We start from the raw sequence: 72,089 nt of genomic DNA, 5'->3' as shown, positions 1-72,089 counted from the left end.
ATCTCCAAGTCACACCCTCGATAAACTGAAGAAGCAGAAACCCCGTGTTCGTTGGCGATAGAAACTCGCAACGGACACTCTAACTCGCCCACTGGCGCACTGAACTCCCTACTAAATGTCTGAGATACGAAGGACCGACTCGCCCCCGAGTCAAATAAGACCAAAGCAGACAAGGAGTTCACTAAAACGTACCTAACCACAGGTGCAACAGATAAGCATACAACAGATATAGGAAAACGAGATAAGGATAAAAACATACCAGCAACCACATCTGGTGCTGCTCTGGCCTCCTCCGCTGTAAGCTGGAAGGCACGACCCTGAGCCTTTGGAGGCTCTGCCCTGAATGGTCTCCCATCCGTGATCCTCAAAGTAGCCAGCGCTGGAGCCTGCGCCGGTTTGGCGGCGAGTAACGGGCAGTTGGCCTTCAAATGGCCAACCTGATCACAATGGTAACATAACCTCATACTCTGAACTGGAGCGGCCTGGCGACAGTCTTTCGCGTAATGCCCCTCCTTGCCACACTTGTGGCATCCACTACCAGCTCGACACACACCAGAATGACCCTTGCCACACTTCCCACATGTGCGGCTCTGCTGACCCCCGGTCCTAGTATCAGCGGTCTTAGACCGCTTCGGTGCCGGCTGAGAATGTGCCGGGGCCTGCCGCTGTTCTCTCAACTGCTGCTTAATCTCCAACTCACGCCTTCCGGCGGCCTCCTGCAACTCTAGAAGAGTATCACATCGCTGGGTAGACACAAACTGACAGATATCCGTCTTGAGCATGCTCAGATAACGGGTCATCTGGGCCTGCTCTGAAGCAAACTCCGGGCAAAACATCGCCCTCTCAGTGAACATCCGGGTGATCTCCGTCACCGACTCCCCATCCTGTCTCAAACTCAAAAACTCCTGTGCCAATCGCTCCCGCTCAACCCGTGGAATGTAACGGGCGCGGAACATATCCCTGAACTGCTCCCAAGTAACAGCAGCTATCTGATCATCAGAGTACGACCCAGTCGCAAGTCTCCACCAGTCCTTGGCCCCAGACCTAAGCAGGTTCAGAGCACACCTGACCTTCTGGTCAGCAGGACACAAGCAGGTGAAGAAACACCCCTCCACATCTGAAATCCACCTCATAGCCTTGATGGGATCCTGCGTCCCATCAAAAGTAGGGGGCTTCGTGTTATCGAAGTCCTTGTACTGAAAACCTCTACCAACTCCTCCTCCCGTCGCTGATACAGCTGATGCAGCTGCTGCGGCGGCTGTCTCTGCAAGGGCTGCATAACGCTCATCAAAATACTCCACCATGGCGGTCTTGATCGACCCGAACATCTCCGGTAACTGAGCCCGGAATGCAGCAGCAACCTCATCATGCAGGATCTCTCGAATCCTGGCATCCAACTCCTCTATACCCATCTGCACCACTGGCTCAGGTGCTGTCGGCCCCTCCTGGCCTCTGTCCCCTGATCCTGATCCCGAACCGGATCCAGCCACGAAGCGCCTCGTCATCACCATTCTGAAACATATCACCAGTTATCAGATAATTCATATAAATCACTGGGAGCCAACTCCCTACTAACCCTAGGGATTGCGACTTACTTGACACGCGTATAGGTCCTGTGCTTTCAGTAGCATGGGCCCCTACTACCTTCCACACCTACCCATATTTGCCCCAAGTATCACCACAACACCCTAACAATATGCACAACATGGCGAGCGCTCAATCCTCACTCCTAAAGGAATGCTAAATATCTTATAACTGACCTTCCGGTCTCACTCAATCCCTCCTATCCATGAAACTTCCACCAACCCTGCAGCACTAATGTATGCTAGCCATGCATAACGCTGGACCCTATAGACTTTAGAATATCCAATCCTACCCCAAGCCCCCAATCAAACAAGAACAGAACATAAGGCCAAATCAAATGTTCTTAGGCTATAAGATCTTAATTATGTACAACTGGGATGCATACATTAGACAACTACAGTAATGATGTCAATCTCACATAAAGGAAACCCTAGGCTAGCAGGCATCATGTATTCAGGCAATTCTATCATTAAATTCCTGAAGATCCCTAGCCTAGCACTAACATGCTGTTCTATCATATCGTATAATCAAATAACTTGTATGGTATTTTGGGGTCTACTTACTGGCTCCGGCTGATCGTACGCCCTGCATCCTCCTTTATTTATTTTGAAAACCTTTTTGAAAAATCATTTTGAAAATCCTTTCCTTGATTTGAGACTGGAGTCACACGAGTGTTCCTCCAATTCACTCAAACCAAGGCTCTGATACCAACTTGTAACACCCAAAAATTCAAGCCAAATTTAAACTTTCAAAACATGTCGAATTTATCAAAACATTACAACTTTGTTTTCAAAATACATTTATATCAGAGTTTTCCCAGAAACATAACATAATAGGAGGTGCTGTACGATCATGCCTTCGCCTTGCCGCGATCCCCTGATGTACCTGAAACAATAAACTGAAACTGTAAGCCCGAAAGCTTAGTGAGTTACCCCCAAAATACCGATACACATACAGTCCACATAACTATGTCACACCATGACATATCATAACAAACTGAGCAGAACAGCACATAACGGGTCCACAGCTTTGCAAACTGGAATACCCCTGGGCCCACAGTGTGAGTCTGGAATGCCTACCGGGCCCTCAGCTCACATCTGGATTGCTACCGAGCCCTCAGTACGAGTCTGGAATGCCTATCGGGCCCTCAGCTCAAATCTGGAATGCCACCGAGCCCTCAGTACGAGTCTGGAATGCCTACCGGGCCCTCAGCTCGTATCTGGAATGCCACCGAGCCCTCAGTACGAGTCTGGAATACCTACCGGGCCCTCAGCTCGTATCTGGAATGCTCCCAAGTCCTCAATATGAGTCTGGAATGCCTATCGGGCACTCAGCTCATATCTGAAATACTCTAGGGTTTGTTGGCTACCGCACGGAGCAGTACAACCTCAACCCATCCCACATAACATATCAACATGTAACAGATAATGCACATGCAGACAATCAATCAGTATCACAGGTAGTCCTACAGACCTACCCTCTAGCGTATCAAACTAGCATGCATAACTAACTCATACTCAACATAATACAACTACTAGGATATCATATCCAATGGGCCGGCCTTGGTGCCTTAGACCCCTTAGTATAGTGAGGATAACTCACCTCGCAACTGTCGTCGGAAATAAGAAGGCTCAACTCCTGGGTCCAACACGAACTCCACCACCTATAGGTACCATACAAACCTTTTTCATAAATCTCCCAATTACTAGAAACCATCAGAAGTCAACTGGTCAACCCTTGGTCCAAGTCAAAGTCCGCAGTCAAAGTCAACAGTCTATGTTGACTCGACTCGTCGAGTGCAGATCACCGACTCGTCGAGTCCTTCCTGAACTCCAGAAGTCATGAAATCCTTGATTGGCTCGTCGAGTTCCCTTTTTAACTCGTCGAGTTCATACGTGGCCAAGATTTGGAAGAAACCCTAGCCAACTCGCTGAGTCTTCTAACAACTCGCCGAGTTCAAGGCAATCTTCAACGAACTCGCCGAGTTGCTCAACCAACTCGCCGAGTTCACGGTTATGTTCATAGGACTCGCTGAGTCCAACGTTCTACTCGCCGAGTTCATTCAGTCCTTTTTCCATACAGACCTGGTTTGAGCCATGCAGCGGCTCCAAACCACAGATCTAGGCTTCTAGGGCATGCTTATCACGTAAAGTTGCAAACTTTACATGCATGCATAGCTTTAAGGGCTCCAAATGTCAAAACTAAGCTCTTAATGGGGTTCTAAGCTCAAGAGGGACCTCAATCACGAACATAACTGAGACTTTACAACTCTAGAAGGTAATGAGGGTCCAGATCTGAAGTATAGCCCAACCATAAGGTTTCTCTACCAAGGATTTGGGGTTTTAGGGCTTAAAAGCAACAATTTAGGGACAAACAAGATCTAATAGATCAATAATCAAGATGGAAACTTTATTACCAGAATGGGTGACCACAAATGAATGTGTTCTGGATCTAAGTCCCCTTCCTTGAGCTCTTCAACCCCTTCCTTCTTCCACTTGCTCCAATGTGCACCAAAAGTCCCTTCACAAGGCAACAATCACTCAAACTCACCAATGGAGACTAGGGTTTCGATAAGGAATGCTCTGAGGGCGATGGAGGCTGAGATGGGGCTATAAGGACGTTTAAATAGGGTGCAAACCCTAAGGATTAGGGTTTTCTCCTGACTGGCCTACTCGCCGAGTCCAGGCGTGGACTCGCTGAGTAGATCACTTAAGGCCCGCGTCCAATTCGACATCCACTCGGCGAGTTAGGGCTACAACTCGCCGAGTAGCTCTTACAAAAAGAAACATTTAATCAAATTAAATACGTACCAGGAACGGGGCGTTACAATTCTCCCCCACTTGTCTCAGACTTCGTCCTCGAAGTCTGCTGCTGCTGCATCTGAAAACAACTCCGGGTAATGCCCCCGCATCTCCTCTTCGAACTCCCACGTCCACTCTGAACCCTTCCGGTGCTGCCACTGCACCTTCACTAACTGAACCACCTTGTTCCTCAAGGTCTTCGCCTTTCGATCTAAGATCGCAACTGGTCTCTCGATATAATTCAGGCTGCTATCAACCTGAATATCCTCCATGGGTACTACTGCTGACTCGTCCACCAAACACTTCCTCAACTGAGAAACATGGAAAGTGTTGTGGATCTGGCTAAGCTCTGCCGGGAGATCCAATCGATGGGCGACCCGACCCACCCGGGCCAAAACCCTAAAAGGACCAATGAACCTGGGGCCCAGCTTGCCCCTCTTTCGGAATCTGACGACACCCTTCCAGGGTGATACCTTCAGGAGGACCATGTCACCCACCTGAAACTCCAACTCGGATCGGCATTTGTCGACATAACTCTTCTCCTGACTCTGAGCGGTCTGCAAACGCTGTCTAACCTGCTGGATCTTTTCGGTAGTCTGCAAGACTACCTCCATACTACCCATCACCCTGTGCCCAACTTCGCCCCAACAAACCGGGGTGCGACATCTCCGCCCGTACAACATCTCGAATGGCGGGGCGCCAAGGCTAGAATGATAGCTGTTGTTGTAGGCGAACTCCGCAAGCGGTAGGTGAGAATCCCAGCTCCCACCGAAATCAATGACACATGCCCGCAACATGTCCTCGAGGGTCTGAATAGTCCGCTCGCTCTGGCCGTCTGTCTGCGGGTGGAATGCTGTGCTGAAGTGCAATCGCGTGCTCAGCTCCTCGTGAAACTGTTGCCAGAAGCGGGAGGTAAACCTGACATCCCGATCAGAGACAATGGAGACAGGAACCCCATGGCGAGACACGATCTCCCGAACGTACAATTCGGCCAATTTCGCGGCCGATGAGCCCTCTCGTATAGCCAAGAAATGGGCGCTCTTGGTCAATCGATCCACGATGACCCATATAGCATCAAACCCCTTTGCCGTCTTCGGCAATTTGGTAATAAAATCCATCGTGATCTGTTCCCATTTCCACATGGGAATCTCTAGGGGCTGCAGCTTTCCATGCGGCCACTGATGCTCGGCCTTGACCATCCTACAGGTCAAGCACCTCTCAACGTACCAGGCGATTTCCCGCTTCATGCACGGCCACCAATAGCTCAAACTCAAATCCCGATACATCTTGGTAGCCCCCGGGTGAATAGAGAAATGAAACTTATGAGCCTCCTCCATAACCGTCTGCCTAACCCCACCCGTCATTGGAACCCAAACCCGACCGCATCGGGTTAATAGTCCCCGACTATCCTGCACAAACCGGGTGTTCTCGCCCTTGATCCTCTCCAGCTTCCAATTTTTCGGGCGGATGCCCTCAACCTGGGCATCTCTGATCAAACTCACCAGCGGAGAATCCACCGCTATCCTCATACATACCGCTGGGGTGGAAAACCCCGCTGACTTGCGGCTCAAAGCGTCCGCCACTACATTCGCTTTACCATGATGGTAAAGGATCTCGCAATCGTAGTCCTTGACTACGTCCAACCACCTGCGTTGCCTCATGTTCAGGTTCGGCTGATCCATGATATGTCTCAAGCTCTTGTGATCCGTGTAAATGGTACAACGGACCCCATAGAGGTAGTGTCTCCATATCTTGAGGGCGAACACCACCGCCCCCAGTTCCAAGTCATGCGTAGGGTATCTCGTCTCATGCGGCTTCAGCTGCCACGATGCGTAGGCTATCACTCGTCTCCATACTCAACATACTACCAACTGCTAGGATATCATATCCAAGGGGCCGGCCTTGGTGCCTTAGACCCCTTAGTATAGTGAGGATAACTCACCTCGCAAGTAGTGCCAAAATACTGCAAATCTCTGACTGTTGTCTCACCGGGAATCCCAAACTATCACATAATAAATACTAAGTTAATACCTAAAATAACCTTCTTGACTACGTGTCCACACCACTTATTAAGTCCATCCTCTTTATTGGGAAAAAAACCCAATACCAAGTCCTTAACTTGAAAGTCCATTTATAAAGCCCATTAATGGCCCAACTTACCAAATTGGGCCCAACTCCCTAATTGGGCCTAATCCCAAGATCCATTATCAAAACTTGGCCCAAACACTATATTCATGAAGTCCAGCAAAGGCCCAAACCCAAATAGCCCATAAACAGTCCAAAACTCAAAGCCCAAATGTCAAGGCCCAACAGAAGGCGTACGCGGCTTGTACTCCTCTGGTACGCGGGGCGTACCCTCTCAGATGTTGACCACCATCAGGGTGGTTGACCCAGTACGCTAAGCGTACCGGATTTACGTTGGGCGTACGCAGTGTTTTGCCAAAATCTTCTTAAGTGCTTATTGGCTTAAGCACTTAAGCCCAAACTTCAGATCCAGAGGCCTAACGTGCCTAGGACCCATAAAGTCACGAACTTTATCACTTTGGACGTCCAGAAAACTCTTAATACTTGGTCTTAATCCATTAAGACCTTCTTATTCCATGCATGGGACACATTCAACTAATGGGACCTCATTTTTATCACTTAGGACCCTTTTTAGGGTCTGGAAGGACAGCTTATTATGGCTAAGAAGCATCATGCACCATATTGGGGTTTTTGGGACAAGAAAAGTGCCAAGAACCTAAATAACACAAGATCTACTCAAAATAGTTGCCAAGTTAGAAGCTTTTTACCTTCTGGAGTTCCTAAAGCACAAGAGAACTTCAGATCTACAAGTTGGCCTTCCTTCTGCAACTACTTGATGCAATGACTTCACCTTCAAGAGCTTCGAAACACACACTAACTCACACTCACACAGAAGGTTAGGGTTTGGGACGTTTCTGAAAGATGGATACTGAGAATGATGAGAGAAAATGAGCCATAAGGATGTTTATATAGCCTCCACACCCTAAATATTAGGGTTTCATCCTGACATTCGTACGCCCAGCGTACACAAGTTTACGCCCAGCGTACTAAGGCGGACCTTAATACGCTTAGCGTACACTTATGTACGTGCAACGTACTCCTTCTTGGCCTAAATGTTGCAACTTTGGCCCTTAAACTTATCTTGACTCTACACTTCCAACCCCAAGGACTATAAATGACAAGGTAATGATAGAGGAGGGTTCGAAAACACCTCCAAAATCTCGGGATGTTACAATTCTCCCGCACTTGACCTATACTTCGTCCTCGAAGTCTGCTGCAGTAAATAGATCCGGGTAATGTTCCTGCATCTCGGACTCGGGCTCCCATGTCCACTCGGATCCCCTCCGATGCTCCCACTGTACCTTTACTAGAGGTATCTCCTTGTTCCGTAGAACCTTCATCTTCCTCTCCAATATGGCCCCGGGCCTCTCCACATAATTCAGGCGCTCATCGACCTGAATGTCATCCAACGATACTACTGCCTCTTGATCCACAACGCACTTTCGCAATTGTGAAACGTGGAAAGTGTTGTAGATCCGACTGAGCTCCTCCGGTAGCTCTAACATTTATGCCACCTTGCCAACCCTGGTAACAATCCTAAACGACCCGATGTATCGAGGGCCCAATTTCCCCCTCTTCCTGAAGTGGATCACATCCTTCCAGGGCGAGACCTTCAGGAGTACCATGTCACCAACCTAGAACTCTAAATTAGATTGGCGTCTGTCGGCGTAACTCTTCTGCCGACTCTGAGAAGTCTACAGTCGCTGCGTAATCTGCTGAATCTTCTCCATAGTCTGCAAGACCACCTCCGTCTATCCCATCACCCTGTGTCTAACCTCACCCCAACAAACCGGGGTGCGACATATCCGCCCATACAACAGCTCGAAAGGCGGGGCGCCAATGCTGGAATGATAACTGTTGTTGTAGGCGAACTCTTCCAGGGGTAGGTGGGAATCCCAGCTCCCACCGAAGTCAATGACACACGCCCTCAACATATCCTCGAGGGTCTGAATGGTCCGCTCACTCTGACCGTCGGTCTGCGGATGAAATGTTGTGCTAAAGTGCAGCCACGTGCTGTGACATCCCCATTTTCACGGCCAAAAAAGACCGATTTTGTTTATGCTTTACAAAAATCAGAGTACTTTTTTGATAGAAAATGTTGCGGAATTTGTTCCCAGTAAAACATGATAATTACGTTATCAAAGCATTTCCGAAGAAATGTAATTTTTATTCATTTTAAAACATTTGGGATGTCATTGTCAATACATAAAAATAAGCATAAACAGAACTTTCATTCATTTACACTAGTGATCTACATCTCTTTAATCTCTCAGTGTAATGTAACTTCATATCGACACCTGCGATACAAATAAGCTTGAGTGGTCAGGTTGGGAAACCTGGTGAGTACATAGGGTTTTCAACCCACAATAATATAATTATTATGTTTAATCGTCAAACAATTAACCTAATTACCCATCCCCATTATATTCGTTATTCTTAAGGGTCTACCCTAAGAATCATCTATCCTGCATTCGTTCATTCTGAATTCCATCGCTTCCAGGGTTCATATGACAGGCACTAAGTCCATAGCTGCCAATGCTCGTTCGTAAAGCATTAATTCCATAGCTGCTAAAGTTCATTCATCGGGTACTAAATCCATAGCTACCAGTGTTTATCTAATAGGTATTAAATCCATAGCTACCAACGTTTATCTAACAGGTACTAAGTCCATAGCTACCAGCGTTTATCTAACAGGTACTAAGTCCATAGCTACCAACGTTTATCTAATAGACACTAAGTCCATAGTTGTCGATGTTATTTATTAGGCACTAAGTCTATAGCTGCCATTGTTCACTCATATCATCTTTCATCTCTCATCATTCATCTACCCATGTTTTACCCAACATATTCGTATATATAAAATACATATACAGTTTAAATTATTTAAAACATGTATAAAATCGTTCATCCAACATAGATAGCAAGTATACAAGTTATATGCACACATAGCACGTAATTTATATAAAATACTTCATATCTATGTGTAAGATGAAAGTAACTATGCACTCACTTGATAAGGTGGTGACTCGGTACTCGGATAACGCTTCATTTAATTTAAAATAATTTCTTCAACGAAACCTAGTATTATTACCACTAGATTTTAGTATAATATTTACCGTGACTAATTATTAGTCCTATTATTATTATTATTATTATTATTATTATTATTATTATTATTATATAAGCGTTTAAACAATATTTTCCAACCACTATGTACAGACAGGGGCCATACATAAAACACCGGAGGGCAAGACCATTTTGGCATATATCACTTCTGAAATCCAACAACCATATGCGGCCCTTTAAACCAGATTCCCCGTACCGCGAGTAGTTAAAAAGATATTATAACGACACTTATATAAGTCATAATAATAGCCCAAATATCTATTATAAGTTCATAATAACAATACTAATTTTAAATATAAGCTATATTAAAATAGGGTAAGCATAATTTATTTACAAGAGGGTTTTAGCTAGGAGTCGGGCTCTGCAGGGGCAGAACTTCGTCGCCGAATCTTTCTAAGAAAGATTCGTGCAACGCTTCAGCGCTCACCTTACTATACTAAAACTACAGAAAGAGAAGTCGAATCACGAGGGACCGAAATGCTCGGGGGATAAGAATATAAAGACTCTTGAATCAAGAGAATGGTGCAAGAAATATGGGATCCCAAGGCTCTTATTTATAGTAATTAAATTTTCAAAACTACCCTCATAGTTACTTAATGACCTTATAGTTATATAAACAACTAAACACCCATTTATAATACTATTTTAAATAGATTTAACGATATTTGTACTAAACTAATGTCGAAAGTATTCAACACTAGTCTTATAATGACCGCATCGTCGATACCTTTCTAATGATATATACATATGTATATACATGTGTACGTATATATGATTTATACTTTATTTTAATACGTAAATATGCTATTATAATTTGTAACTTGTTCATACGAACTCCGTTTTTGAAGCTCTTTATATCCACGCGTAGGTGGAGACGTACTCTACAACTTTCATTTAGACTCCGTCGGCTAATTTTGACTTTATTTTTAAAGTTATATTTTTAACAGGCCGGGACAGGAAAAGTCCGTTAAAAATTCATAACTTCTTCATCCGACGTCCGTTTTCGTCTGTCTTTTTACCGTTGCGCTACTATTAAAGAGATCTTCAATTCTCATTTAGGTTGCATTGGCCAAAAATCGATCGATCTAAAATTCGAATTTCGGGCCGTGCACTACTATGCCAAATCTTAGAAAATTCATAACTTCCTCATACGAAGTCAGATTTGGGCGTTCTTTTTTTGTATGTTCTCGGTTTAACGTATACTACAACTTCTGTTTAGATCACTAAGGCTAAAAAGTACTCTATCGTAATTTCACTATTTACGTCTCCCGGTGCCGTGCCGGTTTTGCCGTAAAACTTCGACGGGCCATAACTTCTTCGTTATAACTCGGATTTCGGCGTTCTTTATATGTATGGAACCCTTGTAACATATACTACCACTTGATTAAGATTATTCCTTCTAAATAATCTTCCATCAAAAACTCATTTTTGATGCTCATTGTCTCTAAATTGACTAGCCCGGATCTACGGGCGTTACACGTGCCCAGTTCCTTGTGGAACTTCTGCCAGAAACGGGAGGTAAATCTAACATCTCAGTCAGAAACAATGGATACCGAAACCCCGTGTCGAGCGACGATCTCGCGGACATACACGTCGGTCAACTTCTCGGCCGATGAACTCTCCCGTATAGCCAAGAAATGGGCACTCTTGGTCAATCGATCCACGATGACCCATATAGCATCAAACCCCTTCCTCATCCTTGGTAGCTTGGTAATGAAATCCATCATGATCTGTTCCCACTTCCACATGGGAATCTCCAGAGGCTGCAGCTTGTCATGCGGCCTCTGATGTTCGGCCTTGACCATCCTACATGTCAAGCACCTCTCGACGTACCAAGCGATTTCTCACTTCATGCACGGCCACCAGTAACTCAAACTCAAGTCCCGGTACATCTTGGTGGCCCCCGGGTGAATAGAGAAGTGAGACTTATGGGCCTCCTCCATCACTGTCTGTCTGACCCCACCATACATCGGAACCCATACCCGACCACATCGGGTCAATAATCCTCGGCTATCCTTGTCACACCCCCAAATCGGAACGGCATAAACGTTCGGGGGCGGAGGACGTCATGCACAGTATCACAACAATTGTACAATAGTAATCAAAGCAACAACAACCATTTCATTGATAACATATAGTTTACATTGTAATTGATTTACATAAGTTTGACTCCAAAAGTAAACAACAAAACTAAGACTTGGCACTATGATGCTTCGTCTTCTCGAAACCTGTATGCATACTTGACTTACTAATTTTCTGAGAATACAAGTAGTTTGAAAGAGTATCAACATTAAAGCTGGTGAGTTCATAAGCATTTTTGTTGTAAAAGAGATACGTCCTTTTGTTCTTTGGAAAAGTGGAATGTTTCCTTTGAGTCTTAAGACCAAAATATATCTGTGTTTCTCGTGTTTTTAAAGAACGTTTCAAAATTCGAAAGATTAGTAAGCAAAATATGTTCCTGGTGCGATTTCTTGGTATGTACATGTTAGTAAAATTTTAGATCGAACGGATCTACTACGTATTTACTAAGACACTGTTTTCGTAAGTAAATTTCCGTACTTAAAATAGTATATATAGTTTTGTATGTGCATAAAACCCCTTTTTGTGTGGTTCTTAAGTCTCTAATGTTTCTAGAAAATCCTATATTTTCTGTAAAGTGTGTTATAGCCTTTATTAATCCAAGGCCGAAATATGTAAGTGTAAATACCATACTTATTTTACAAGTGTGTAGTTTTGCTATTAAGAAAACTAGTTTGAAGATGTCCTCACTTTTCCAGTGATGACGCTTAACCTGGTAGATTCTGTATTTTCAAAAAGATAGCTTGTAGCCTTTAATGTATTAAGACTCCATTTTTGTAAGTAAATTCCCATACTTAAAATAGTATACGTAATTTTAATACTATAAAAGCCATTTGTGTAGATCTGGTACTTTGTAATGTACCCCTTTTGTATAAACCCAGTACTTTGTATTCGTACCCCGTTTATATGAAAAACCCGGTACTTTGTAATGTACCCTTTTTGTATAAACCCGGTACTTTGTATTCGTACCCCGTTTATATGAAAAAAAACCCGGTACTTTGTAATGTACCCTTTTTGTATAAACCCGGTACTTTGTATTCGTACCCCGTTTATATGAAAAAAACCTGGTACTTTGTAATGTACCATTTTTGTATAAACCCGGTACTTTGTATTCGTACCCCGTTTATATGAAAAACCTGGTACTTTGTAATGTACCATTTTTGTATAAACCCGGTACTTTGTATTTGTACCCCGTTTATATGAAAAACCTTTTGTAATGAATTTGAAAAGTAAAAGAAACATAAACTATACCTATTATAGTTTATCATAATGTTTGTATTGTATATGAAACCTAACTATACCTATTATAGTTTAACATGTTTGTTTGTGGTGTATAATAGACTTAACTTTACTTATTATAATCTATTATAATTATTTGTAGTGGTAGTACTTCTTTGTATATGATTCATACCTTTAAACAAAGGTATATAACATGTACTATCAGCTATATGTATTCAAATAATTACTACACACCTTGCTCAACAAGTTACAAGGTGTAAATAGAATTGTTAACTATTTATAGTTTTTAACTTTTCTGTTCTTGCTATTGGAAAAATTTATAGAAAAATCATCAGAGATCGAAATTTATATCCGTAAACTCTGAGTGTCTAGAAAATGTGTCTATTTCATTCATAATTTTTATCGTGATTTTTAGTGACCTTTAACTTGTGTAAAAAGGTTCAACTTCACAGACTGGTCCGAAGTGGTTTCTGAAATGATAGGCTGTTTTGTAAAAATCGCCATAAATTGTAGAAAAATGGTATGGAGATGTGCAAGTAGTCATTTTAAAGGTATAAACCTGAATTATTTTCATATGAAACTGTTTTGAAAGATATTAAGTTTAAGATGGTCAAAACAGTCCGTGAATAGAACCCAACTTTTCTGTTGAAAGATGATGTTTGAGTTTAGTTAAGTTTTTGGTGTTTTAACTTGTATTCCCCCCCCCCCCCCCTGAAAACTAAAGAAAACCGGAAAATGTAGGGGTATGAACTCACCTTATGTGATTTCTTGAAGGATGGAAGGTTGAAGATGATGAGTTTCAAGTCAAGAACACTTGATGAACACACGAAGGTTTTGGATGATCCTATGAACGATTTCGTGTTAATATGTGTGTAGACGATTCAAGAGTGTTATGAAAACATGTAATAGAACTTGAGTTAGAAGGAAATACTTACCAATAGTGGAATAAATAACTCAAGAACACTTCAAAAGTGTGGCTGGAAGTTGAGAGAAAAAGAGGCTCTCTTGATGGTTAAGAAGTGTTTAAATGTTTGATGGAGAAGAAAATGATCAATGAAATCCCCAGACATTTCTTTATATGAAGGATTGTTGGAGCAAGTGGATAGGGTGAAGGGATGTTTACCTTGATGTGTGTGATGTGGATAAGGTTGGACCAATGAGAAAGTGACACATAAGTGCAAGTGGACACACTTGGCCCACTTGTAACATAAAATATCCTAAGCCCTTTTCTTTAATGTAAAATAATGATTTATAATTAATAAATCATTGAGGTATGAATAAAATATGAGTTTAGGGAGTTTAAAATGATAAAAATATGAACTTGGTGAAAAATCCCCGTCAAAAACGGGCTTAAGAGGCGAAAGTAGTCGAAAACCGGGAAATAGGGGCGAACCTGCGAGGTTCGGTTCTTTGGAGATGAGGACCGAGAGTAGGGAGAAGAAGGAACCGAAGGTAAGGCTCGGGTCCGAAGGGTGGGTCTCAGGTCCGAAGGTGAAAGGGAACCGAAATGGACCGAGGGCTCGGTTCATTTCGGGTGTACTTGAGCTTCGGGCCTGCTGACTTCGGTCCAAATGAGATTTGGTCTCGGATGCTATGTTCGGTTCAGAAGGGGCTAAGTTCGGTCCTGAAAGGGGACCTTCGGTCCTGAGAGGGTTTGGTCATAGAAGCTTCGGTCCCAAAAGAGGTGTCCTATAGGGTTGTTTTTCACGTAAACTTCCTGTTTCAAGCGGTTTTTGGCCAAGTTAAGGGTTGGGATGACCCGGATGACTATAAAAAGTTGAGGGAGATTTTGAGAGAGATTTGGGAGAGATTTGGGAGAGATTTGATTTTAGTCAATATCAGTGTATAGTCTCGCAATGCAAGGTCCATGAACCCCTTTATGCTTTGTTTATGATTATTTTAAGTCCCCAAAAAGGGTCCATAGTCGTGTTTTGATGCATTTAACTCCCTTCTTAGGGTTTTACATTGCTAAACACTTAAAATCTCCGAGACACTTGGATTCTTGACATACAAATGCACATTTTCATAGAATAATTTTTAGCATAGAAGTACTAGTTAAGTTTGACCGGTTTGACCTGTTGACTTTGACTTTGACTTGTTGACTTTGACTTTGACTTGTTGACTTTGACTTGACCAAAGTTTGACGGTTGTCACAATCCTGCACAAATCGAGTGTTCTCATCCCTAATCCTCTCCAGCTTCCCGTTCTCGGGTTGCATGCCCTCAACATGAGCATCCCTGATCAAAATCACAAGCGGAGAATCCACCTCTATCCTCATACAAACCGCTGGGGTGGAAGACCCAGCTGACTTACGGCTCAGAGCGTCCGCCACCACATTCGCTTTACCGGGGTGGTAAAGGATCTCGCAGTCGTAGTCCTTGACTACATACAGCCACCTGTGTTGTCTCATGTTCAGGTTCGGCTGATCCATGATGTGTCTCAGGCACTTGTGATCCATGTATATGGTACAGCGGACCCCATAGAGGTAATGTCTCCAAATCTTGAGACCGAAAACCACTGCTCCCAACTCCAGATAATGCATAGGGTATCTCGTCTCATGCGGCTTCAGCTTCCGCGATGCGTAGGCTATGACCCGTCCTCTCTGCATGAGGACCGCCCCCAACCCTGTGATGGACGCATCACAGAACACCACAAAATCCTCAACTCCCTCTGGGAGAGTCAAAACCGGAGCCTCAGACAAACGCTGTCGGAGGGTCTCAAACGCCCTCTGCTGCTCAAGGCCCCACCGGAAATCCACCCCCTTTCTCGTCAGACGAGTGAGGGGTACTGCAATCTTGGAGAAATCATGTATGAATCTCCGGTAGTACCCTGCTAACCCCAGAAAACTCCTGATTTCTGAAAGAGATTTCGGCACCTCCCACTGCATGACTGCCTCGATTTTGGTTGGGTCGACCAAAATCCCCTCCTGGTTAACGAGATGTCCGAGGAACTGGACCTCTCATAACCAAAATTCACACTTCGAGAGCTTGTCATACAGCCGTTCCCGGCTCAGAACTCCCAACAACTCCCTGAGGTGCTCCTCGTGCTGCTCTCGGGTCTTGGAATACACCAAGATATCGTCTATAGACACGATGACCGAGCGATCAAGCATCGGTCTGCAGACCCAATTCATCAGGTCCATAAATACTGCTGACGCGTTGGTGAGCCCAAACGACATCACCACGAACTCATAATGTCCATAACGAGTCCGGAACGAGGTCTTCTCCACGTCCTCCTCTCTGACCCAGACCTGATGATATCCCGACCTCAAGTCTATCTTGGAAAACCAAGATGCACCCTGTAACTGATCAAAGAGATCATCTATCCTCAGGAGTGGATAACGGTTCTTCACCGTCAACTTGTTCAACTCCCTATAATCTATGCACATCCGGTGCGAACCGTCCTTCTTCCTGACGAAGAGGATCTGTGCTCCCCATGGAGAACTGCTCGGTCGAATGAACTGCTTGCCCAACAGTTCCTGCAACTGTGATGACAGTTCCTGCATCTCGGGTGGCGCCAATCGGTACGACGCCTTAGCGATAGGGGACGCACCCGGCACCAGGTCGATCCGGAACTCGACCTGCCTCTCCGGAGGTATCCCCGGTAACTCCTCCGGGAACACGTCAGCAAACTCTCTAACCACTGGGACCTCTGAAACTGGAGTCTGATCCCTGACCCGCGTATCCACCACATACGCTAGATAACCCGCACACCCATGCTAAATATATTGTCGAGCCCTGACAGCTGAACAAAACCCCGATCCCACTCTGGTGCCCTCGCCATATACAATCAGTTCTCCCCCACTTGGGGTTCGAACTACCATCCGCTGACCCTCACAATCAATCATGGCACCGAATCGACTAAGCCAGTCCATCCCCACAATCACGCACACCTCCCCCATGGGAATCAGAATCAAGTCTATCGTGAAGGATACCTCGAAGATCTCCAACTCACATCCTCGGTAGACCGAAGAAGCAGAAAACCTCATGTTCGTTGGCGATAGAGACTCGCAACGGACACTCTATCTCGCCTACTGGCACACTGAACTCCCTACTAAATGTTTGAGATACAAACGACCGACTCGCCCCCGAGTCAAATAAAACCAATGCAGGCAAGGAGTTTACTAAAAACATACCTAATCACAGGTACAACAGATACGCAATAAACAGATACAATAAAAGAAATAGAGGATAGAAACATACCATCAACCACGTCCGGTGCTGCCTTGGCCTCCTCGACTGTAAGCTGAAAGCCACGCCACTGAGCCTTCGGAGGCTCTACCTTAACTGGCCTCCCATCCGCAATCCTCAATGTAGCCGGCGTGGGAGCCTGCGCCAGCTTAGCGGCAAGCAACGGACAGTTGGCCTTCAAGTGGCCAACCTGATCAGAGTGATAACATAACCTCATACTCGGAACCGGGGCGGCCTGGCGACAATCCTTCGCATAATGCCCCTCCTTGCCACACCTGTGGCACCCACTACCAGCTCGACAAACCCCATAATGACCTTTGCTACACTTTCCACAAGTGTGGCTCTGTTGACCCCCGGTCCTAGAATCAGCAGTCTTAGACCGCTTCGGCACCGGCTGCGACTGTGTCGGGGCCTGCCGCTGCTCCCTCAACTGCAGCTCAGTCTCCAATTCACGCCGCCTAGCGGCCTCCTGCAACTCCAGAAGAGTATCACATCGCTGGGTAGACACAAACTGACAGATGTCAGTCTTGAGCATGCTCAGATAACATGTCATCTGAGGCTGCTCGGAAGCAAACTCTGGGCAGAACATCGCCCTCTCTGTGAACATGTGGGTGATCTCCGTCACCGACTCCCCATCCTGTCTCAAACGCAAAAACTCCCGAGCAATCGTTCCCGCTCAACCCGTGGGATGTAACGGGTGCGGAACATATCCCTGAACTTCTCCCAAGTAACATCAGCTCTCTGATCATCAGTTTACGACCCAGTCGTCAATCTCCACCAGTCCTTGGCCCCGGACCTCAGCAGGTTCAGGGCACACCTGACCTTCTGGTCAGTAGGACACGAGCAAGTAAAGAAACTGTTGGATATAGTGTTTAAGTCCATAACTATATTTGGTATGTACTTGACCCGACCCGGCATGGTCCATTTGGGTTGCACTTCACCCGAACAATTTATGGATAATCGTTTGAGAATAGTATAAGTTATGATTTATTAATATATTATAAGTCCTAATATATTAATATAAAATCATATTATTTAATTAGTATTGATCTATAATTAATCTAGAATTAATTTAGAGATCAAAAGTATGACTAATTAAATATGGGCTTTTGTATTTATATAGTGTGGGCTAATGCTTATTTGGAATGGGCTAGGCTTGCATGGAAAGTCCATGGATACTCCATGAAGCTTTAACCCATGGATCTCATGGAAATGAAAAGACATGGGTATTAGGGTTTACATGAATGTAACCCTAATCCACCACACTATATAAAGGAGGCTTTGGTTCTTGAAATCACACGAGTTGTGGTGAGTAAAGTAAGAGGGCCGATTTCAAGAAGGTGATTACTATTCTATCAAAGTTCCAAGTTTGTGGTGATTTGTGATTTCCATTTGAGGCATCCACACTATTGGTGCTAGGCTCTAAAACTCCAAGCAATCAACTACAACTACAAGGTAAGTAATTCTACTAGCTTTATTTGATTCAAGTTCCCCATGCCATGCTAGATAGGATAAGAACCTTGGAAAAGTAATTATTTGCATGTATCATAGTCAAACATAGATCCAAGGTTTCTAGGGTTGCATGTACACCATAGGAGTGTTAGAATGCTCAAAAACCCATCAGAAACACCCCTCCATATCATAAACCCACCTCATGGCTTTGATGGGGTCCTGAGTCCCATCAAAAGTAGGGGGCTTCGTGTTATCGAAGTCCCTGTACTGGAAGCCCGGACTGGCTCCCACTCCTCCTACTGCCGCTGTTATAGCCTCTACAGCTGCAGCGGCAGCCGTATCTGTAAGGGCTGCGTATCGCTCGTCGAAGTACTCAGCTATGGCGGTCTTAATAGACCCAAACATCTCTAGCAGCTGTGCACGGAACAAAGTTGCAACCTCATCATGCAAGATTTCTCGAATCTTGGCGTCTAGCTCGTCTGTCCCCATCTGCACCACAGCCTCAGGTGTTGCTGGCCCCTCCTGGCCTCCGTCTCCTGATCCTGATCTTGACCCTGATCCAGTCACAAAGCGTCTCGTCATCACCATACTGAAAACATACGAAAAGATATCAGATAATCCACATAATAACGGGGGACCAACTTCCAACTAAACCCTAGGGGTTGTGACTTCCTTGCTGCGCATATGGGTCCTATGCTTTCAGTAGTACGGGCCCATACTACCTTCCACACCTACCCATATTTGTCTCAAGTATCATCACAACGCCCTAACAATATACATACACTTGGTGGTCGCTCGACCTCACTCCTAGAGGAAGGCTAACTGTCTCACAACTGACCTACCGGCCTCACACAACCCACCCATCCCTGAAACTTCCACTAACCCTGCAGCACTAGTGTATGCTAGCCATACATAACGCTGGACCCTATAGAATTTCGAATATCTGATCCTACCCTAAGTCCCTAATCAACAAGAATAGAACATAAGGCCAAATCAAACATTCTCAGGCTATAAGATCTTAATTATGTACAACCGTGATACATACACAAGTAACTACAGTAATGATTTCAATCTCATATAAGGAAGACCCTAGGCTAGCAGGTATCATGTAATCAGGCAATTCTATCATGCAATTCCTGAAGATCCCTAGCCTAGTACTAGCATGTTGTTCTAACATATCATCACATCATATAACCGTATGGTATTTTGGGGTCTACTTACTGGCTCCGACTGATCGTACATCCTGCATCATCCTTTTATCATTTTGAAAACCATTTTAAAATTATTTTGAAAATCCTTCCTTGGTTTGAGACTGGATTCACACGAATGTTCCTCCAATTCACTCAAACCAAGGCTCTGATACCAACTTGTAACACCCATAAAAAATCATGCCAAATTTGAACTTTTAAAAACATTTCAAAATCATTAAATCATTACAAACTTGTTTTCAAAATGTATAATATCAGAGTTTTCCCAGAAACATAAACAAAACATGAGGAGTTGTACGATCACGCTTTTGTCTTGCCGCGATCCCCTGATGTACCTGAAACAATAAACTGAAACTGTAATCCCGAAAGCTTAGTGAGTTCCCCCAAAATACCGATACACTGCACATAACACATATACAAATAACAGCATGTACTGGGTCCACATATTTATAGACTGGATTACCCCTGGGCCCACAATGTTCGTCTGGATTGCCTTCCAGACCCACAACTAACATCTGGATTGCCATCGAACCCACAGTACGAGTCTCCCTCAACTCGTATCTGGAATGCTCCCAAGCCCACAGTACGAGTCTCCCTTAGCTCGTATCTGGAATGCTCCCGGGTTTGTTGGTTACCGCACGGAGCAGTTTCACCTCAACCCATCCCACATAATATGTCGACATATAACACAACTAATACACATACAGATAATCACATAATATTACAGGTAGTCCTACAGTTCTACCTAACTGGCATAGCAACTAACATGCAACACTAGCTCATACTCAACATACTACCAACTGCTAGGATATCATATCCAATGGGCCGGCCTTGGTGCCTTAGACCCCTTAGTATAGTGAGGATAACTCACCTCGCAAGTAGTGCCGAAATACTGCAAATCTCTGACTGCTGTCTCACCGGGAATCCCGAACTATCACATAATAAATACTAAGTTAATACCCAAAATAACCTTCTTGACTAAGTGTCCACACCACTTATTAAGTCCATCCTCTTTATTGGGCCAAAACCCAATACCAAGTCCGTAACTTGAAAGTCCATTTATAAAGCCCATTATTGGCCCAATTTACCAAATTGGGCCCAACTCCCTAATTGGGCCTAATCCCAAGATCCTTTATCAAAACTTGGCCCAAACATTATATTCATGAATTCCAGTAAAGGCCCAAACCCAAATAGCCCATAAACAGTCCAAAACTCGAAGCCCAAATGTCAAGGCCCAACAGAGGACGTACGCGGGGCGTACTCCTCTGGTACGCGGGGCGTACTCGCTCAGATGTTAACCACCATCGGAGTGGTTGACCCAGTATGCTGAGCGTACCGGATTTACGCCGGGCGTACGCAGTGTCTTTCCAAAATCTTATTAAGTGCTTATTAGCTTAAGCACTTAATCCCAAACTTCAGATCCAGAGGCCTAACGTGCCTAGGACCCATAAATTTACGAACTTTATCTCTTTGGACGTCCAAAAAACTCTTAATACTTGGTCTTAATCCATTAAGACCTTCTTATTCCATGCATGGGACACATTCAGCTAATGGGACCTCATTTTTATCACTTAGGACCCTTTTTAGGGTCTGGAAGGACAGCTTATTATGGCCAAGAAGCATCATGCACCATATTGGGGGTTTTTGGGACAAGAAATGTGCCAAGAACCTAAATAACACAAGATCTACTCAAAATAGTTGCCAAGCTAGAAGCTTTTTACCTTCTGGAATTCCTAAAGCACAAGAGAACTTCAGATCTACAAGCTGGCCTTCCTTCTCCAACTACTTGGTGCAATGACTTCACCTTTAAGAGCTTCAAAACACACACTAACTCACACTCACACACAAGGCTAGGGGTTGGTACGTTTCTGAAAGATGGATACTGAGAATGATGAGAGAAAATTAGCCATAAGGATGTTTATATAGCCTCCAAACCCTAAATATTAGGGTTTCATCCTGACATCCGTACGCCCAGCGTACACAAGTTTACGCCCAGCGTACTAAGGCGGACCTTAATACGCTTAGCGTACACTTATGTACGCGCAACGTACTCCTTCTTGGCCCAAATGTTGCAACTTTGGCCCTTAAACTTATCTTGACTCTACACTTCCAACCCCAAGGACTATAAATGACAAGGTAATGATAGAGGAGGGTTCGGAAACACCTCCAAAATCTCGGGATGTTACACATGTTATCTGACATAATATTTAATTTTTATAAAGTTTTATGTAATTTGAGTTTGCATAGTTATAAATTTCTTCTTTTCAAATCTATAATATATAAGTATGTAATATCTAAAATATCATGGTATAGATGTTATATATTTTTTGACAAACGGCAATTAAGCTTAGAATCAATACTTTTAAAATGTTCAGAGACTAATCAAAATGCACACACATTCCTACAGCTCGTTATCTTGAGCAAACCCAAATGTGTTGTTCAAATTTAATTTGATGTATAGATTGGAGTTAAAACAAATTTAGAGGTGATATGTTTTAAAAAACTAACAATATACAACCTATTTTGATCATTTCTATGTAAAAAATTATAGGGATAAAAATATTATTCAAAAATATAATTATTTAAGGGCAACAAAAAAATATTTAAATAATTAAATAACAAGTTATATTGTTGATCATCTGCAAGGGATTTAGAAAAAATTGCAAAAATGGACTTTATGGTTGTCAAAATTATGTGGTTTTGGTCCAAAAAAATTTGGTAGTGCATCATTGGTTCAATTTTGAATACCTTATGTGGTTTTAGTCCCCATGGTTAGCATTTTTTGTGGTTTGGTCCATTCCTAACTTAAAATGATGAATTTGCCCTTAGATAATTCATTTTTAAATTATTTTAATTAATTTCTATTTATTTTAATTAAAATCCAAAAATAATCATACCCAACCCACCCCTCCTCCACCAGCACCCCTTACGGCTTACTCTTAGAGAAATTTATCCCAACTCTCTCCCTCTCTCTCTCTCTCTCTCTCTCTCTCGGGCCAATGCCATCACAGGACTACCACCGCTGTTGTCGGACACCACCACTTGTCGGACACAACCACTTGCCACACATGTCGGACACCACCACCCGTCATGGAAGAAAAGCGTAGGGCGGCCTTCGGAAAAACGAGATCTACCATGGAAAGCTGAAAAATGGGATTTGCCACGGAAGAAACCTCACCGACATCATCACCTACCCAAGCCTCCTTCATCGGCGTTGCCCATTGTCTTTCAACGACGAGGATTTCCGACCGCCACCACCACCTTCTTCATCGTTTTTAGATCTCCTAGTGTTTCCACCCTTTTGATTTTCTAAAACCGTAGAGCCACCACGTTTCTCATATGGATGAGGGTTTTTGTAACACTCTGTTTCGATTCGTTTCATAATTCGGGTTGTGACCCTAAGAGCAAGTATCAACAGGCTTCGGGCTTTTGGAAGAGAGGTTTAGACCCATTCCGATGTGGGTAATGTATATTGTGTGATCCAAGAGTTCGGTTTGTGCTTTTGTGTCAAAGAGGAAAATGGCAAAAGTAGTTATTCATACTTCTTTTATGAATTATAGATTTTAATTCGATGTGTTTTAAGTCAAAAGTAATTAGATAAGGTTGTAGAGCTCCTCAATACCTTTTCGTCGATATAAAGATCGTCGAAGTCGGAGTTGAAACGAAGAAGTTATGACCGTTTGAAATTTGGACGATTTTGGGTTACACCGCGTAAGCTGGGCGTACTAGGGCATCCCTAAGTACGTTGGGCGTACCAACAGTAAGCTGGACGTACGTGATCAGTGCTCAAACCCTATTTTCGTGGTTTGAGCCCTATTTAAGCACCTTAACTTCCCCAAACCCATTCTATTCTCAGCCTCCACCTCTCCAACACTCTTTCATGAAACTCTAACCCTAGTTTGAGCCCTGTGAGCTAAAAGAATGTGTTTTTTAGTGCTTTGGAGTGTGCATGGTGCACCTTGGAGAAGAAGGAACTCCTTGGAGATGTGTTGGTTGCATTGGAGCTTGTAGATCTGGACCTTGTTCACCTTGATCTCTCTTCTATAGGTATAAACTTTGAATCTTAATGATGCATTTGTTAGATCTAGCTAGTTTTGTATGTTATGAGATTTTGGTCATTTTAGTGCGTAAATTTTAGATCTTGAATTTTTGTGACCTTTTTATGGATAAATTTGGAAACTTTATCCATCTAAACATCATTGTGATTCAGATCTGAAGGTTGGAGACTTGGACTTAATGGATTAAGTTGAAAAAGATGCACTTTTTGTCCCTTTGATATTTAAAGGCTAGATCTTGGTGGTTTGGGCCATTCTAATGGATAAAGTTGGAAACTTTATCCATTATGGAGCTATTAGGATCCATAAAAATGTGATCTTGATCCTTTTATTCCTTCCATGAAAGTGTCATGATGTCTTAATGGATTAATAAGTTAAGGTTTTGGCTTTTGGACCTTTTCTAGACATGGAAAGTCATAAAAGTGGAAAATTTATGACTTAGAATGATGTTGTGGGACTACATCTAAGTGTTGGATGAAAGGGATTAAGAGATTAAGCACTTAATGGAAAAGTGGCATCTAAGCGAGTACGCTGGGTGTACCTTTGAGTATGCTGCGCGTACTCTTATGGGGTCTCGATTCTGGATGGTGAGTATGCCATGTGTATGAGCTGAGTACGCTAGGCGTACTCATCCTGAAGTTGACTTGTTAACTTTGACTTCCGTTGACCGTTGACTTTTGACTAAGTTTGACCTTGGGTCAAACTTGAGGGTTTTGGGCTATTAATTAAGATTTCATCTGGTTCTGGTGTTAGTGGATTTGTGTGACAACCGTCAATTTTTGGCCAAGTCAAAGTTAACTAAAGTCAACGAGTCAAACCGGTCAACTCATCTAACCCTTGTACATTAGGGTTTCCATTATGTTTCTTATTGTACAACTCGTAATCCTAATACAAATTATCACTTAGAGTTTTCATGTGTTCGGAAATTCTAAACCCTAATCAGGGTAAGTGATGACTCTACTCGATAAAACATTATTCCTTAACCCTCGGGGGCATATAACAATCATAACAAGACTTAACGAGGTTTACAAACCTTGCGTTACAGAGCCAAACACTCAAAAAGGTCACAAAAGAAGTCTCTCCCAATCTCTTTCACTCTAACTCTCCCAAAACTCTCTAAGTAGGAGAAATCTCTCCAAGAATGTGAAATCTCTCCCAAATCTCTCTCTGTATGAGAAATCTCTCCAAGAATGTCAAATCTCTCCCAAATCTCTCTCAAAAGTTCCTTTAACTTTTTATAATCTTTCGGGTCATCCCGACCCTTAACCGGGTCAAAAACTGCTTGAAACGGGGTAATATTTGGTAAAACAGCCTTAATAGACCGAAGCCTCCCTTTAGGAAGCGAAGCCTCTCGGACCGAAACCATGAAGAACCGAACCGAGCCTGATGAACCGAAGTGGCTTGAACCGAACCCGAAGCCTGCTGAGAACCGAACCCGAAGCTGCTGACCCGAACCCAAACTTCGCCTTCGCTTCCTCCCTGCCTTCGCCTTCGGTCCTTGCTGCTGGGGGACCGAACTTCGGCCCTATCCGAGCAACTTCGCAGGAAGCCTTTTTCTTCCCGGTTTTCGACTAGTTTTGCGTTCTAAGCCCGATTTTAATTATTTTAACGTGGAGTTTTCACCCAAAATCATATTTTAACATACAAAACCCCTTACTTCATGAATAATCACGTTTTTTAGTGTAAATCTTATCCAAGAAGAGTGGGTGAAGTACTTGAGGTGGAGTGTTGAATTTACTTTAGTTTATGACACAAGCAACCACCCACACCCACTCCATGACCAGCCCACACCCCCCACCATACCTGGTCATTCATTGTCCTTTTCCCATCATTTCCCAACCCCATTCCTTGTTTAAGGCTGAAATCTATCCTCTTTCCTAACACTCTCTCTCATTTTCTCATTCTTCCACCAAAGATCAAACACATTTTCTCTCTCAATTCTCTCACTAAAATTCGAGATTTAAGGGCCTTCTACCAAACTTTTCTTCCACTTTTGGTAAGTATATTCATCCTCCATATAATTATTTCACTTCCTTCTACTCAAATCATAGATATTTTACACAAACATCATCACATTCATGTTAGATCTTCGAACCTTCAAGGCATCTTCTTAGTGTTCTTGAGTTGAACACTACCTTTCTCCATCATCCATCTACTGAAATCACTCAAGGTGAGTTCATACCCCTATCTTTTCATGTTTTTCTTAAGTTTTAAGGGGGGGGGGGGGGGAATACAAGTTAAAACACCAAAAACTTAACTAAACTCAAACAACAGCTTTCATCAGAAAAGTTGAGTCTTATTCATGGACTGTTTTCACTACCTTAAACTTAATATCTTTTAAAACTGTTTAATATGCAAATAGTTCAGGTTCATACCTTTAAAATGACTACTTGCACATCTCCATACGATTTTTCTACGATTTATGGTGATTTTTACAAAACTGCCTATCATTTCAGAAATGAATTCGGACCAGTTTGTGAATATGAACATTTTAACACAAGTTAAAGATTTCTAAAAATCATAATAAAAATCATGAATAAACTAGACACATTTTTTGGACTCTCAGAATTTACGGAATCAGTTTTTCACTTCGTATGATTTTTCTAAAACAGTGTACAAAGGTAAAAATCTAGATAACAACTTATAACTTTCATCACACTTTGTAACTTGTTAAGCAAAGTGTTAATCTTTGAAGATTTCATATTTTACATGTGTTTCTTGTTGTGTTATAATTATATAACATAAAATACTCATTGAATTGTAAGAATCCTCCATTATTACCATTAGTACAAAAATAAGGCATGATAACACATAGTTATATTTTTGCTATACATTCGACTTACATAGGAAAGGGTCCTTATACATCACAAACAAACATGCTAGAACTATAATAGGTATAGTTTATGTTCACTACCACTACCACTATTTGATAAACTATAATATGCATAATTCATGTTCACTATCACTACCACTATTTGGTGAATTATGATATGTATAGTTTATGTTCACTACCACTACCACTATTTGATAAACTATAATATGCATAATTCATGATCACTATCACTACCACTATTTGGTGAATTATGATATGTATAGTTTATAACCACTACCACTATTTGATAAACTATAATATGCATAATTCATGATCACTATCACTACCACTATTTGGTGAATTATGATATGTATAGTTTATGTCCACTACCACTACTTGATGAATTATGATAAGCATAGTCTCAGTCTTTGGTTTTTAAGACTACATTCTATCTAGAATTGTTAGTTTTCAGCCATAATTACTAAGTGTATATGCTAGAGTTATATAGAATTTAGTCATGATCGACTTAGAATTGGTGGGTCCGCTTTATTTCCTATTCCTTGTTTGGTTGTGGGCCTAGGGCAGACCCATTACATTCGACGGTCTATTTAACTTAAATTTTATATAACTTATATACACTTAGAAATTATAGAAGGAGACTATAGGAAATTCTAGGATGCACTATTTATTAATATAGAAACTTACGATTCACTCTTTAAGGAAAATATCGGATTTTCTTTGGAAACATATTTCTATTAAAACTACATTACGTCTAGAACTGTTAGGCTTCAGTTATAATTGCTAAGTGTATATGCTAGAGTTATATAAGAATCCAGTCCCATTCGACTTAGAATTGGTGGGCCCGCCTTATCTCCTGTTCCTTGTTTGGTTGTGGACCTAGGGCAGACCCATTATATTCAACGGTTTATTTAATTTAAATTTATGTAACTTATATACGCTGGGTGATTATAGAAGGAACCTACATGTATTTCTAGGGTTCATTATCGCATAACATAGGAGCTTTCATTTCACACTTAATTAAGAAAGTATTGGATTTTCTGGAAACATACTCTGTCTTTTTCAAGGAAAACGGTTTCTTTCTCAAACAAAACTCTTATGAACTCACCAACTTAATTGTTGACACTTTTCAAAACTACTTGTATTCTCAGGAAATCAGTGAAACAGGAAAACATCAGCACTTTGAGGATGGGACGTTAAATCGTCAAACAGTTTATTTTGTCATCATAATGTAATTGATTTTGAAACATGTAAACATATACTATGGTGTAACCTTTTCAACTATATTTATGATGGTTGTATTTACTTTGAGCACTATTATACTCGTTGTTGTGATACTTTACATGAAGTCCTCCACCCCCGGACGTTTCCGCCATCCTTGGTTTGGGGGTGTGACAATTTGCGGGTGTAGGGAGTGCAAAAAGGGATCGTATCGCAGTGTTTTAGAGTTCTTCAATTCAGGTGAGTTTTCTCACTGTGCTAGTGGGTCAAAGGCACCAATGTCGGCCTACTAAATTATATATGTAGGATGCTAGCTGTCTTTGTGACTCTTGCATGTTTGTATGAGCCTATATATATATATATATATATATATATATATATATATATATATATATATATATATATATATATGTTTGTTGACCAACTGGGTCTTATTTGTTGTTACTATTATATGTGATATTGTGTATGCTGAGACTTTGAGTAGTCTCCAGGGTTGCTGATAACCCACAGGGCGTGCTATTTGTCCATTGAGACTTCAGGTAGTCTTCAGGGTTGCTGACAACCCACAGGGCGTGTTGTTTGCCCACTGAGATTTCGGGTAGTCTCAAGTAGGGATGGCAAAAAATCCCGAAACCCGATCATTTCGGGTCGGGTAACGGGTCGTTATCGGGTTTTTTATCGGGTTCGGGGCAGGGAGTGGGTTATCCTCGCCCAGCCCCGCCCCGATTATATATATATATATATACACACACACACATAGATATAATATGTTCGAAACCTTTTGATGTTAATTGCACGCATTCAAAAATAAAATACTTATTGTGGACAATCTTTTTAGTTATAAACAATCTGGTGTGAATCATCATTTTTTTTTGACGTATTATACATTTACACTAAACTTAAATAAATTAATTTTTAATATAACGTCCGGTTTATTTTATTAAAGTGATGCATCATATTTTTAATTTAAAAGAGATGCTAGAACATGTATTTTTTTATAAGATATCGGGGTACCATAAAACGGAATAAAGATTTCGTTATGAATTGTTGTAAACCCGATAAGATACCCGAATCCCGACGGGAAAATCCGAAACCCAATGGGGCGCCCCGATAAGATATCCGAAAGATATCGGGGCGGGTTTGGGAAACCATGCCCCGCCCCGAACCCGCCCCATTGCCATTCCTAGTCTCAAGGGTTGCTGATAACCCACCAGACGTGCTGTTTGTCCACTGAGACTTGAGGTAGTCTCAAGGGTTGTTGATAACCTATAGTTGTTTATTTTGTGCTGTGTTGTATGTGGTATTTTGGGGAACTCACTAAGCTTTGTGCTTACGATTTGTGGTTTACATGCTTCAAGTTTTCTTATATTAAAGGAGGGGCACGGCTCGATTGCATCGCATCAATGGGGGGACTTGTGCACTTGATAACTTTTAATGATACTCTGATAATTTTTTAAGATCCTGTAGTTGTTATTTGAATGAACACTTAAAGTTTTGATTGAAAATTTTGGGTTGAAATTTGGGGCGTGATAGTTTTGGTTCAAGCTCTGGCTAGGGTTTTCCACAGGGATGGTGATGGTACCTGATGATGATCATCAGAGATTGCTGAAACCCTAGCGACGTTATTCTTTCGGTATAGATTGTTGAAGCCGTAGTGATGGCGTAGACAGAGGTAAAGACGACGACAGAGAATGGCTAGGGTTTATGTTCATCTAATTTAGATCTATGACGACGGTGGTCCGGTGACGTTTGGGAAAGAGGTCGACAACTCCAGCGATGTAGGGCATTGGACCGACGGACAGTTTCAAATGAGGGTTGGGGGCTTTGATTCCATTAACCTTGAAGAAGAAAGGTTGAGATAGGTGTTGTAGAGGAGAGAGAGGACGATGGGATGTTGTTAAATTTTAAAATGTCTTTAGAATATTTAAGTATTGTAAGAATTAAAAAAAATGGCAAAAAGTAATTATAAGGTTATAAAAGTAATCTCAAGTGTATAGGAACCAAAATCATTAAAAAATTTAAAATTGAACCACTAATACGCAATAAAACCTTTTTGGACCAAAACTACATGATACCATTTTTTTTTTTTTTCAATTTTGTCAAGGATTTAAATACATGAGTCAATAAATTGACGAAAATACATTTATTATCCCGTGTATGTTATTAACTTTAGTTATAAAATTTTGATAGAAGTAATGATCTGATATTTTTTTATTAAAAAAAAATAAGTAAATAATTAAGAAGGTTTGGGGACAAAATAGCAAAGGGCAAACGCATAGTAACAGGGAATTAATGGGTAAAGAATAGATGAAATGAGAAGACAACGAACGAACAGGGGAAATAAAGAAGGCCCCTACGACCTTCAACTGCCATGGCACAGGGATTCCTTGGAGTAGCATTTAAGACTATTTCTCATCTTCTTCTTCTTTCTTCTTCACCCCCACCCCCACCAGCAAGTTTCACTGTTATAATTGCATCAGAAAGGTGAAATCATATCTTGAATCATTGTAAAGTTTTTTCAAGATTCATCGAAAAATGGAGCATTCTGGGTGTAAGATCATCCCCATCATCATTTTCTTCTTCCTCACCACGTTCATTGTTTCTGCATTGTTTAATGCCCCAAATCTTGGGGTTTCGCCATTGACACAGCAAAAGCTCAGAACTATAATGGGGATAAAGATATACAAAAAACCATATTTCGGTCTCCACCCATCACCATCGCCATCGCCTTCTCCATCACCATCTCCGTCACCATCGCCGTCACCTTCTCAAGCTCGAGCTCGCGCTCGACCTCCAGTTCACCATGTCCATCCACTCCCCCACCGGTGGCCTATTCCACCGTCTAACGGCGGTGACGGTGGAAGAAGACGGAAAGTCCTGGTGGCTGTTCTGGCGTCGGCTGGTGGCGCTACAGGTATAATCTGTCTCATTGGTCTGTTCTTGGGGTGCAGAAAGTTGAGGAAACAGAGGAGAAAGAAATCATCACCAAAACATGTGAGAAAGGTAATTTCTGATCCAGTTCCCGATAACTTTTACCTTCAATCGTTAGGAAGTGTGTTAGACCCACCAGCGGCTTCGAGCTTAAAACAAGATTCCGACAATAATGATCGGAATTTCAAATCACAAATTGATTCCCGATCCAATGAAGTGGAAGAAGAAGAGGGAAAGGAGAGAGATGTTTTCCAGATGAAAAGATTATCAAATTCAGAAAATTTGGATTCTTGTGGTGGTGCTGTCGCCTCAATCGAATCACTGAAATTTGATGAAGAGGATGAACAAGTTTTTTTTGGTTCTCCGATTGGTGAAGAGATAATCCAAGTGGAATCTCATTCGTCAGATGATGAATCTTTCCATTCTTTTTGCAATTCACATCGAATTTCCGATGCTTCAGTCGGTTCCGACACATTGGAACCACCAATTTCATCCCCACCACCACCAACTCCTCCACCGCCACCTCCACCGCCGCCACCACCACCACCACCACGCAGTTCTTCATCCTCTTCCACCAAAAACACATTAACAACCTTTACTCCTCCAAAGAAAACAGTTTCTTTCTCAGAATCAAGCCAAACTCCTCCTCCTCCGCCACCATTGCCACCACCGGCACCACTGCCACCACCATTTCTTAAAGGAAACCCACCACCATTGCCACCACCACCACTACCATCTCAGTCGACACCCATGGGTAAAGATGGAACCCCACTTCCTAAATTGAAACCGCTACATTGGGATAAAGTACGAGCTGCACCCGATCGTTCCATGGTGTGGGACAAGCTCAGATCAAGCTCATTTGAGTAAGCAATTCAAGTTTTGTTTTTCAACTAATTTTTAAATCTTTCTACTCGAATTAATAAAATAAGAAACAGGTTTGATGAGGAAATGATCGAGTCGCTCTTCAGTTACAATCTACACAATCCTAACGAAGAATCCAAAAGCAAAAGCCCATCTCCTAGCAAACACGTTCTCGAGCCCAAAAGACTTCAAAATCTAACCATTCTCTTGAAAGCTCTCAACGCCACTTCCGAACAAATATGTCGTACCCTCATACAAGGTAAACATCCATCACAATATATTACAATTAGTGGGTGTTTGAAAATGATTATTCACTTTATAAATAATCATAATCAAAATGGTCCCACACAAGGGTGGTATAATTGCAAAAAGCAGGCATTGTGGGTTCAAGTCTCAACAGCTGCAATATGAACGTACAAAGTACATGCGTCGTGAGTTCAAGTCTCAACAGCTGCAATATGAATGTACAAAATACAAGCATCGTGAGTTGAAGTCTCGGAGCAGCTGTAATATAAGTGTACAATACAGTTGATTTACATCTCATATAATATCTCATATAATGCTCTCAGGGATGGAGCAATATGGATCAACATGGATAGTTGCTAAAAAATATAATTTCTTTGCTAAAAATATTCATAATCAAAATTGGATGATAAGATATCAATTTTCTTGAAATTACTTTTTACATGGTTATTTATATCTACTTGGTTGTTTTTTGATATTAGGAAATGGATTGAATTTACAACAACTAGAAGTACTAACAAAGATGGAACCTACAAAGGAAGAAGAGGCTAAACTCATAGGCTACAAAGGCGACTTAGGTTCGGCTGAGACATTTGTTGCATCGATCCTTACTATACCATACGCCTTCCCAAGAATCGAGGCATTGCTTTATCGAGAAATGTTCGAAGATGAAGTGACTCATCTCCGAAAGACCTTCTCTATGCTAGAGGTACAATAGTATTTTCTTGTTTTCAAACTAGGAGTACGTGTCCTTCATAGGTGTCCTTGTGATAAAAGGAGGTGAGAATGCATAAGAAAAGTGATGAAGTCAATGTCATAGGCGCATGCATCACCTTCTTTGCACTTGGACATTAAGATTTTTACCTTTTGTTTTAAATTGAAATCAAAAATTGAATCGAAACTTATTTTGATACAACATTTTGACATATAAATATAACCATTTAAGTAACCGACATTTGACAAAATAGCCACAAAATTGAAAATTACTTTCAACACGTCTCACTAATTTTTTGGGGACCCTGCAAAACTGTCCCATTATCTAAGACATTTGTTTAAACATTTTCTCATCTTACACCAGATTTTTTCTTGAAAATCTCTCTCAACCTAACACTATATTTACAATATAAAACTTATTTTTCCGTGAAAATGCTTTTAAAAGAGCCCCAAAACAAAACAAAAAAAAATTATAAAGAATTAAATTTCCGCATTAAAAATAACATTTTTGTATATTTTTTCTTTGTGGGAACAATACAAGAAACAAATTCCATAGCAAATATAGATTTCGCTCTTGACCTATTGTGAAAAGCATGGGTATGTGTGAAAAACGTATAAAGAATTGCTATTTTATTGAAAACATTCCCCCACTATTGATATCTTTTGTCATTATACATGGCATCAGTTAGTTTCATTTTTATAGAATAAATATCATTTTTTGTTAACAATTCAATCAGACATTAAACTCTAAATCCGTCAGTTGACAATTCAATCATACTCATCACGTGTTGTAACAGGAAGCATGCAAAGAACTTCGATCAAGTCGGCTATTCTCAAAACTTCTAGAAGCAGTGTTAAAAACCGGGAACCGAATGAATGTAGGCACAATAAGGGGAGGGGCAAAAGCGTTTAAGTTGGACGCGTTGCTTAAGCTTGCTGATGTTAAAGGGACAGATGGCAAAACAACGTTACTTCACTTTGTAGTCCAAGAAATTATCCGTTCAGAAGGCATCCGAGTTTCCGAAAGCATTATCGGGAAAATCAATCAAAAAACCAACAAACGAAAAAATATCCAATTCCAAGATCGAGAAGAAGACTACCGAAACATGGGTCTAGAACTTGTCTCCGGCCTTAGTACCGAACTATGCAACGTCAAGAAAACAGCCACCATAGATTTCGATGTCATTGCAAGCTCGGTTTCAAATCTATCACAAGGAATGGGTCGTTTGCGTAGATTGGTGAATGAAGATTTGTCGGTTGATGGAAAAACTTCTTGTAGTAGTGGTAGTTTTGTGGAATGTATGAGATCTTTCTTGAATTATGCTGAAAAACGTCTTGAGGAATTGGAGGGAGATGAACGGAGAAGTTTACAACTTGTGAAGGAGATTACGGAGTATTTCCATGGCCATGGGAATATGAGTAAAGATGAGGTGAATCCACTTCGGATCTTTGTGATTGTGAGAGATTTCTTGGCGATGTTAGATCTTGTGTGTAGAGAGTTGAGGAGATCCAAAGTTTTCGTTGCGCCATTCCAATAAATAGATTGGGAGTGTGTGATTGATTTGTTGATATATTAGTTGTTGGAATTGTAAAAAGAGAACCTGGATTTTCATATTTTGGCTCATACGGTAGGCTTTGTGTGTCTGCATATATAATTCCACGTTTTTACCCGATTACCCTTGCTATTGGCTTAATGGGGTTGTTCTCAATCCCATTTTTTTGTTTCTTTTTGTAGAAAACCAATTTATCATGTTTGTATCATAACGTTTCAATAATAATTTTTTAACTTATCTAATGTATTATAATTATATCATTTACAACTTTTAAATTTTATTTGGTGTCTTTATAATTTACTTTATAATTTACATACGATCTTAATACTTTAAATATAGAGAAAAGATCAAACGAGAACCCCTAAAGGTTAAGAACCATCTAAGAACCTTTTTCATTAAGACTATTTTGGTCAACCGTAACACTCAAGTTTGGTAAGTTTCGCATTTAACCCTCTTTATCAAAACCTTTGCATTTTGATCCTTAAGCTAATACGCAGGGAGTACTAGGTGGTACACTTAGCGCACTAGCCCGAGGTCTTGATTTAGCGTACTAGCCTGAGGTCTTGATCGCGTATTGCATCCACGTACGCATGGCGTATGTAAGCCTGAGTGAAACCCTAATTTTTAGGGTTTGCACCCTATTTAACCTTATGATAGCCTCATTTGGTTATGTCTAGCAAGCCTCCACCTTCCTTTGTCCTGAAACCGAAACCATAGTGTGATTTTGTGAGTTTTGAGCCTTAAAGAGTGTTTGTTGGTGGTTTGTGAAGGAGGAGAAGAAGAGGATCACTTGGAGAGGTGTCTTGAGCTTGAAGATCTGGGGTTAGCTCATCATTTGCAAGCTTTTTGAGGTAAAAAGCTTACACATTTGTACTCTTCTATGCTAGATCTAGTTCTTGGATCATTTATGCATCTTTTGAGTCATTTGTATTAAAGGAGAGCTTTTGATCTACTCCATAGGCTATGGATGCTAGATCTTAGCTCCTTTTAGTCCCCAAGTTCATAAAAATGCAAGCTTTATGGTGTATCTTGAACCATGCACTTGTTAAGACCTTTGTTAAGCTCTTTTTGAGCTCTTGATCCCCATTAAGTTGTACATGTTTGTAAAGTTGCCAACTTTACGTGATAAGTGGTCTTATAGAATCAGATATGAGAGTTTGGCTTGAAGTCTCAATGGATTAAGTGCTTACTGGAGTGGGGTGGCAAGACTGGGAGTACGCTGAGCGTACCAAGCTGGTATGTTGTGTATACTAGCCCCAGAAGGTATATGCTAAGCGTACAAGCTGAGTACGCCCTGCGTACTCAGCATATGGGCTTTTTGGGTTTGCATTCTCGGTTTGGGCCATAGGTTGGGTTTTCCTCATTTGGGCCTTGTTGGGCCATTAGAAATCTGACTTGGGCTTTTGGATATTGTCTTGGACTCTTTGGATTTTAGGCCCATGATGGGTTTGGGCCCAATTTGGAAGATTGGGCCATATTTGCGCCTTGGGTCGCCATTTAGGTTTTGGCCCTTTTGAATTGTTGAGTTGGGCCTTGGCTTTGGACCAAGTTAGATGTGACAACCCGAAACTTTGTCCGTTTCTGTTACTCGATTTCCTAATAAAATTTCGAATTCATTAACTTTTCCGTCAAACTTCTTGGTTTAGACAATAACCTAGTTATATGTAATTAAATTATTTACGAGTCGGAGCCAAAAATCGCGCGGAAACCCGAATATTTCGAAGAAAATCAATCAATTCCGGCCTAAGTGAGTTTACAGCCGTAAACTCGTTTACGACCGTAAACTCGTTTACGGCCGTATATCCGTTTACGGCCAGTAAAGAGTGGACCCCCCACCATCGACCACAAAACGCCTATAAATACGAGACCTCCACCTTCATTTGAATATTTCTGGCCGAAAACTCTCTCCTTCTCACTCTAAGAACCTTGACCGTAAACACCTAAAAACACCTTCAAGCTTCGGGAAACATCGAGAAACACCGTTTGGAGTCACTTCGGGGCGTTTGGAGCACTTATCTCTTCGAAATCATCACCATTGTTCTTGAGTTTACGGTCCGCCTTCGAAGACCGTAAACTCTGTTCTTGAGTTTACGACCGTAAACTCACCAAGCCTTCAGAGACCGTAAACTCTGTTCTTGAGTTTACGATCGTAAACTCACCAAGCCTTCAAAGACCGTAAACTCTGTTCTTGAGTTTACGACCGTAAACTCACCAAGCCTTCAGAAACCGTAAACTGTCTGTCGACCGTAAACCCTTGTTCACGGCCGTAAACACCTTTTAAGTGGTGCTTTTGGCTGAAAACCCACTTTCATCGATTCGATCAGTCCCGGTAACATTCCTCAACCGAACACAAGTGTTCTTCTGACACTTTATCTAACGAAATCGCTAATTTAGGTACATATATGTATTTATTTGATAATAGGATTCCGTTAAGTGTCACGTGCAACAACTCGAGGATCTTCATTTCAGTCAACGATTTCACGCAACAACTGTGAGTTCATACCCCTACATTTTTTGTATTTTTAATGTTTTCAGGGGGAGAATACAAGCCAAACATAAATGTTTTCAAGAATATACATAAAACTTATGCAAATCTCATACTTTAACCCTTTTGTACTGTGTTGAGCATAAGGGACGTTTTCACTAAAATTGCATAGTTTTCCGGACACGCTATTCACTATACATGCAAACTATAATCGGTATAGTTTGGGATTTTTTTAAGCATAACAAGTACATAAACTTTCACTACTAAACATATGCGCTAAGACAGAAACCGTTTATAGTTTACATCACTACTTTATCATGGTATTCATAACTGTAATTATCACTATATACGGTATACCTACGGATTTTCACTACGGTAGAACGCTACTACACTACATGTAAACTAGATTGTACGATACTGTGAGGCGCTACTTCACTACTGTACCCCTAGGTGTACATGGATAAATCCTACCATAGTATAACCAGAGTCTCCTGGAGGGAGAGCGTGAGATTTGTGAATAGATCTATTCGGGACTGATAATCCCACACCCGAACTGCTAGCTACAGTTGGGCAGGCATGCTTAGGGTGACAAATTTCATTTAACTCGACGCCTGAAGAACGTTGGAAAGGTCTCTAGTCATATCAAGCATGGTTATACGACTCACAATATGTATAAATCATCTTTAGTTTACAACTTGACACTCTTCAACAGTTTTATTTACACTAAATAGAACTAATACACACTACAACTGGAGAACCTTCAGGGTTTTCAAATAGAAACGAACATACAATGGTTGCACGCACGAAATACTATTACATCATGATTAGCATTAGCTAGTCACATGAAGTAGTAATTTCGCATATCACTACAGTTTTCAGTGACAAACATTCATGGTTTTATACAGAATTGAGAACACTACATTTTCACTAAAGAAAATATCGGATTTTCTTGGAACTATACAAACATTTTACGAACTCATCAACGATTTTCACTACAAACCACCGCTTATGAACTCACCAGCTTTATGCTGATACTCTTTCAAACTGCTTGTATTCTTAGGAAATCAGTAGACAGGTACTTGCTGGATTTTCGAGGAACTGGAGCAATAAGAGTTTTATGTTTATACTATACAAAGCTATTGGATGTAATTCAAACAAAGTTTCAGACAAAGTTTCAACTGATGTAAACATTTTTATTTAAGTATTCACTGTAATGGTTGTGTTGCTATGATTGCTGTTATTCATTGGTTTTGATGCTACACATGACGTCCTCCGCCCCGGAACGTTTCCGCCATCGGTTTCGGGGTGTGACAGATTGGTATCAGAGCCCTTGTTTATAGCGAACTAGTATACCGAACCTTACGTGGTGTACAACTATAAACACTAAGGGGCCTAAGTGCTCTACGCTAAAAGTATACTTTCAAAAAATATAAGTAATTTTATAAAAAGTATACGAGCATGCATACATAACAAAATTCGTGTCACTAGTAGAACAAAAAAAAAGTATTTGGATGTTGGAACGCTGCGGTTAAACCTGGGCGGTATGTAGTCATGTTTAGGGTGAATATAGCCTGATCAACTCTATTCAGTCGAGACATGACCAAAATGTGCTTGGGAGTAACCGTGGTGTTACAGCATGCCTAAAACTTACCAAAATCATCTCACATAAATACTATAGGAGTATTTTAGCTAGAGCCAAACTCAGTATACAGATTCACACTAAGCGTCGCTACCTCTTCTTCCTTAAGCGATAACTTACTTGCGTTAGTAATCTTTATGTGCTTAGCGCTCGGTAGTATACTTTTATTATCCGGATGAGATATATCTTGTTTTATATATATCTCGAGGACTTACCATCCTCTTCTTCCTGATTGTTTCTAGAACAAGATGCCTCCTCGACCAAGACCCATCAGAAGGAACGACGACACTCCGCCACCACCACCACCTCCCCAGTTCGATCCTGTCATGTTTCAGGCAGCAGTTACCGCCGCCGTGACTGCAGCAATGGCACAAGTGAATGCTGGTGGGGCTGGAGGTGGAACCGACCCACAGAGACAAGACGGAAGTCAGGGACATCAAAAGGAGTATTCCTACAAGGACTTCATGACTGCAAAACCCAAGCCCTTCGACGGAAATGGAGGTGTCATCGCTTTGACTCGATGGTTCGAGAAGATCGAATCCATCTTCGAAATTTGCGTCTATTCTGAAGAAAACAAGGTGAAGTTCACCGCCTGCACCTTCACCGACAGAGCCTTGACCTGGAGGAATGGTCGAGTCAAAACCCTAACCCTGCCAGTGGCTAATGCCATGGGTTGGGAAAGACTGAAGGAGCTCATGCTCGCGGAGTACTGCCCGAGGGGCGAAGTGCAAAAGTTGGAGCACGAACTCTGGACCTTGAAGATGAAGGGTTCTGACATCGCTGCCTACACCGCTAGATTCTGTGATCTGGCTCTCCTCTGTCCGGGAATGGTCACCCCGGAAAGCAAGAAAATCGAGAGGTACATTTGGGGACTGACACAACCAACAAAGGGGAATGTCTTGGCTGCTAGACCGATTACTTTTGAAAGTGCCAAGGATCTGGCACAGACTCTGATCGATCATGGAATCGATCTGGATGAGGTGTCAGCTGTCTCTGAGCCACAAAAGGAAAGCGGTGGGAAGAAGAAGAAGTTTGGTAACAAACGAAAGGGCCAGTCTTCGCAGGAGCCCTCCAAGAAACAACAAACAGTGGCAGTTCATGCTGTTACTGCTCCTGCTGTTGCTCCAGCCACTGTCCTAACCACTCAATCTCCTACCGGTGATTATGCTGGAAAACTACCCCTGTGCAACAAGGTTAACTTCCATCATCACGGACCCTGCCGTGAGTTGAGTTGCAACAACTGTGGAAAGAAAGGACACACAGCTCGATACTGCAAGGTGCCAACTCAACCAACCAACCAGGCTCCGGGAGCGGGCGCTGGTCAAACTTGTTATGGATGTGGAGAGGTTGGGCACTTCAGGACAAACTGCCCCAAGACAACAACTGGTGGCAATACAGGAAGAGTTCTGGTGATGGGCCAGGAAGAAGCAGTTGCTGATCCTACCGTCGTTACGGGTACGTTCCTCCTTGACAACTCTTATGCATGCATTCTCTTTGATTCTGGTGCGGAGAGGAGTTTTGTTAGTCATACATTCAAGCATCTAATCAAATGTAAATCCCAACCTCTAACCGAAACATTTACCGTTGAGATGGCTAACGGAAAGAAGGAGAGCACTAACGACATATTCATAGGTTGTACCCTTACCCTTGACAATTATTCTTTTCCCATCGACCTTATGCCTGTGTCCATCAAGAGTTTCGACGTCATTATCGGCATGGATTGGTTAAGCTCCAACCGTGCTGATATTCTTTGCTTCGAGAAGGCTATCCGTCTCAATCTTCCCTCTGGCGAAACCCTTATGATTTACGGAGATAAGCCTAGCTCGAACCTTCGTATCATTTCCTGCATCAAAGCTTAGAAGTATCTGCGGAAGGAGTGCAATGCATTCCTAGCTCATGTTGTAGACGAGACGCAAAAAGTTAGAGACCTCGAGAGCATCCCCGAAGTCTGTAACTTTCCTGAGGTTTTCCCCGACGATCTCCCAGGAATCCCTCCCGAGCGCCAAGTCGAGTTTCGTATCGACTTAATCCCTGGAGCTACTCCTGTAGCTAAGTCTCCTTACCGTTTAGCGCCAACGGAAATGCAAGAATTATCCAGTCATCTCAATGAGCTGATCAGCAAAGGATTCATAAGGCCGAGTTCCTCACCCTGGGGAGCTCCGATCTTATTCGTGAAAAAGAAAGATGGATCCTTTCGGATGTGCATTGACTACCGAGAGCTGAATAAGCTTACCATCAAGAACCGATATCCCTTACCCAGGATCGACGATCTCTTCGACCAACTTCAGGGAGCCAACTATTTTTCGAAGATAGATCTAAGATCAGGGTACCATCAGTTGCGGGTTCATGAGAATGATGTGCCCAAAACAGCATTCCGAACTCGCTATGGACACTACGAGTTTGTAGTAATGCCCTTTGGTCTAACCAACGCACCGGCATTATTCATGGATCTGATGAATCGGGTGTGCCGCCCTTTCTTAGACAAGTTCGTGATTGTGTTCATCGACGATATACTTGTCTATTCGCGGAGTGAGGATGACCATAAACAGCACTTAAGGCAGGTGTTGGAAACGTTAAGGGCAGAAAAGCTATACGCGAAATTTTCGAAGTGCGAATTCTGAATCAGGAAGGTGAATTTCCTTGGACACGTGATTAGCAAGGAAGGAATACACGTGGACCCTTCCATGATCAAAGCGATTGAGAATTGGTCTGCACCAAAGACACCCACAGAAATCCGGCAATTCTTGGGTCTCGCGGGCTATTATCGCCGGTTTATTCAGAATTTCTCCAAAATCGCAAAGCCTTTAACTACCCTGACACAAAAGGGTGTAACCTTTAGTTGGGGAGTTAAGCAAGACACTGCGTTTCAAACCTTGAAACAGGCCCTATGCAGCGCACCTATCTTGTCTCTGCCCGAAGGGACGGAAGACTTCGTAGTCTATTGTGATGCATCCAATCAGGGCCTAGGGTGTGTGCTCATGCAGAGAGGAAAGGTCATCGCCTATGCCTCGAGGCAGTTGAAAACACACGAGGTCAATTACACAACTCACGATTTAGAGTTGGGAGCAGTGGTCTTCGCGTTGAAGATCTGGAGACATTACCTCTACGGAACCAAGTGCACTATCTTCACCGACCATAAGAGCTTGCAGCATATCTTTGAACAGAATGAGATAAACATGAGACAACAGCGATGGGTAGAGCTACTCAGTGACTACGAGTGCGAAATTCGCTATCATCCCGGCAAAGCCAATGTGGTAGCGGATGCCCTCAGTCGAAAGGAGTATTCAGGACGTAAGGTGAAGGCGCTAACAATGAGCATCCATTCCCATTTGTCCACGCAAATCAGAGAGGCTCAGGTAGAAGCTTTGAAAGCAGAGAATGTGGCAAATGAGTCACTGCGAGGAATGGACAAGAAATTGGAGCTCAAGGGAAACGGAGTGTACTACTTCATGAACCGGATCTGGACCCCAAAGTTCGGTGGTTACAGAGAAGTTGTCATGATCGAAGCTCACAAGACTAAATACTCCGTTCACCCAGGTTCGGATAAGATGTATCTGGATCTCAAACAACTCTATTGGTGGCCAAACATGAAAGCGGAAATTGCTACTTTCGTGAGCAAGTGCCTGACTTGTGCCAAGGTAAAAGTAGAATATCAAAAGCTGTCACACCCTCAAAACCAAATGAACGGCGGAAACGTTCTGGGGTGGAGGACGTCATGTACAGTATCACAACAATGCAAGTAGTAAACAAGCAACAACATCATCCATTGTATTAATAATATAATTTCATACAAGTGTGTTCCGTTAAGTTTTAAAGACACCAAAACAGTATACATCAAAAATATAAGATGAGTCTTGAACGAGCTCCATCTTCTCAAAACCTGGCTCCGGTACCTGTCTACTGGTGACCTGAGAATATAAGTTATTTTGAAAGAGTTTATCAGCTTTAGAGCTGGTGAGTTCATAAGTATATTAGTGTCTGTGTTTGTATGAAAGCATTTGTAAGATGTTTTGTAAGATCTACTGTGTGTTTGTAAAAGTTTTGTATTTGTTTGAACTATCCTAGAAAACCCTATGTTTCCTACTAAAAGTAGCCTTCTACCAAGGCATCTAGTGTCTGTGTGTGTATCCTTTGTAAAAGTGAGTATTTTCCCAAATCCGACTATCATTAACCAAAAATATAGTTTTTGCATTATTGTTTATTGTGTGAAATCACAAAGTAAAATGTAAAGGGAAAATGTTATAGTACCTTAATGTAGTATTATGAAACTACTGCTGTACTAACTACCTTAAGCCAATTGTATATTTTAAGGTAACATGTGATCGGCCTGTATCTTGCTACCGACTCAATAGTAAAGTGACAATGTAAGATGCCACAAAAATGACGTTTGGCACCCGTAGACTTGCAAGTCCCACTGTAGTGAGCAGCAAGGTGTAGGATAGTCAATCCAGTATAGATCTATACACAAACTCATACGCTCCCCAATTAAGGAGATTCTGATACAAAAACAGTCATGGCAGGTAGTGCCATGCCCTGTTTAATGGCTCACATAAATGTATTAATGTAAATGTTATGTGAATTGTGTGCTAGCTGTATTGTGTGTTCTTTCTCTGTCTAGCCTGTATGTTTGTTTCTCATCACTCTGTTTCATGTTTGTTTCTCATTATAGTATGTATTGACTCATGTATGAACTGACTCATTGTATGTTTCATCGTTCTAGTAATAGTATCTTCCTAAACTACCCCTATGGTAGCTTACTAGCAATGTATGAACATGTTTGTATACCCTTGCTACCCAAGGGCATGGACTTGAATGAAGGAAAACCTTTTATATCTATATACATATACATAATATATAACTAGGATTCAAACGACCCTCGGACAACTAACCTTGATACCCTAAGACCACAATCAAACAAGAACAGGAAGCAGGGTAGACTAGCAGTCCTAAGTCGTTTCAATCCTACTTATATAACTATATCTATATAGATACACAGAATATAAGTTTAAAAGAGTTTAAGTAAAAGTATTTGATAAGTAAAAGAGTTTGTAAAGTAGTTTGAGGTAAAACAGTTTGATAAACAGTTTGAAAAGTAAGAAAACCATTTGTTTGGTAGTTATTAATCACATGTGATTGATATAATAACTATAATTGTTCAACTTGTATTCCCCCCCCCCATAAAAGCATTTAAAAACATTTAAAAGGTTAATTAAGGGGTATGAACTCACCTGTAGTTGGTGGTTTGAATGAACTGAAGAAATAGGATTGCTAGGTGTCAAGTGAAGACTTGTACACACACAATGATCCTATTTAACATATAAATACAACATATATGTATCTAATTAGCCTTTAAACAACTAATTAGCAAAGTTAAGACATCCTAAGACAAGTTAAACACCTTATATAAGTGTTATAAGTCTCAAGGAATGCATCTAAGTGTTGTAGAACAATGCTATAGGGTTTAGGGTTCAAAAGAAACCCTAACTTGAGTTTACGGTTTTGTGACCTCAACCCAATGGGTTTACGGTCGTAAACCCTAGCGTTTACGGCCGTAAACTCCCCCTCTTTTGACCATTTGTTAATTTGAAGGTTTCTAAGTCCATTGAAGTGTTTCCACTTGAAGTATAAGCCTAAGGAAGAAGCTAGGGCACCATTCCACTCCTATTTGGAGTTTACGGCCCAAAGACCACATCCCTTTGGGTTTACGGTCGTAAACCCTTATGGATGTTGGTATTTTGATGATTTCAAGTCCTTAACACATCAAGGTAAGGATCCAAGTTAGTTACCTAGGCTTAGGAAGGGACTAGGGACATTTTGGTCCCTTAAAATGGGTTTACGGTTCAAGAATGTTCTTGGACCGTAAACACCATTTTCTTGGTATTTCTTGGATGTTTTCATGTTATAATGAAGTATAGCAAGCTTAAACACACTCTAGGATAGAAGTACTTACTATATGGAAGCTTGAAATGAGCCAAAATGCCAAGAACACTAGTGTGTGTTCTTGGTGAAAATGGAAGAATCAACCTTTTGGAATGATTTCACGGTTAGAAAGGTGTTAAAACACTAGATTAAGTGATCTACTAACTTGAAATGGTTGAAAACACTTACTAGATCGAGATCTGAAATAAATCCCGGGATGATACTTGAGAGGATTTGCTTTTGTTCTTGAGAAATTTGGAAAAATGACATAAAATGACAAGTGTCATATATATACTCCAAATTTCTGGGTTTTTGGCTGAAAATATTTTATTCCGGCAGTAAACTCCAATTTCTTGAAGTTTAGGAATAACAGTGTTGCACTATAACCCTAGGGCATCCTCTCTCCTGGTATCTCCTAAAGTGTAAATCCTAAAATAATCAAACTTAATCCAAAAAGTCTGAAAATTTAACTGTAACTGATTTGACTTCTATTGAATTGACATGTTGTACATAATAGAAATTTTGGGTTGTCACATCATCCCCTCCTTAGAAGGAATTTCGTCCCGAAATTAGAATTTTAGCAAATAAGTAGTTACAAGGAACTAAGTAAAAAGACGAGGATATTTCAATTTCATCTGATCCTCTTGCTCCCAAGTGAATTCAGGTCCTCGCTTGGCGTTCCAGCGAACCTTCACTATCGGGATGTGGCTTTGTTTCGTTTGCTTGACCTCCCGGTCCATGATCTATACTGGTTCTTCCACAAAGTTGAGGCTCTCGTTGATCTCGATCTCGTCGAGTGGGATTACAAGAGTCTCGTCGGACAGACACTTTTTCAAGTTCGAGACGTGGAAGGTAGAATGTACGTTACTGATTTCTCTCGGTAAGTTAAGTTTGTAAGCTACAGGGCCGATTCTGGCAAGAATTTCGAAAGGCCCAATGTACCTTGGATTTAGCTTTCCACGCTTTCTGAAGCGTATCAAGCCCTTCCAGGGTGAGACCTTCAATAGAACATGGTCGCCCACCTGGAATTCCAACGGTTTCCTTCGTTTATCAGCGTAGCTTTTCTGTCGGTCTCTGGAGGCTTTCAGTCGTTCACGGATCTGAACGATCTTCTCCGTCATTTCCCGTATGATTTCCGGACCTGTGAGAGTGCTTTCAGGAACTCGTCCCTTAGCTAACTGGGTATCACCCACCTCAGCCCAGCACAGAGGGGATCTGCACTTTCGGCCGTAGAGGGCCTCGAATGGAGCAGCCTTTATGCTTGTGTGATAACTGTTGTTGTAGGAAAATTCTACAAGGGGTAAATGAGTATCCCATGTTTTGCCAAAGTCAATCACACAGGCTCGCAACATGTCCTCTAAGGTTTGGATAGTCCTCTCACTTTGCCCGTCTGTCTGCGGATGGTAGGCTGTACTCATGTCCAGCCTAGTTCCTAAGGAACCTTGTAGCGATTGCCAGAACCTAGAAGTGAACCTACTATCTCTGTCCGAGATAATGGATATAGGGACACCGTGCAATCGTACAATTTCCCTTATGTATGTTCTGGTAAGTTTCTCCATCTTGTCTGTTTCCTTGATTGGTAGGAAGTGCGCGGACTTGGTCAATCTGTCAACGATGACCCATATGGTATCAAGTCCACCCGTTGTCTTGGGCAACTTGGTTATGAAATCCATAGTGATCCGCTCCCACTTCCATTCTGGGATCTCAGGCTGTTGAAGAAGACCTGAGGGTTTCTGGTACTCGACCTTGACCTTTGCGCAAGTAAGGCATTTACTTACGAAGGTAGCAATCTCTGCTTTCATGTTAGGCCACCAGTATAACTTTTTAAGATCCAGATACATCTTATCTGAACCTGGGTGAACAGAATAACGAGTATTGTGCGCCTCATTCATGACCAAGTCTCTGAAACCACCTAGTTTCGGGGTCCAGATCCGATCCATGAGATAAAAAGCTCCGCCACTCTTAACTTCCAAGTTCTTATCCATCCCTCGCAGGGATTCACTGGTCACATTTTCAGGCTTCAAAGCGTCGAGCTGAGCCGCCTGTATTTGTGTGGATAAGTGTGAATGGATAGTCATAGTCAATGACTTGACTCTACGACCAGAATTTTCTTTCCGACTTAGGGTGTCTGCTACTACATTGGCCTTGCCGGGATGATAACGAATTTCGCATTCGTAGTCACTGAGTAGCTCGACCCACCGTCGTTGTCTCATGTTGAGCTCCTTCTGATCGAATATGTGTTGTAGGCTCTTGTGGTCCGTAAAGATTGTGCTCTTTGTACCGTACAGGTAGTGTCTCCAGATCTTCAAAGCAAAAACAACTGCTCCTAGTTCAAGATCGTGCGTCGTATATTTGACCTCATGTGTTTTCAGCTGCCTCGAGGCATAGGCGATGACCTTACCTCGCTGCATCAGAACACATCCGAGACCTTGGTTCGATGCATCGCAATAGACAACGAAGTCTTCTATCCCTTCGGGGAGGGATAGTATTGGTGCAGTGCACAAGGCTCGTTTGAGCGTTTGGAACGCTCTCTCCTGCTTTTCTTCCCAGTCAAAGGATACGCCCTTCTGGGTAAGTGTTGTAAGAGGCTTCGCAATGCGGGAGAAGTTCTGAATGAACCGGCGATAGTAGCCAGCGAGGCCTAGAAATTGACGAATTTCTGTAGGTATCTTCGGTGCTGACCAGCTCTCAATGGCTTTAATTTTGGAAGGGTCCACGTGTATTCCTTCCTTGCTAACCACGTGCCCTAAGAATTCGACTCGGTGGATCCAAAATTCGCATTTCGAGAACTTCGCATAAAGCTTCTCCGCGCGCAGGGTTTCTAAGACTTGTCGCAGATGTTGACTATGTTCTTCCTTATTACGAGAGTAGATAAGTATGTCATCGATGAAGACGATGACGAACTGATCCAAGTAAGGACGACACACCCTATTCATTAAGTCCATGAATACAGTGGGCGCGTTTGTTAATCCGAACGGCATCACTACAAATTCGTAGTGCCCATAACGAGTTCGGAAGGCTGTCTTTGGAACATCCTCCCCTAGCACTCGTAACTGGTGATATCCGGATCTTAAGTCGATTTTAGAAAAGAAATTCGCCCCTTGAAGTTGATCGAATAAATCGTCTATCCTAGGCAAAGGATAACGATTCTTGACGGTCAGTTTGTTGAGCTCCCTGTAGTCGATGCACATACGAAAAGATCCGTCTTTCTTCTTGACGAATAAGACTGGAGCTCCCCAAGGTGAGAAGCTTGGTCTTATAAAGCCCTTGCTGAGCAGTTCGTTAAGTTGACAGGATAGTTCTTGCATCTCTGCAGGTGCTAGACGATAAGGCGATTTGGCTACGGGGGTAGCCCCTGGAACTAAGTCGATTCTGAACTCGACTTGTCGTTGCGGGGGTAATCCTGGTAGCTCTTCTGGAAAGACGTCGGAAAAGTCGTGTACTACTGGAATATTCTGAATAGATTTAGTTGCTTGGCTCATATCGACAACATGAGCAAGGAATGCGCGACATTCCTTTCGCAAGAATTTCTGAGCTTGAATGCTCGAGATGATACGAAGGTTTGTGCCGGGTTTGTCGCCATAAACTACTAGGGTTTCGCCAGACGAAAGATTAAGGCGGACTACCTTTTCGTAACACATGATGTCGGCACGCTGAAGACTCAACCAATCCATGCCAATGATGACGTCGAAACTTTTAATTGAGACTGGCATGAGATCGATCGAGAATGAATGGCTATCTAAAGTTAAGGTACACCCTATGTATATGCAGCTAGTGCTCTCTGTCTTCCCATTAGCCATTTCTACTGTGAACGGTTCTTTGAGTGCTCGTGATTTTTGCTTAAGTAAATGAGAAAATTTCTGATTCACGAAGCTTCTCTCCGCTCCACTATCAAATAGTATACAAGCATAAGAGTTGTCGAGGAGAAACGTACCAGTGACCATGGTGGGATCGGCAACCGCCTCCTCATGGCCTATAGCCAGAACTCTTCCTACTCCACCGGCAGTCCCTGCCTTGGGGCAGTTCCTCTTGTAGTGGCCCACATCGCCACAGTTGTAGCAAGATTGGCCCACTCCAGCGCCGGGGACTTGGGTGATTGGCCTCACCGGAGATTTACAGAAACGGGCTGTATGCCCCTTCCTGTTGCAGTTTACACACTGCATGTCCCGACAGGCTCCCATATGATGGTAGTTGCACTTGTTGCATAAAGGCAAACTTCCAGAATACTGCTTTATTGGAATAGCAGCAGTGGCAGGTGCTGTCGCACTATGAACTGCCACCGTCTGCTGTTTCTTCGCAGCCTTCTTCTTTTTCTTGTCATCCCAGAATTTCCGCTTGGACTCTGCAGTTCTGGCGGTTTCTGAGATGGCCAGGGTGGTTGTTGCAGCCGGGGTACGGGCCCCGTGGTCAACTAGCTACTGTGCCAATCGCTTGGCACTATCAAATGTAGTGGGGCGTGATGACAATACATTTCCCTGGTATGGTGGCACCAGTCCCCATATATACCTCTCGATCTTCTTTCCCTCTGTATGAATCATGTTAGGACAGAGGGCCACCAGTTCACAGAACCTGGCGGTATATGCTACGATGTCGGTGCCTTTTATGGTTAGGCGCCAAAGTTCTTCCTCCAGCTTTTGGATCTCGCCCCTCGGGCAGTACTCCTCAATCATGAGGTCTTTTAAAGTATCCCAGCCCATATCATTTGCCACTGAAAGAGATAGTGACTTAACATGGCTATTCCACCATGTTAGGGCTCTGGTTTCAAAGGTGCAAGCAGCGAACTTCACCTTGCTCCCTTCTGGACAGGAGCAGATTGCGAAAACCGATTCAGTTTTCTCAAACCATTGCGAGAGTACAATGACTCCGCCAGTTCCTCTGAAGGATAATGGCTTGCAGTTTGTAAAATCTTTGTAGGAGCACTCTCTCGAGCGCACAGGGGTTTCAACCTGTATTGTTGGAATAGGAGTCCCTCCTCCAGTGGAACTTGAAGAATGATACTCAGCCATGGCCGTTGCCACAGCCGCAGCTACAACAGCATTGAGGGCTGCTGTATTAAATTGAGGAATAGGTGGTGGAGGATTTCGTCTTGTTGACTTACGTGGAGGCATCTTTTAGCTGAAAGTTTAGAATGAATAAGACATTGATAAGAATTTGACATGAACATTGATGAGAATGACTCATGGACTAACTCTCCATAGCCCAACAGCATAATTAAATGGAATACTTGAATGAAGATGAAAGCATTTGGATAATAATTTCCATTAAATTTTCATATATGTCAAAGATATTGGAATTACAGATGTAATGAGTTTGGGGAAAAAAAATGACCTAGAAGTAGGTCTTACATCAACCAAGATGGGAAAATTTTGACAGCATACTACCTAATCAAAACCTAGCAGGTCTAAGATTTATAAGGATAGGAAATTAGACTTAAGTTTTTACATAACTAAGTTATATCCAAAAGAGAAGTCGGTACGATTCTAACGACGACGAGCACTGCTTGAGTGAGCCCTTGAATCTGAAAGCAGACGTTCAATGTCTCTTACGCGCCTATCAGTCCTTGCTTGTTGAGCTTGAAGTTCCCTGACTTCGGCTCGGGTCTCAGCAAGTTCTCTTTGAAGCAGAGCATTACCGACCTGAGCCCTTTCATGAGCGGACTCCAGCTGGCGAAATGCAGACAGTATTAACACCAGAATTTGCATCAACTTCTACTACCCGGTCGATAGCCGCTCGACCCTGCTCGGTGTTCCGAGCAATCCTACGAACCATGATAGGTAGGACCCTATCAGCTGAACCTCCCTCGGTGAGGTTGTAGAAGCTTCTGTCTCCATTGTAAGGAAAAGGTTGACCTTGTTCCTGACTCCACCTATTCAAGTTTGTGGCCCACAAAGGTGTGGGTCCTTGAAATGCGGGACGAGGGTTTGGGTTTTGAACAGCTGGGGGTGGGTTGTTGACTTCTGGCTCCGAGTCGGAACCATCAGAAAAACCTTCAGCTTCATAATCATCTAAAGGAATTGGGTGATTATCTTCTGGTTCTTCTTCCAGCCATTCTGCATGGTCGTGGTTGGGAAAGTACGGGTCTCCGGGAAGATAAAATCCAGCCATTAAATCTACGAGAGAAAAGGGATATAAGAAATAACTAAATTAAACTAACTAACTAAATAAATAATTATAAGATGATCTTTATCAGTTGCCTCAATACTTGTTTAAAGCATACCAGTTATATGTCATGCAGACGGGATAGACCTTCGAATAAGTAACCCTAACCCTAAGCCCACAACCAAACAAGGAACAGGAAGTAAGGCAAAGATCACAGATTCTAAGTCTATGACATCCTAGTACATATAACTTTAGTGTATCCACTAAACAACCATTGATATACTAATAAAGACCTTTAGTTCTCGAATAAGTAATTGTAGTAACACAAAATACTCCTATAGTATTTTAAGTTTAATGTTTTGTTCTACTGTTCTTGTTGTAGAAGTGTTGGTAAGTTTTTAGACTTGTTGCAACCTCACAACCACACTTAGGCACACGCTAATCACTCCTCGGATAATGTAGTTGATCAGGCTACATCTTCCCAGGGTTGACCATATGTCTCTAAGTCTGCTTATGCTGTCTACCAATCGTAATACTTTTGTTCTGTCCTAGTAACACTGATTTTAGTATGAATGCAGGTATGTATACTTTATTAAATATTTTATTATTTAAAGTATAACTCTTCATCAGAGTATTTTAAATCCCGCTTGTGTTTATAGTTCGTATATCTTTTATGGGTTGATACACTCGATTCACTATAAACAATGCTCTGATACCAATCTGTCACACCCTCAAAACCAAATGAACGGCGGAAACGTTCTGGGGTGGAGGACGTCATGTACAGTATCACAACAATGCAAGTAGTAAACAAGCAACAACATCATCCATTGCATTAATAATATAATTTCATACAAGTGTGTTCCGTTAAGTTTTAAAGACACCAAAACAGTATACATCAAAAATATAAGATGAGTCTTGAACGAGCTCCATCTTCTCAAAACCTGGCTCCGGTACCTGTCTACTGGTGACCTGAGAATACAAGTTATTTTGAAAGAGTTTATCAGCTTTAGAGCTGGTGAGTTCATAAGTATATTAGTGTCTGTGTTTGTATGAAAGCATTTGTAAGATGTTTTGTAAGATCTACTGTGTGTTTGTAAAAGTTTTGTATTTGTTTGAACTATCCTAGAAAACCCTATGTTTCATACTAAAAGTAGCCTTCTACCAAGGCATCTAGTGTCTGTGTGTGTATCCCTTGTAAAAGTGAGTATTTTCCCAAATCCGACTATCATTAACCAAAAATATAGTTTTTGCATTATTGTTTATTGTGTGAAATCACAAAGTAAAATGTAAAGGGAAAATGTTATAGTACCTTAATGTAGTATTATGAAACTACTGCTGTACTAACTACCTTAAGCCAATTGTATATTTTAAGGTAACATGTGATCGGCATGTATCTTGCTACCGACTCAATAGTAAAGTGACAATGTAAGATGCCACAAAAATGACGTTTGGCACCCGTAGACTTGCAAGTCCCACTGTAGCGAGCAGCAAGGTGTAGGATAGTCAATCCAGTATAGATCTATACACAAACTCATACGCTCCCCAATTAAGGAGATTCTGATACAAAAACAGTCATGGCAGGTAGTGCCATGCCCTGTTTAATGGCTCACATAAATGTATAAATGTAAATGTTATGTGAATTGTGTGCTAGCTGTATTGTGTGTTCTTTCTCTGTCTAGCCTGTATGTTTGTTTCTCATCACTCTGTTTCATGTTTGTTTCTCATTATAGTATGTATTGACTCATGTATGAACTGACTCATTGTATGTTTCATCGTTCTAGTAATAGTATCTTCCTAAACTACCCCTATGGTAGCTTACTAGCAATGTATGAACATGTTTGTATACCCTTGCTACCCAAGGGCATGGACTTGAATGAAGGAAAACCTTTTATATCTATATACATATACATAATATATAACTAGGATTCAAACGACCCTCGGACAACTAACCTTGATACCCTAAGACCACAATCAAACAAGAACAGGAAGCAGGGTAGACTAGCAGTCCTAAGTCCTTTCAATCCTACTTATATAACTATATCTATATAGATACACAGAATATAAGTTTAAAAGAGTTTAAGTAAAAGTATTTGATAAGTAAAAGAGTTTGTAAAGTAGTTTGAGGTAAAACAGTTTGATAAACAGTTTGAAAAGTAAGAAAACCATTTGTTTGGTGGTTATTAATCACATGTGATTGATATAATAACTATAATTGTTCAACTTGTATTCCCCCCCCCCATAAAAGCATTTAAAAACATTTAAAAGGTTAATTAAGGGGTATGAACTCACCTGTAGTTGGTGGTTTGAATGAACTGAAGAAATAGGATTGCTAGGTGTCAAGTGAAGACTTGTACACACACAATGATCCTATTTAACATATAAATACAACATATATGTATCTAATTAGCCTTTAAACAACTAATTAGCAAAGTTAAGACATCCTAAGACAAGTTAAACACCTTATATAAGTGTTATAAGTCTCAAGGAATGCATCTAAGTGTTGTAGAACAATGCTATAGGGTTTAGGGTTCAAAAGAAACCCTAACTTGAGTTTACGGTTTTGTGACCTCAACCCAATGGGTTTACGGTCGTAAACCCTAGAGTTTACGGCCGTAAACTCCCCCTCTTTTGACCATTTGTTGATTTGAAGGTTTCTAAGTCCATTGAAGTGTTTCCACTTGAAGTATAAGCCTAAGGAAGAAGCTAGGACACCATTCCACTCCTATTTGGAGTTTACGGCCCAAAGACCACATCCCTTTGGATTTACGGTCGTAAACCCTTATGGATGTTGGTATTTTGATGATTTCAAGTCCTTAACACATCAAGGTAAGGATCCAAGTTAGTTACCTAGGCTTAGGAAGGGACTAGGGACATTTTGGTCCCTTAAAATGGGTTTACGGTTCAAGAATGTTCTTGGACCGTAAACACCATTTTCTTGGTGTTTCTTGGATGTTTTCATGTTATAATGAAGTATAGCAAGCTTAAACACACTCTAGGATAGAAGTACTTACTATATGGAAGCTTGAAATGAGCCAAAATGCCAAGAACACTAGTGTGTGTTCTTGGTGTTCTTGGTGAAAATGGAAGAATCAACCTTTTGGAATGATTTCACGGTTAGAAAGGTGTTAAAACACTAGATTAAGTGATCTACTAACTTGAAATGGTTGAAAACACTTACTAGATCGAGATCTGAAATAAATCCCGGGATGATACTTGAGAGGATTTGCTTTTGTTCTTGAGAAATTTGGAAAAATGACATAAAATGACAAGTGTCATATATATACTCCAAATTTCTGGGTTTTTGGCTGAAAATATTTTATTCCGACAGTAAACTCCAATTTCTTGAAGTTTAGGAATAACAGTGTTGCACTATAACCCTAGGGCATCCTCTCTCCTGGTATCTCCTAAAGTGTAAATCCTAAAATAATCAAACTTAATCCAAAAAGTCTGAAAATTTAACTGTAACGGATTTGACTTCTATTGAATTGACATGTTGTACAGAATAGAAATTTTGGGTTGTCACAAAAGCCCTCAGGTCTACTTCGGCAGCCGGAAATACCTGAGTGGAAGTGGGAAAAGATAACGATGGATTTTATCACCAAGTTACCCAGATCTCTGAGTGGGCACGATGCCTTCTGGGTAATTGTCGATCGGTTGACGAAGTCCGCCCACTTCCTGCCAATCAAAGAGAACTTCAAGATGGAGAGACTCACACGAATCTACCTTCAAGAAATAGTTCGTCTTCATGGTGTACCTGCATCCATTATCTCCGATCGAGATAGCAGGTTTACATCAAGGTTCTGGCAGTCCTTGCAGAAGGCTCTTGGAACTAAATTGGATATGAGCACGACTTATCATCCGCAGACTGATGGACAGAGTGAGAGAAAAATTCAGACATTGGAAGACATGTTGAGAGCCTGCGTCATCGATTTCGGCGTGTCATGGGACACTCATCTTCCTTTGGTTGAATTTTCCTACAACAACAGCTACCATACCAGCATCAAGACTGCGCCGTTTGAAGCCCTCTATGGCCGTAAGTGCAGATCCCCTCTGTGCTGGGCTGAGGTGGGTGACACGCAGCTAGCCAGGGGTCGAGTCCCCGACAGTACTCTCACTGGTCCTGAGATCATCCGAGAGACAACTGAGAAGATTGTACAAATCCGAGAACGAATGAAAGCCTCGCGGGATAGACAAAAGAGCTACGCCGATAAGAGACGAAAACCCTTGGAGTTCCAGGTTGGTGATCGCGTCCTTCTGAAGGTCTCACCCTGGAAAGGCATGATACGCTTTGGGAAGCGTGGAAAGCTAAACCCAAGGTACATTGGACCGTTTGAGATCCTTGCTAGGATCGGTCCCGTAACATACAAACTTCAATTACCGCGAGAGCTCAGCAACATCCATCCTGTTTTCCACGTATCGAACCTAAAGAAGTGTCTGTCCGATGAGACACTTGTGATTCCTCTCGACGAGATCGAAATCAACGAGAACCTCAACTTCGTGGAAGAACCGGTCGAAATCATGGATAGAGAAATCAAATGAACGAAACAAAGTCGCATCCCGATAGTGAAGGTTCGCTGGAATGCCAAGCAGGGACCTGAATTCACTTGGGAGCACGAAGATCAGATGAAACAGAAGTATCCGCATCTCTTTCCTAATCCATGATTTGTATTCTATGTTCGAATTTCGGGACGAAATTCCCTCTAACGGGGGGATGATGTGACAACCCGAAACTTTGTCCGTTTCCGTTACTCGATTTCCGTTAATAAAATTTCGAATTCATTAACTTTTCCGTCAAACTTCTTGGTTTAGACAATAACCTAGTTATATGTAATTAAATGATTTACGAGTCGGAACCAAAAATCGCGCGGAAACCCGAATATTTCGAAGAAAATCAATCAATTCCGGCCTAAGTGAGTTTACAGCCGTAAACTCGTTTACGGCCGTAAACTCGTTTACGGCCGTATATCCGTTTACGGCCAGTAAAGAGTGGACCCCCCACCACCGACCACAAAACCCCTATAAATACGAGACCTCCACCTTCATTTGAACATTTCTGGCCGAAAACTCTCTCCTTCTCTCTCTAAGAACCTTGACCGTAAACACCTAAAAACACCTTCAAGCTTCGGGAAACATCGAGAAACACCGTTTGGAGTCACTTCGGGGCGTCTGGAGCACTTATCTCTTCGAAATCAGCACCATTGTTCTTGAGTTTACGGTCCGCCTTCAAAGACCGTAAACTCTGTTCTTGAGTTTACGACCGTAAACTCACCAAGCCTTCAAAGACCGTAAACTCTGTTCTTGAGTTTACGACCGTAAACTCACCAAGCCTTCAAAGACCGTAAACTCTGTTCTTGAGTTTACGACCGTAAACTCACCAAGCCTTCAGAAACCGTAAACTGTCTGTCGACCGTAAACCCTTGTTCACGGCCGTAAACACCTTTTAAGTGGTGCTTTTGGCTGAAAACCCACTTTCATCGATTCGATCAGTCCCGGTAACATTCCTCAACCGAACACAAGTGTTCTTCTGACACTTTATCTAACGAAATCGCTAATTTAGGTACATATATGTATTTATTTGATAATAGGATTCCGTTAAGTGTCACGTGCAACAACTCGAGGATCTTCATTTCAGTCAACGATTTCACGCAACAACTGTGAGTTCATACCCCTACATTTTCTGTATTTTTAATGTTTTCGGGGGGAGAATACAAGCCAAACATAAATGTTTTCAATATACATAAAACTTATGCAAATCTCATACTTTAACCCTTTTGTACTGTGTTGAGCATAAGGGACGTTTTCACTAAAATTGCATAGTTTTCCGGACATGCTATTCACTATACATGCAAACTATAATCGGTATAGTTTGGTATTTTTCTAAGCATAACAAGTACAAAAACTTTCACTACTAAACATATGCGCTAAGACAGAAACCGTTTACAGTTTACATCACTACTTTATCATGGTATTCATAACTGTAATTATCACTATATACGGTATACCTGCGGATTTTCACTACGGTAGAACGCTACTACACTACATGTAAACTAGATTGTACGATACTGTGAGGCGCTACTTCACTACTGTACCCCTAGGTGTACAGGGATAAATCCTACCATAGTATAACCAGAGTCTCCTGGAGGGAGAGCATGAGATTTGTGAATAGATCTATTCGGGACTGACAATCCCACACTCGAACTGCTAGCTACAGTTGGGCAGGCATGCCTAGGGTGACAAATTTCATTTAACTCGACGCCTGAAGAACGTTGGAAATGTCTCTAGTCATATCAAGCATGGTTATACGACTCACAATATGTATAAATCATCTTTAGTTTACAACTTGACACTCTTCAACAGTTTTATTTACACTAAATAGAACTAATACACACTACAACTGGAGAACCTTCAGGGTTTTCAAATAGAAACGAACATACAATGGTTGCACACACGAAATACTATTACATCATGATTAGCATTAGCTAGTCACATGAAGTAGTAATTTTGCATATCACTACAGTTTTCAGTGACAAACATTCCTGGTTTTATACAGAATTGAGAACACTACATTTTCACTAAAGAAAATATCGGATTTTCTTGGAACTATACAAACATTTTACGAACTCATCAACGATTTTCACTACAAACCACCGCTTATGAACTCACTAGCTTTATGCTGATACTCTTTCAAATTGCTTGTATTCTTAGGAAATCAGTAGACAGGTACTTGCTGGATTTTCGAGGAACTGGAGCAATAAGAGTTTTATATTTATACTATACAAAGCTATTGGATGTAATTCAAACAAAGTTTCAGACAAAGTTTCAACTGATGTAAACATTTTTATTTAAGTATTCACTATAATGGTTGTGTTGCTATGATTGCTGTTATTCATTGGTTGTGATGCTACACATGACGTCCTCCGCCCCGGAACGTTTCCGCCATCGGTTTCGGGGTGTGACATTAGATAAAGGGTAAAATAGTCTTTTACGCTGGTTATGAGCTATATTGCTTAGACTCTGGTTATAAGTTGAGATCCAATTAATAATTGGATGTTATTAATATTGATAGTGCGAGGATTTTTCCGGACCAGCTGCCAGAGATTTATCCGAGTGATTCAACAACTTGAGGTGAGTTTTCTCATTGTGTTTAGTGGGTCGAAGGCACCAATGCCGGTCCATGGATTGTATGTTTAGTATGCTAGTTTTCTACATGACTCTTGCATGTGATGTGTTCATATGTTACCTGATATGTGCATATTTGGTTATATATTTTGTCTAAAATCTTAATACTTTTTGGCTAATTTGTCCTAATTAATGAACAAAAGGTACTTAATTGGGTTTAAATTGTATTTTCAGCCTAAAAGACATGCCCGAGTTAAAAAGGAAGCGGGAACAACAAACGAAAGCTCGGGAAATAAAGAAAGAAGAAAATAAAGCTAAAAGAGTGAAGAACTCGGTGAGTTGGCCATCGACTCGCCGAGTAGACACGAATATTCACGAACCATCAGGTGCCTTACCGTACACAAATTTTAAGTGATGGACTCGCCGAGTCGGTCTATGGACTCGACGAGTCACCCCTGTTTCAGAAAATTATATAAAGGCCATCAAGCCCGAGACAAAAACCTCTCTTCTGGATCCATTGGCGACTTAGTTGCGATTGAAGGATTATTGAAGCTCTAGAGTTCGAAGATTTTACCCTAGAGTTCAATTCGAAAGTGATTAAAGGAAACATATACTCTCTTCTTCTTAATCTATTGCACAAAACTATGTTTTTACTTCTAGATTACGTTTTTGAGTTATTATTTGTTGTAATTATGAGCTAAAACTCGTAACTTATGTCTAGGGTAGATTAGCTTGTTTATATGGATTGATTTTATGGTGTGGATTATTTGATTTGGTGAAAATTGTTTTGCAAAGCTTGTAATCGATCCTTATGTGTTGACAATAACTGTTTTTCTGTTAATTATCAAGTCTATTAAGTTGCATGAACATCCTCTTAATTACTTGCTTCATATGATTTATGTAAAACCAACATTATATGCCTAGTATTAGTGAATATGAACCTAGGATTAATAGAAAACATGTAAGTTAATGTGTAAGCTTGTGTGATGAACAACCATACAAGATGTTGATTAAACTAGTCATTTAATTAGCTGTAAATACAAGTCTTACTTAACCCAAATCAAAATACTAGTAAATTCATTAGTTTAACCATTTGGCCACTCATTAAATTAATTTGTTTTCTAAGGATTAGTAATAGTGAACATGAGCCTAATCACATTTATCGGTAGCCAATGACAAAATAATCCATTGCACTTGCCATAAAATCAACTATAGAAACAAGTAAGTCGAACCTAAACAGAAGTCTCTTTTATTATTGAATGTAGTTATCTTCAATTTCCTAAGCTGTTAGTTGTTTTTTTGTTTAAGTATTAGCTAATTGTTAAGTTTCTAGTCTTGCAAAAGTAGAGAAAACCCTTTCTTTTTATTGTTTGTTTTAATTAGGTAATTCTAGTGTTAAATATAATTGTTACCATTAATGTGTTCGATACCCTGCTTACTTGAACTATATTACTAAACGATAGGTACATTGCCTTTCGTGTGTTATTTGTATTTAAAGTAGTAGGATTAAAACTAGTGCATTTTACACACATCATTACTGGGCAAGGCCCGATTCCGCGCGGGGCCCGATGACCATTCTATATGCTATTTATCTTTGTGATTATTCCATGTGTATGTGTTATTATGTTTATATGTTTATATGTATACTGGATGGGGCCTGATGATTGACAGATCTGTATACCGAGCGGGGCCCGATGACGGGCGGGGCCCACTATATGTTTGATATGTATGGTATGTGGTATTTTGGGGAACTCACTAAACTTTGTGCTTACGGTTTTCAGTTTATGTTTAAAGTACTTCTGGTTCAAAGTGGAAGGGTTCGGGATGATTGCAGAGCACACACCACCTTATTCCACATTTTGTGATTTATTCTTATATTTTATGATGTATTGATACACTTTGTTCCACTTCAGAATTTATGATGATGTTTTGGGATTACTGTTTATTAATTCAAAAATGAAATTTTGGTCCTATTTTTTTGGGTCGTTATATCAACATACATTTTTCTTACATTTAATATTAGATTTAAGATCAATCCATATACAAAATCATATTTTAACATTCTTACAAGACATCTAACTCTCAATCTTTCTCACTAACTTTCAAATCCTTTCAACTTTCAAGGACCCTTCTTCTACAACCACCACCACCACCACCACCTACCTCCAGTGACTGTATAACACCGCCACCGCCTACCTCCGACGACTATCCACCTCCGCCATATCGTTGCCTCCTACTTCCGGCTAAACTCGCTACAACCGCCGCCTATGTCGCCGCCGGTCGTTTAACCTTCGTCGGAATGTCGAGTCAGTCGCTTTTTTTGCTTCAGATATGGAACCACAACAAAAAACAAAATCAGTACCACACCACCGCCTGTCATCTTTGACGACTATTCTTTGTGTTTTTTGCTCAGATCTAACAAGATCTAAATGATTCTAGTGATTTTTTCTCATCTTTGATCGTGTTTCTAGTCTAGATCTTTCAAGATGTGGTCAGATCTAGAACCTCCACCTTCTGATCTGCCATCCGCTTCACCTCCACCTTCAGATCTAACACTTTTTGTCACTGGAACACTAAATCTGCCACCAGATCTTCCGTACCGTTTTCTAGATATGCAAGCTCTGGTCCAGATCTGCAAGCTCCGGTCCAGATCTACGATTTCCGCCACCACCAATGAAATCTGGTGTCTTGTTCTTCAAGTTTCATATATGGTCTTGTAATCTTCATCTCAGACCTCTAAAAATTGGTTGTTGTTTTTTCTCTGAAGACTTGGATCTGTTTTTTCCGTCAAACCTCGTTGGAGAAACAAGCAACATCGCCTGACTTTAGAGATGATGAAAATCTTATATATTTGGTCAGATCTGATGTTTTATGGTGATTATTGAACTGATATATGTTGTGCACACAAAGTGTTTGACGAAATGCCTCAATGAAATTTTGTAAGTCATTAAGTTGTGAATATGTGTTTTCTATGTATTAATTTGTCTAAGTTATTAAGATGTGAATGTGTATTTTTTTGATGTATTAAGTGATGAATTAGTGCCTGAAATGTTGAATTAAGTTGTGAAATAGTGTTTGAAATGTTGAATTAAATTGTGAATTTTGATTTTTTTTATCCAGATCTGATTTTTGAGGGAAGGATATTGGCGGTATTGGCACCAGTGGTTGGTGGTGGCGATGGTTGATAGCAGTGTATGTTAGTTGGCAGAGTTGATACTGGTGGTGGTGGTAGAGTAATGATATGTTTTATTTCTCACTCATCTTCTTCATTGATTTCAGATACATTATTATCTTTTATGATTCATGTATATGTTTTCCGTTTGACGTTTGCTTCTGAAATATGATATAATTTATGTATGTATTAAACTGTGAATGAGTTGTTTAATATAATGAAATATGAGATTATACTTGTAAATGAGTTATGAATGTATTGTATAAAACTATGAATTTTGTGTATTACGTTGTGAATTTTATTGACGGGTTAATATATTAAATTCATAATTTAATACATAGAAATGTCTCCATATGTTAACTTATAAATGTAAGTTTTAATTTGAAAATATGGCTGTGAATATATAATTTTGTCTAAAAATATGAATTTATTGTATTAAACTGTGAATTTTGTGTATTACACAGTGAATTTTGTATATTAAACTATGAATTTTGTGTATTAAACTGTGAATTGACTGTATTAAGAATTTCAAATTCATAATATGATTGTGAATGTATATTTTTTTGTATTAAAATGTAAATTTATTGTAATAAGATGTGATATTTATGTATTAAGTTGTGATTTTTGTGTTTCAAACTTTGAATTAACTGCATTAAGCTGTGATTTTTTTTATTTAAATTGTGAATTGACTATATTAAACTTTGAGTTTTTTTATTAAACAGTGATTTTTGTGTTTAAAAATGTGAATTGACTCCATTAAACTGTGAATTTTTTGTTTAAACTATGAATTGACTGTATTTTGTTGTGATTTTTTTTTATAATTTCTATTAAAATATGAATGATTTACGTATAAATTTTTGTGTTAATTTTCTTGTGAATATATATATTTTTTGTGTTGTATAAATTTGTCAGAATCTACTACTTTTTATAATTATTATATATATAAATTAATTCTAAATCCCGTTAGGGAACAATACTCTGTTCCTATTAGGCCAAACTTTTTTTTTCTTTTCTGTGTTTTTTTTGTTATTTATCCATTTTTATTTTTTTTATAATGGAGTACACGTTTCATCAACTGTGCCTCTTCCATCTACGTGTTCGTTTTTCTGCTTCTTTTGTTCCACCACCGCCATTTTTCTGACAGGATACAATACATGTTTGTTTCTTCTACATCTCCTTGCTTACTCACCCTTTAATCCTCCACCGCTCTTTCGTTTCTTTGTCTTCCCGATTGTTCCACTTTTTCCAGTTTTGTTTCTTCTGCTTTATCTCCCCTTCAGTGACCTTACTTCTCTCTTCCACCACCATCGACGATCGACCAACCCATGATCGGACCACCGCATCGTCTACTTCCTGTAAAGGTTCGCAAGACAACTTCCAACAGGTTGGTTCGTCTTCTTCTTCAATTTTGTAGATTTGGTTTAATTTCTGGCTGCTTTACTGTTCGTTGGCTCGAATTCTTCTCCCTCAATTTTGTAGATTAGGTTTAATTTTTGGCTGCTTTTATTGTGTTTTTGGTAAATGAAGTCGATTTCTGGTCGGCAATTACGCTCTTCTAAACCTCATATTCAGAAATATGACTCGACACTAAAAGGTAATCGGCGATTTTAAGCCTTGAACCTCTCTCTTGATCTCTATTTTAAGCCCTAAACCCCAGTCTTCCGTTTCTATAATTATAGGAATTTGATTGGTTTTGATTATTAATTTCATATAATATTATTTTGTTTTTATCATATGGATGGTAGGAGCTCTCACATCACCAAGTAAATCCTGATCTAGGTTTGTGTTCTTCGAAAATCGACATTGGTTTCCCCTGAAACGCTCGAGATTTGCAATCAGGCTACTGGAATTGCTGGTCTGTGTTTCTCCATTTCTCTCTTTCTATATATGTATGTGTGTTTATTTGTAGGTGAAACCTGGTAATCAGGTGAATTATAGTAATTATATACGAACTTATGTAGAAATAAGTTTGCAATGTGATTTGGTATCTAATTTTTCTATTTTAATCAGGTAAGTACTGTTGGATAAGGTGTCTAAGTCCATAACTATTTCTGGTATGTACTTGACCCGGTTTGGCATGGTCCATTTGGGTTGCATGACATCATGATAATTGGATAGACAAAATGAGAAAAAGGACACTTATGATTTGTTAATATATTTAGAAGTTATAATATATTAATATGAAATCATATTATTTAATTAGTATTGATCAAGAATTAATTTTAAATTAATTTGTGATAAAAAAGAGACTAATTAAATATATGGGGATTGATTCTGCAAATCATCTATTCTTATATAGTGCCTTATGATCGATGGTTTATTGGATTGGGCTAAAACCCATAGGGTGCTCTATGGAGGTTAAAACCCATGGATCATGGAGGAAATGAAAAGCCATGTCAATTAGAGTTTACATGGTGTAACCCTACTTGTGACACACTATATAAAGACCCCATAGGCTAGCAAAATCGGCACATAGACAAGAACAAGGAGGGCTAGCCAATTTTGAGTGATAGTGTGCTTCTCTCAAGTTATTCCAAGAGTTATGGTGTTGTGTGAAACATTTGAGGCATCACATTTGGGGTGCTAGGCTCACAAAGTTCTTAAGGAATCCAAGCAACAAGAAAGGTATGTTATTCTACTAGCTTTTATAGTACAAGTACCCCATGCCATGCTAGTTAGGATAAGAACCTTGGAAAAATCAAATTTGCATGTATCTTAGTAAAACATAGATCCAAGGTTTCTAGGGTTGCATGTACACCATATGAGTGTTAGAATGCTCAAAACTCATCAGTGGTATCAGAGCCTAGACTTGTTTTCTTGATATTTGATGCAAATTGCTTGAAAAAATCGATTTTTCTGTTCATTGTGCAATGGACTCGCCGAGTCCATGGGGGGACTCGACGAGTCCAAGTGAAAATGCATCCTACTCGTCGAGTAGGAGCCCCTGTGTGCAGAATTTCAAGTTTTGTTGCTCGAAATGGACTAGAATCATTACCCTAAACAGTTTTGGACTTGTAAAACCTGTTTTTGGTGTGGTAATGATTATGCTAATCCATTTTCAATGGTTATTATCAAATTTTCAAGTTTTTATATGTGTTTATATGATTCTTGAAATTGTTGATATGAATGTTCATTCACTTATGAGTTTGGTAGATCATAGGAATTATTTGCAAATTGTTTGTTAGTTTAACTCTTGATCTAAATTTTTTTAATGGAGTCCATAATTTGTCCTCAAGTTATGGATTACCAAAAGTCTTTTCTTTTAAAGTCCATTAAAGAACTCATAGGTTACATAAAATGAAGAGTCTTCATTTTAATAAACCATTAACTCATAAGTTATGAAGTTGAAAAGTTTTGAATAGTTACAAAACTTGCCCTCAAGTTTTGGAACATGTAAAGTCACTTTATAAAACTTTAGTTCTAACCCCTGGAATTTTAAAAGTTAAAATTCAACCCTTATACTTTATAGTATTATAAGTTAATAATATATATATATATATATATATATATATATATATATATATATATATATATATATATATATATATGTATGTAAAAGATCAAGTCGTTTTACCGTTAGTAGGCGTCATTCACGAAGCCGGTCTATACGGGGGGTATAAGGTTGTTGCCTATAAAATGGCAGCTTAATGGGTGTCCACTCTCACCCACCGCTTCCTTGACTGGTGGAGGGTCGTTAGCCGAACGGGTAGGACAATGACTTTAATTCTCATTAAAAGTATAATGATAAAGTAACTAAATGTTTTATAAATTCCTAATCTTAGTTACTTTAGGAAAATGTGAATTTGGTGCTAACCCATGAAATTACACTTTGTACCTTGCTTAAGTCGTTAGTGGAGCATGTGTGGTTAACCGACACACTAACTTGGATTTAACAAGGTTGGCAAAGGGTAGCTTAAGGTTTATCATAGATCTATGAAGCGCGTGTGGTTAACTGGCACATCGATTAGGTGATAAAATTAAGAGTACCAAATTAATTTGCATGGTTATTCACACCTTGTTCTGTGATCCTCGGCATCCCAGTCACAAAACTTGAAGGGCACAATCGAGATTGAAACATGCCATTGAAAAGTTCAATGAATCTCAAAAGAATCTAGGAGTTTCAAAACCAAGTAAAACCTAATAATACATTTCGTTTTCATGGTGGAAATTGGTGAATCGTCATTCACCTACCTTCAAATATTTTATAGCTTGGATTACGGCATCCCTCTTCTAAGTTATAAAATATTATGTTGGGTCCTAGCCTTAATATTACATTTGGGTGTCTTATTAAGGATTCCATATCTAATCTAAACATGTCTTTCTTCTTTTCCAGATGTCTTCCAACAATGCTGCTTCTGGCTCAAACCCTACCGACTCCTTGTCTCTCATGAACCTTTGTGGGAGAGTCATATTTGATGGGACTAATTTCATTGATTGGATTAGGAACATAAGGATAGCCAATCGCTACGAGGACAAGGAATATGTCCTCGACAAGGAGCTGAAGGAACTTGATGAGTCTTCTGCTACTCCAGAGGAGATCGCTGACTTCAGGACTCATGAGAGAGATGCCACTAAAATGGCATGTATCATGTTGGCCACGATGACAGCCGAGCTCCAAAAGTCCTATGAGGACTTTTATCCTTTTGAGATGCACTGGGATTTGATGGAAAGATACGATCAGAGTGCTCGTCAAGAGCGATATGAAATAATATCCTCCATGATAACAACCCGAATGAAGGATGGTGAACCCATCACGGGCCACATGCAGAAAATGCAAAGGTTTGTGGACCGTCTGATGAAGTTGAATGTGAACTTCCCCGAGGAGTTGGCTATTGACATCATATTGCACTCCTTACCTACTTGTTATGATCAGTTCCGAATGACCTATCATATGAACAAGGAGGAGGTCACACTCAGAAAACTTCAAGGACTTTTGAAGACCGCTGAAAGTGGTCTTAAAGGTAAATCGGTTCGAAGGGTACCAAGGGAAAGTCTATTGATGGCTGCTCTTCAAGTAGAACCAAAGGTGGTTCTGTCACTTCCTCTTCCAACCCTAAAGAGGCTGAATGCTTCTATTGCCATGAAAAGGCGCACTGGAAGCGAAACAGCCCAAAGTACTTGCATGATGTTAAGGGTGGGAAAGTGAAACCCAAACATCCAGATATTTACACTATATTGTCTAATAACTCACCATATTCTAATTCTTGGGGTCCTTGATACAGGTTGTGGTATTCACATATGTTCTGATTTGCAGGGACTAAGAAGAAGTGAGAATGTGGAGCACGGGAAGATAAACTTGATCATGGGGAATAGGAAAGCTTCACCTGTCACCAAGATTGGAGTTTATTCTTTGTTGCTAAGTAGTGGGTTAAGATTAGATTTGAATAAATGTTGTTACTCGTATGAAATGGCGAGAAATATTATTTCCTTTCACGGTTTGTACAAACAAGGATTTACTTTTTCATTTGATAATGAATGTGGTGGTATTAATGCTTTTTATAATAATGTTCTTTATTTTAAAGCATTACCTTGTGATGGTGTATATGAAACTGTGTCGGTTGTATATAACCTAGGAAATAATGTGTTGTGTATTGATTCTTCCACTAGCTTGGATAAAGCATCATTATGGCATTGTCGTCTTGGACATGTTAGCAAGAAACGCATAGGCCAACTCCAAAAGGATGGAGTCTTGGAGTCATTTAACCTAAAGTCGGATGATAGTTGTAAATCTTGTTTACTTGGAAAAATGACAAAGTCACCCTTCACTGGTACCTGTGCTAGGGGTGAAGGTTTGTTGGATCTCGTACACACAGATGTGTGTGGACCCTTCAGAACCGCCACAAGGGATGCTAACCGCTTCTATATGACTTTTACTGATGATTATAGTAGATATGGCTATGTATACTTAATCAAGCATAAGTTAGAAACCTTTGAAAAGTTCAAAGAGTTTAAACAGGAAGTGGAGAATCAGCTGGGCAGGAACATTAAGATGCTTCGATCCGATCGAGGTGGTGAGTATCTTAGTACAGAGTTCCTTGACTATCTTAAGGAATGTGGGATTGTCTCACAATTGACACCTCCCAGAACACCACAGCTTAATGGCGTGGCTGAGAGGTGTAATCGAACCTTGTTGGACATGGTTCGTTCCATGATGAGTCGAGCTTCGCTACCAATCTCATTTTGGGGGTATGGCTTAGAGACTTCCGCCCATATCCTTAATCTAGTCCCTACCAAAAATGTTGCCAAAACACCTCACGAGATGTGGACTGGGAAAGCTCCCAATTTGGACCACATCAAGATTTGGGGTTGTGAGGCTTTCGTGAGGTGTGAGACTCACGATAAGCTTGAACCTCAAAGTGAGCGGTGTATTATCATCGGCTACCCACAAAAATCCTTTGGTTACGTCTTCTATAGACCCAGTGAGAATGTGGTCTTTGTGGCAAGGAGAGGAGTCTTTCGGCAGAAAGAGTTCATAAGCCAAGAAAACAATGGGAGGCAAATTGACCTTGAAGAAATTCAAGAGTCAAGTGGTGAAGGAACCTCAAACCCTAGCAATCAACCTGATGAGGAAACTCCTGTTGATCTAACTGACGAGTCTGTACCTCTGAGGCATTCCACTAGAGTTAGGAATGCACCTGAGCATTACTATGGTTTCCATATTACTGCGGAAGGTGATACACTTATCAGTGCTAGTACACTGGTAAGTTTGGATGAACCTAACAGCTACACGGAAGCCATGGCAGGCCACGAGTCTGCTAATTGGAAAGAGGCTATGGACAACAAGATACATTCCATGTATGACAATCAAGTTTGGAACTTGGTTGACAATGTACCAGGTCGTAAGAAAGTTGGGTGCAAATGGATCTTCAAGAAGAAGACCGACATGGATGGGAATGTACATACTTATAAGGCGCGACTAGTTGCAAAGGGCTTCTCTTAAACTCCGGGAGTTGACTATGATGAGACCTTTTCACCAGTAGCGAAGATTAAGTCTATTAGGGTTGTGCTAGCCATTGCTGCATTCATGATTATGAAATATGGCAAATGGATGTCAAAACCGCTTTCCTCAATGGAAAGTTGGCTGAGGATGTTTACATGAGTCAGCAAGAGGGTTTTGTCAGTACAGAATACCCTAATAGAGTGTGTAAGCTTGAGAAATCCATCTATGTATTGAAACAAGCACCTCGCAGATGGAATCTTTGTTTCGATGAGAAAGTCAAAGACTTTTCTTTTTCGAGAAGCGAAGATGAGTCCTACGTATATGTCAAGGCTAGTGGGAGTATAGTTAGCTTTTTGGTATTGTATGTGGATGACATACAAATGATATCCCAACTCTGCAGGAGGTGAAGTCCTGGCTTGGGAAGTGTTTCGCTATGAAGGACCTTGGAGAAGCTGCCTATATCCTAGGGATAAGGATTTTGAGAGACAAGAGTAAGAGACTAATTGGACTTAGTCAAAGTACCTACTTGGATAAGGTGTTGAATAGGTTCAGCATGCGGGATTCCAAGAAAGGGGAGTTATCGATCCAGAGTAACGCCAGACTGAGTAAGACTCGGAGCCCGAGTACCGAGGCTGAGATAGCTGAGATGAGTCGAGTACCATATGATTCCACTGTAGGCTCGATCATGTATGCTATGAATTGTACTCGTCCTGATGTGGCCTTTGCTTTGAGCATGGTCAGCAGATATCAGGGGAAGCCTAGCAAGGCTCACTGGACTGCGGTAAAGAACATTCTCAAGTACCTGAGGAGGACTAAGGACCGGGTCCTTACCCTCGGTGGGAGTGATGACTTGAGAGTAGTAAGGTATAGTGATGCTAGCTTCTAGACTGATAGGGATAATTTCCGCTCTCAGTCAGGCTGGGTCTTTACCTTAAATGGAGGAGCAATTACTTGGAAAAGTTCCAAGCAGGAGACAGTGGCTGATTCAAATTGTGAATCAGAGTACATAGCAGCAAGCGAGACAACAAAGGATGCGATATGGCTGAAGAACTTCATCGGAGACCTTGGAGTAGTACCAGCTATAAAGGAGCCTATGGAGATTTTCTGTGATAGTGAAAGTGGAGTTGCCTTAGCCAAGGAACCAAGGGATCACGGGAGATCCAGACACATCGACAGAAAATACCATTTCATTAGACATCTAATAGAAGAAGGACTACACGTGGCAAAGAGGGTATCATCGGATGAGAACCCCGCAGATCCCCTCACGAAGGGACTGAGTAGGGTTAAGCATCTTCAGCATGCGAGGCGCATTGGGCTAAAGGATGATATTAGTTTTAGAAATTAGATAGCTTTTGAAATTTGTAAAGTGTAATTGACATTTGATGATTAAATAAAAGTTGTTATTTATTTATAAGTAAAGTGTTACTATCTTCTGTCAATCGTTTACTATCATTTTAATTTTGCATGTTTTGACTTCCAGAATAATTATGTTATGGTATATCATATTATTCAAACCATCCACAGTCAATCATACTTTGGAAGTAGGTAATGAGGCAAGACTGTCATGAATGGGTCTGTAGTTTGTCTGGGACAAAGGGGCTGCAGTGTTCCTGAGTACTCCTGGAATAGTGATTCGAGTATTGGATTCAACCCACGCTCACTTGTATCACTTCATGGAATTTATCTCGAGTGATTGTGAGATGGTAATATCATATAAGTCTTCAAACCTAGATATATGATTTGTTGACTATGAGTTGGTTATACATTGATTGTACGAAAACGCATTGGTAACTCGATATTATAAAACGTGCTTTTGTGTATGATTCAACAAGTAGTTAGTACAAGTATATGAGTCGAAGTTTATATGCTCCTTTGAGTTCTTGGAGGATTAGAAGCGATATCTGGGCCCCTCGATGATTTTTTTTGACTTATGTGTCGGGCCCGGTCAGAAACTAAATTGATGTGTTCGATTAAGTTCTATGTCAAACAAATCAGAAATCGGGAAACAAACTGCTGGACAATAAGTACGACATTGTTCCATGTATTTGTCCGACTGATATCTTGAGAGCAGAGGATTATATGATCACTTATCTTAAATGGCATGTCATCTTAGTTCCGCGAGACTTTGAAAGAGCTACGATTGCTGATCGGTTCCTGAAGTCATACTTGCAGTTATAGTTATTAGACTTATCCAAGTGGGAGACTGTTGGATAAGGTGTCTAAGTCCATAACTATTTATGGTATGTACTTGACCCGGTTTGGCATGGTCCATTTGGGTTGCATGGCATCATGATAATTGGATAGACAAAATGAGAAAAAGGACACTTATGTTTTGTTAATATATTATAAGTTATAATATATTAATATGAAATCATATTATTTAATTAGTATTGATCAAGAATTAATTTGGAATTAATTTTGTGATAAAAAAGAGACTAATTAAATATATGGGGATTGATTATGTAAATCATCTATTCTTATATAGTGGGCTTATGATCGATGGCTTATTGGATTGGGCTAAAACCCATAGGGTGCTCCATGGAGGTTAAAACCCATGGATCATGGAGGAAATGAAAAGCCATGCCAATTAGGGTTTACATGGTGTAACCCTACGTGTGACACACTATATAAAGACCCCATAGGCTAGCAAAATCGGCACATAGACAAGAATAAGGAGGGCTAGCCGATTTTGAGTGATAGTGTGCTTCTCTCAAGTTATTCCAAGAGTTGTGGTGTTGTGTGAAACATTTGAGGCATCACATTTGGGGTGCTAGGCTCACAAAGTTCTTAAGGAATCCAAGCAACAAGAAAGGTATGTTATTCTACTAGCTTTTATATTACAAGTACCCCATGCCATGCTAGTTAGGATAAGAACCTTGGAAAAATCAAATTTGCATGTATCTTAGTAAAACATAGATCCAAGGTTTCTAGGGTTGAATGTATACCATAGGAGTGTTAGAATACTCAAAACCTATCAAGTACGTGTACTGTAAACTCCTTGAACTAGCAAATTGATTGGCAATATTTTCGTAATCATGGAAAACGACATGTTAGTATCATTCAATTCCTTATGTTCTCAAATCAGATTGCTATCAAAAACCTCTAACTACAAGAATGAAACGATTTTGGAGAAATGGAAGAGTATTGTTTGGATATGGGACCATGTTTAGGGTTTTTACGGTTGATCCATGTTGTATATGGCCACAATTAGGGATAAAGAACTCCTAATTTCATTAATCATTGTAAGATCTGTTAAAATTGGATTAGGATTGCTAGTCTCCATAAAGTAGAACACTTAGAACCTCTGTTCGAGCCTTCGAACACGAAAACAAAAAGTACATATTCGTAGATTTTAAAGCATATCCGTACGTATCTCTTAAAAACTAAAAAGCAACACATCTTGCCTTTTCATTTGTTTATCATATAATCAACTGTTTAATTTTAATATTCCATTCACTTTACTCCAAATACCTTTTCTAATGTTCTAAATTCTCTTACAACTTTTGCATAAACCTCTCTCTTGATCTCTATTTTAAGCCCTAAACCCCAGTCTTCCGTTTCTCTAATTATTGGAATCTGATTGGTTTTGATTATTAATTTGATATAATTTTATATTGTGTCTACTTAAGCTTTCGATATAAAAACGTTATTAACTATATGTCCATTGTAATTGTATGCAAACTTGCTACGTATTTTTCGCTATCACTACTTTCACTATTTGATATTCCATTTGACTTTAGGTAGGCATGTTAAGAATCCTTTAGCCTATGGTACACAGTAACTCTTTTAAGAAAATGATTTTTTTGCAGGTCCTGTTATTACAACTTCAGATTCTCATGGTGTTGGTGAAAATTTTTGTCTTACCACATTGGTCTGCTTTCTTTAATGTTGCCTTCCTTTAATTTATAATAAAATTTACTCATATCTTGTAACATCCCATAACCAGGTTTACCTTATAAACCCTTGTTCTTTTAGTAATTTGCAAGTTTGGCCCTTATTTGAGAAAAGGTGGTAAATGAGTACGCGGGGGGTACGCGTGTGTACGCTCAGCGTACTCATGTGCATGTTTTTGACCCAGAAGCCACCTAGTACGCTGGGCGTACAAGGACCAGAGTGAAAACCCTAATGTAAGGTGTGTCCCTATTTAAAGGACACGGTGGCCTCATTTCTGGCCACCATTCCCAGGCATCAACCCTCTCAAACCCTAATTTCTCGTCCCTTGAGCTTGTGTGTCCATTTGTGAGCTATTAAGTGTTCTTGTGGTTTCTTTGGAGTGAAGAAGGAGCTTTGAAGAGGAAGGAGTGGGAGTCCAGGCTTTGGATCTGAGCTTATCTGTGATTGGAGCTTCAGTTAGAGGTATAAAGCTCAAAGCTTTCTCACCCTTTTGATTTGTGGATCATTTTAGTTTATTTTAGGGTTTTGGTCCCAAAGTTGGATGCTTTATGAGATATTGATCTCTAGAGTTTATTATCAGATCCTTTGAGAGTTTTTGGTGGTGTAGAGTCATAAAAATCAAGACATGGGCGTTTGAACCAACCCATGCA

At 40.7% G+C, this 72,089-nt stretch overlaps 1 protein-coding gene across 1 annotated transcript; it reads left to right on the top strand.

Annotated features, from left to right (window-relative positions):
- Window positions 1-30,155: 30,155 nt before the first annotated feature.
- Window positions 30,156-34,418, top strand: LOC145138148 (Actin-binding FH2 (formin homology 2) family protein). Its single transcript, XM_079072284.1, has 4 exons — window positions 30,156-31,664; window positions 31,737-31,921; window positions 32,388-32,614; window positions 33,417-34,418. The coding sequence occupies exons 1-4, from the start codon at window positions 30,406-30,408 to the stop codon at window positions 34,155-34,157; spliced, it is 2,412 nt and encodes an 803-aa protein (XP_078928410.1). The 5' UTR covers window positions 30,156-30,405; the 3' UTR covers window positions 34,158-34,418.
- Window positions 34,419-72,089: the final 37,671 nt, after the last annotated feature.

This window comes from Lactuca virosa, chromosome 9 (genome assembly GCF_052849685.1).
Source record: "Lactuca virosa cultivar CGN04683 chromosome 9, Lactuca_virosa_CGN04683_v6, whole genome shotgun sequence".
Lineage (NCBI taxonomy): Eukaryota > Viridiplantae > Streptophyta > Magnoliopsida > Asterales > Asteraceae > Lactuca > Lactuca virosa.
Note: the sequence above shows the minus strand (reverse complement) of the source record. Positions and strands in the feature narration are given on the sequence as shown.

Excerpts from the sequence above, each read along its gene's own strand:
- LOC145138148 (XM_079072284.1), top strand. The coding sequence starts at position 30,406 with ATGGAGCATTCTGGGTGTAAGATCATCCCCATCATCATTTTCTTCTTC. Across the intron at positions 31,665-31,736 it reads CTCAGATCAAGCTCATTTGA|GTTTGATGAGGAAATGATCG; the intron begins GTAAGCAATTCA and ends AATAAGAAACAG. Across the intron at positions 32,615-33,416 it reads AGACCTTCTCTATGCTAGAG|GAAGCATGCAAAGAACTTCG; the intron begins GTACAATAGTAT and ends GTGTTGTAACAG.